This window comes from Hibiscus syriacus, unplaced genomic scaffold, assembly GCF_006381635.1.
Source record: "Hibiscus syriacus cultivar Baekdansim isolate YM2019G1 unplaced genomic scaffold, ASM638163v2 tig00110692_pilon, whole genome shotgun sequence".
In the NCBI taxonomy this organism is placed as follows: Eukaryota; Viridiplantae; Streptophyta; class Magnoliopsida; order Malvales; family Malvaceae; genus Hibiscus; species Hibiscus syriacus.
Window position 1 is genome coordinate 251,900 of NW_024062827.1, and position 60,948 is coordinate 312,847.

Below are 60,948 nucleotides of genomic sequence, written 5' to 3' on the forward strand. Positions count from 1 at the left end.
AAGGATTAGAGCATCATGCTCAAAAGACTTATTGATGGCCCAAAGGAATTATAAATTTTGGAAATAGTTTACTAGGTAAAAACCTTTCTTACATTTCAAAAATTTCAATTTTCATATTTAAATGAGAAACCTTTCTCATTTTCCGAGAGATATGTGAAAACAACCTGCCTGAAGGTCTTCTGGATGGCCGAAGGACTTATCATCTTGCTATAATAACTTACTAGTTACCTTAAGGATTTAAGCATCATGCTCGAAAGACTTACTGAAAACCAGAAGGACTTACAAATTTTGGAAATAGTTTACTAGGTAAGAAACCTTTCTTAATTTTCAAAAATTTCAATTTTTAGATTTAAATGAGAAACATTTCTCATTTTTCGAGAGACATGTGAAAAAAATCTTGCCCGAAGGTCATATAGATTGCCCGAAGGACTTGTCATATTGCTCGAAAGACTTACAAATGACCCAAAGGATTTAAGCATCATGCTCGAAAGACTTACTGATGGCCTAAAGGACTTGCCAATTTTGAAAATAGTTTACTAGGTATGAAACCTTTCTTACTTGTCAAAAATTTCAATTTTCAGATTTAAATGAGAAACATTTTTCATTTCTCAAAAGACATGTGAAAATATCCTGCCCGAAGGTCTTATGGATGTCCCGAAGGATTTATCATCTTACTCGAAAGACTTACAAATGACCCAAAGTATTTAATCATAATGCTCGAAAGACTTATTGATGGCCTGAAGGACTTATAATTTTTTGAAATAATTTACTAGGTAAGAAACCTTTCTTACTTTTAAAAAAAATTCAATTTTCATAGTTAAACAAGAAAACTTTCTCATTTTTCGAGAGACATGTGAAAACATCATGCCCAAAGGTCTTATGGATGGTCCGAAAGACTTATCATCTTGCTAGAAATACTTACAGATGACCCGAAGGTTAAAACATCATGCTCGAAAGACTTATTGATGGCCCGAAGGACTTTTAAATTTTGGAAATAGTTTACTAGGTAAGAAACCTTTCATACTTTTCAAAAATTTCAATTTTCATATTTAAATGAGAAACCTTTCTCATTTTTCGAGAGACATGTGAAAACATCATGCCCGAAGGTCTTATGGATGGCTGAAGGACTTAACATCTTGCTATAATGACTTACTGATTACCCTAAGGATTTAAGCATCATGCTCGAAAGACATACTGATGGCCTGAAGGACATACCAATTTTGGAAATAGCTTACTAGGTGAAAAACCTTTCTTACTTTTAAAAATTTTCAATTTTCAGATTTAAATGAGAAACCTTTCTCATTGTTCGAGATACACGTGAAAAAATATTACCCGAAGGTCTTATGGATGGCCCGAAGGACTTACATCTTGCTCGAAAGACTTACAAATGACCCAAAGGATTTAAGCACCATGCTCAAAAAACTTACTGATGGCCTGAAGGACTTACCAATTTTGGAAATAGTTTACTAGGTAAGAAACCTTTCTTACTTGTCAAAAATTTAAATTTTCAGATTTAAATGAGAAACATTTTTCATTTCTCGAGAGACATGTGAAAATATTCTGCCCGAAGGTCTTATGGATGGCCCGAAGGATTTATCATCTTGCTCTAAAGATTTATAGATGACCCGAAGGATTCAAGCATCATGCTCGAAAGACTTATTGATGGCCCGAAGGACTTACCAATTTTGAAAATAGTTTACTAGGTAAGAAACCTTTCTTACTTTTCAAAAATTTCAATTTTTAGATTTAAATGAGAAATCTTTCTCATTTGTTAACTTATAAAATGACTTAATGGTCGGGCACCATACCACACTTCAAAGTAATGTTTCCTTTGTAGATTGGGCCCACCCTATTCTTCAGGTTCTGCCTCTCTAAATATGATTCCATGTATTTAGGGTTTGAATCCTAGTCTTCCACTTGTTGGGATTTTAATATCATGAATCTTCTCTTTTCATTATAAGATCTGTAATGTTTATATGAAATACAAATGCAATGTAATGTATTTTCTTTCATGCAAATGATGTTCTCATACGTGCATAAATGCTGATTCAATTTTCATTTGACTCTAAAGTGGGGAACCGGTCTTCTTCCTCTTGACCACTTCTCTCTAGGGTTTACTCAAATATCAACGTAGCAACTTATGATTTCAAGTTTGCAACTTTGAAGAGCCATATGATCATCTTATGTCTTTGTGTCTTCTTTTCCTTCTTTTACATTAAAGTCTCAGAAGAAATGCTTCATTTCTTGTTGCGGTCATTAATATGATCTTCATGCTCCTTTCTGTCCATGGCCCAAATACACTTTCAGATTTGTTTTTCGGGACTCTGCCATTAGTTGATGCTTGACTGACTTGCTTTATAAGGTAAGCTCTACCCATATTCAGGGTTCACCCTGACACTTCAAGTTGTGAGACTCATTCTCAATGTCTTATTGGTCTGAATCTTGTTACCTTAATATGATTTGGGTTTTTGGTTATGCTCAAATGTGGGTACTTTCATGAATTATCCTTATTTGAGTGCCAAAATTTCATCATTAACTAGTCTCACTCGTGCATTCTGCCATGAGCTGGGATATGTGCCCCTTTCAAATAAGGCAATCATATGCATCTTTATGGGTTACCGATAACATTACGAGGAGGTGTCACAAGTTATATCCTCCAGTCTTTCTAATATTTCAAAAAATTTTCTTTCTAGATTGGGGAATGATTCATTACTCTGGCATCTATTATTTTTCTTTAAGATGTAGAATAAACCTCAACAGCTTATAATATCTCCTTCACTCAAGAAATCAACTTGTTTATTTGTCCCTATCCAAATATCTCGAAGAGATATTTTTGATGGGGATCAAATAGATATCCCCACGTAGTTATGTACATAAACTCGGCTCACATATCATTCCTTGGCATACACTCTTTAACAAATGAACACAAGTGTCAAGGTTTTGTGCTACTTCTGATTCTATGAACTTTAATAGATCAGTTTAAAGTAATACAAAATTTTTTTTGTTTTCTTTTGAACTATGTTAATCCACTTATAAAACGCTTGTAAATGAACAAAATTGGGGCTTAAAATGAGGAAATTGGAATTTTTACAAAGTCGGGAAATCATGTAAAGGATAAAAATCAAGAAATAAAGTCAAATGCCTCAAGCATCACCAACATGAATGTTCCTGAACCAATCAACTTGATATAATTTGGAGCACTAAGGTAAGGTTCTGTCTAGAAGAACGCAAATGTTGCCAAAATATATATAGATGTGAAGCTCCTCTCAAAATATTAGACTCTTGTAGGTGTTTTACTTACCTGGTGCGTATCAAAATGTAATCGAGCCGCCCTTTCAGATTTTCCCCTTAAATATTTCCTTTTACTTTAAAACGATCATTGTGGATTCTCGTCTTGAGCCCCTTTTCAATTTTCCTTATTCTTTTTCTTATCTATCCTTTCTTTCTTCCTTTTTTTTTATTTTTTCTTTATTTTTATTTTTTCTTCTTTTTCTTTTTATTCTTCTTTTTTTCTTTTTTTTTTTTTTTTTTCTTGTTTTTTCTTTTTTCCCCTTTTTTCAAGTGTGGTATTTCTAAACTAGAATCAAGATTACTAGGCCACTCAGTTTATCTTCATCAATCTCTATAAAAAATAATACTTCTCTAGAAAATGCCTTATTGACACATATGGTATTTTCTTCCTTAGACACCTATTTCTCACAAAAATCCTTATGAATTGTCAAGATATTTTCAATCACTAGATCACACTCTCAAAAATTTCAAAGCTCACTTCGTTTGCTTCTGAAATATCTGTCCATGGTAGATAACTTCTGAGCTCTTTTCTTTAATGAGATTGAAATTATCGTGTTGAGCTTGAGTGTATTCAACTTGGTTTTATCTCTTTCTTTGTCACAACTTGAAGTAACGAAATCTCAACCACAAGGAGTAAGGCTAAAAACCAAATAGAAGTAACATTGTCCCCTTGTCTGAGTATATACTGATGTTTGATATGCATACATGATGAACTATAATTTCTTATGACAATTCTCATTATCCTTCCCAAGTAATTTCAACCATTTTCTTTATATGGTTGCTCTTATCCCTATGGCACAAACCTCAAATTTTGTCAGTGCTAAAGAACTAGCAAGAGGATAGTAGACGTTTTTTTTGGAGAAATTAGCATTGTCTCAATTCTTCGTCCCAAAGCATTGGATGCCTCATCAAAATTAAGCTCTCAGGATTTGTCATCCGATTCAATTTCTTCTATAGTGGATATGCACAGCAGGAACTCAGGGACTTATAATCATCAAGCGCTCTAATAGTCAGAAAATTTTCTTTGGAAATTTATTTCAATGCTTTTCGGGCTCACATATATGGTGTCAAACAATATTTGCCATCGCCAAATTGTCTATCAAAGCTGGTGAGTCCATCAAGCACTTTAGAGGAAAAGGTTTGGATATTAACCAAGTAGTATGGAAACATGTACTATATGAGCCTTCGATTATTCCATACCAAAGCACATCATGACTTCTAGATCAACGATTATCGGGTCTTGTAATTGATGAGCTTCTTGCCCCAGTATTAGATAAGTCTCCACTTCTCTCCATATTTTTTATGTTTCCCCCAACACACATCTCAATGAATTTTTTAGGGCTGTCAAATAAAGGATCAATAATATATCATGAATACGTGCACTAAAACCTCTATATTCAATCTTGGTATGCTTGATAAGACCACAGAAAGATGATTTTGATAACTTAAGTAGCTCCACCGATTATTTACAAAGTATTGCAAATCTTTAACTATCTCCGTTCTTATTCATTCTTAGACTCAGAATCTCGACTTCTTGTATGTGAGATAAAATCTGATTACATTGCTTTTCCATCATCCTTAAAAATTTGTTATAAACCTCATATTCTACCTCATTTCTGCACTCATAGGTTTCTACAAAACACAGGTCGCTCTAAATTTATCTCACGATTAGAAATCAGAAACATTCATGCTATTAACGATTGAGACACCTGCAAAGAAAATTTGGAACGAATATATATATTTGGAAAAGTAATAGACATTGGTATGGGATGAACAAAAGAATATTGATAATAATAGAAGTGTTAAAATGATAAAGAATGATAAAAAAAATGTGAAAATGTATAAAATGATTGCCACTTGAAAAATGAAAGAAAGCATCTTTAATTGCAAAAAAAGTACAATTTATAGTAGCCCTCACAAAAGATTCCTTAATGCTCACGGGCAAAATTATAAGGGTTAATTTCGAATATTACTCTAAGCTTCATCTAAAAATCACAAACTTTCATCCCTGTCATCTTCAGGCATCTTACTAACGTGCAGCTCTGGATCCTCCATCAGATCTTCTTCCTTAGTTATACACCAACTGTGGTTTAGCATTAACCTCCCCAAACTGGAAGGTATTCTTCATATATTCCAAAAAGACTACCTCTCTTTTCAGGTTGGACTCTTTCTCTTTTTCTTGTCCCTTTAGCTTTTTCTTGCCTGGTTGAAAATTAGGCCCAAATTTAGATCCAAAACGATTCTCCTTGGTGATGATATTTTTGGCCTGATTCTAAGAATATATTTTTGTTATGATTGGTGGAGTATTCTTCAAACTCTCTAAACTTTTCAAACCCTCACTTGCTATCAAGAAATCTGATATAGGTGTTTGAAGTGTCTTTAAGGTTGCATCTTCCCAAATCATTCTTAAACTTATGGGACATCTCATATTACATCCATTAGAGTCCTTTTGCTTGAATTTCCTTTCCCATCATCTCGCACCATGTACCCTTCACAGGATTTGACTATATTAATCTTTATTGGGGTAACGATTTTCAGGCACTGAATCTTAACACTTTTCTATTCTACCTTGCACCTTTGAATTTCTTGCTCTAAATGATCTTGGAATTTTCCCTCAAGCTTGCTCGGAACCTTAGTTGAACGATCTGGGGTTCCAGTTCGGTTTATCCAAAGAATCACCTTATAGGTCCACTTCTCGTTCGAAGGCCACTGTGGCTGGACATATTGCGGTGTAATAAATCCGGCTGTAAGCATTTTTAATGCAATTTTTTTGCATGAAAAGTGGAAGGGAGGGAACTGAAAACCCTGTACTTTCTTTTTCTCCTCATCTAATCCCCCTAGAGAGGCTACTTAGTGATGGCTTTAGAGATAGAACTTGGTTATCTTAACTGGATGATTGCGAAGGGTTAAAACATATAATCATGAGAGATTGATCTTTTTTAGCTTTCTTGATCATTATTTGGTCCTCTTTTATGCCCCTCTTTTTTTAGTAAAGTTTATCTTCTTCATTTATTATTGGTTCAGTGGGGCCCTCTAAGACCACATCTGATTTTGGAGTTGGCTTAAGATATCTTGCTCCTTAACATGCCCTCGATCACTGTCACTGTCATTTCAGCTCCACCACAAACATTTATAATCCCATTCAAAGCCTTTACAACAAGATCCTCTAGTGGCTTCTCTCCATGGATCATAATATTCACCATCTCCATTAATTGGTCATCTATTCTCTTGATTCATTCTGGACCTTTTTGATTGATCGATCATCCTCTTGTTGGGTCTTTAAGAGTTGCTCCTGGATTCTCTCGATCCTACTAACACGTGCCAATATCTCATTCATTGCTTTCAATCTTTCTAGAAACAGACCCTGAGAACTTCAATTAGCTTTCAGAAACTCTTCCATGATATTTTTTATTAACATTTTATTAATGAATGTGGAAAATATAATTATTAATGAATAAAATGCAATGCGAAAAGTAAATGCAATATTGATGCAATGAATGGCGTTGATTCTGGACTGATACCTTAAAACAAGTTTTTATATTATAAACGAAGTTTGGTTACAAGGTTTAGACATATCACAGATAAATCTGAGCTATTTTTCCTAATTACTAAATGTTCCCCAAAACCTTCGTGAAAATGATTAGCCCATAAATACCCAGAGCAAACTGGTCAATCTTCTTATTTTTGTCGAGATGATAGACGATCAATTCTCACAGAGTCCAGGTAATGCACTTGCTATCTCCTTTATTTTTTATGCCTCTTATGGTCCAATCTTCACTCATGCGGCTTGGAATCTCGGAAAATGAATTAAGGTGTGGTACTCCTCTATGGTAGGAGTTAAGTCGACTCGAACAAAAGTGAAACAACTATAGGTAGGGATCTGTAACACCATCTCCCGTATACCTTCCGTACACAAGATATGGATTTCACATCACTTTTTAAAACATATTGTCATTTAAAAACCCGTAGAATTTCGTTTCGAAATTTAAATTAAAACATTTTAGCACAATTATAAAATAGTCATCGAAATATACTACCAAATTTCCACTTTATAAACATTCCATAACATTTTCCTTTAAATTCGATTACATGCCAGTAATTGTTCAAAAATAAACATGATTGTCCTACCGTTACTGATGAGAGTCACCTTAACAGATGAAAGTTGTTGCTACTGCTACACTCCTTATACAACTAATCTTTGCATTTACCTATGCGTGAAATAAACACACGTTAAGTATTTACTTAGTATGTCCAGTTAAACCCTTCTAAGCTAAACCAATTATGTTTTGTTATAAATACTGAATGAATAATTTAATTTCATCATTCATAAGAACCAGTTAAACCCTCCTAAGCTAAACCATAATTCATTCATACCATCATGGAAATTATTCTTAGTATGTCCATCATACTTATCCTTCTGTATATTTTCTCCTTTTATTCTTTATTTACACTGTGTACATTAAATGTGAAAGTACTATACATGTATTGCACCAAGGTGCTAATTGGTCATGTATCTTTTATAATCATTATAGTGGCCTTTTAAATACTGTTAAAACACCATTTTGTATTTTCATTTAGGTAACCTTTCATGCCCATTATGTTTTGTTTACATTATCCTTTATAACATCCCTTCATAATAGTTATGCATTATTGTACATTATATATATATAAATATATATCATACCTTCTTATCACTTATATACCATTCATATCACATTACATTATAATTCCTTTATTGTTTTACCCAAAGGTATTTATCTTTTCACTTAACTTGCATATTTGATACTTTTCTGTAAAATGCACAGCTAGTCCATTATTCTTTTACTCAACAATGTTTAACTGTTCATCTTTTACTCAATAGTTTTTAACCGTTCATCTAACTGGCATAATTGACACCATTCTGCCAATTGCACAGTTAGGCCATTTTTCTTTTACGTAACAGTATTTAACCGTTCATCTAACTGGCATAATTGACACCTTCCTGCCAATTGCATAGTTAGGCCTCAAAGACACTTAGCCTTTCATCTAACTAGCATAAATGACACCTTTCTGTCAAATGCACAGTTAGGCATATTAATATTTTATTTTAGAGCAGTCTCTACTATAATAATCATTCATAATATCAATTAACCCTTTCAATCATTACACATTCTATGATTTACGTTGCTAGTGCTATTACCATCATTTCTCAATCATTACTAAAATCTGTGTGGTTAGCATACTCATTACCAATATAAAAATCCACTTCTTTATTATAATTTTTTTAAATTCATACACTTAGTATGAGTTTCTTATCTTTTTGCACATAAAGTGCCCAATACGGAAATTCATACACTTAGTATGAATTTCTTAACATTTTAGCACACAAAGTGCCCAATACGAAAATTCATACACTTAGTATGAATTTCTTAACATTTTAGCACACAAAGTGCCTTATACGAAAATTCATACACTTAGTATGAATTTCTTAACATTTTAGCACACAAAGTGCCCCATACGAAAATCCATACACTTAGTATGAATTTCTTAACATTTTAGCACACAAAGTACCCCATACAAAAATTCATACACTTAGTATGAATTTCTTAACATTTTAGCACACAAAGAGCCTCAAATAGAAATTCATACACTTAGTATGAATTTCTTAACATTTTAGCACACAAAGTGCCCCATACAGAAATTCATACACTTAATATGAATTTCTTAACATTTTAGCACACAAAGGGCCCATACGAAAATTCATACACTTAGTATGAATTAGTAACATTTTAGCACACTTATTGCCATTTGGTAATCACCATACATGCATCAATAATTCCTACAACTATGACTATTATAGTATATACATAATTAAATACACTCACCTGACTTTCCTCGCTATGTATCCAAAACGCAAAGTTGATCACTCTAGTACTTTGCCTTTTTCTTTAGTTTTGCTTGACATGGGAGCTTGGTTTCGTTCTACTCAAGCACCCATTAAAATATGTACCATAACCAATGTTAGTATATTTCCTAACCATTATACTTAAACCATACTCAAAAGCACAAATCATTAACTTTCTATACTAATATCAGCCTATTTTTAACATTTCTGGCTCCATAATATCGATATTACTACCCTGGTACCGATACTTCTATATTATGGTAACGATACCACCTTCCGGCATCGATACCAATTTTAGGTTCGATGCTGGTATTGATACTCTTACCATGGTATCGATACTACCTCATCGGTAGCGATACTGATTGAATCAACATCGATACTACTTAGCTAATTCATCCCATTTTAGTCTATAGTATCAGTAATGTTCTATCAGTACCCATACCCTTGCCCAAATTTTCTAGTTTTTATCCCGATTATTAGCCAAATGGGGCTAAATTTCTTTATATTTACTCCCAACAATGCTATTTAACTCTTCTCTACTTATTCCTACTAATTTTACTTCATTTAGCTTCTTAAAACATCTAAAATCTCTCAAGCTTACTTGAGTCTAAGAATCACACCATATTTTATAACTTGTTTTTAAACTCATCCAATGCTTATAATCTCTTATTTACTACTTGACAAGTCAAATCTACCAGTAAACATCAATAAACACTCATTTATTAACATATCATTCAAAAACCCATTATCTTAAATCTCAAATATTTCACTAATTACTTAATTTTAAACATCCTTGAACTTTCCTTAAGCCTCTATATTACTTAAGGTTTCAAAACTTGTCCATAAACTAAAGAATAAACTAACTTAAAGGAAACTTACCTTGGCTATGGGAAGAGTACATAAGCACGGGAAGAAGGAGAATAAGAATAGATAACTTTCCACTTTTTCCTTTTTAAATCTCTAATAATGAAATAATTTTAAATTCATTACTCCTTAAAGAACCAAAATGCCCTCTTTATTCATCCATTGTTACTAATTGGTCTTAAACACTATTCTAAATCATTTCTTATCTTTTATCATGTATTCAAATAGATTCTCAATTCTAAATCTTTCCAATAATGTCACTGACCTGATATTTGGGGTATTACAATTCTCCCCCTTAAGAAAAATTCACCCTCGAATTTTAAGACTTTATGTTTTTACCATAATAATTCAACTAGATGAATCGTTTTGCTACACCAATTCTGGATTTCCCGAGTCCAAATCTATATGGGTTCTTTTTCATAATTCAAATATGATCAATTCTCTATTTTTTCCCAATGTTAGAAAATGAAATGGATTTGATCAGAATTTAATAAGCAATGAAACATGTAAACATTTTAGGTCTGGACTATTTTGGGAGGCAAAAGCTAACTAACAAAATCTCATAAGGTTCAATAATTCTCGAACTCAGTCCAAACCGCAATACTTCCTTCCAAAATGATACTTTCAGAAAATCTTTATCACTTTCTTGCTACTCAACTACTTTTCTCTTTAGATCAACATAAGACTTTTATAATTAGCATAACTATAGCACCGCTCACTATACAAATAATGACGTACATTCATTAAAATAACTCGACTGCTACCAACTCTAAATCGTGTATAAGGAAATTCCTCTTGTGAGTCTTTAACTTTATTGAGGCATATGCCACAACTTTATCTTTTTGCATAAGCACCCCTTTCTTAGCCGTTAGGATATGCATATCTAAAAACCATATAAATTTTTACCCAACTCAATTTGTATAAACATTGGTGTCTTTATCAACATCCCCTGTAATCTTTAATTGGTGGCATCCCGACCTAAAGTCTATCTTAAAGAACATTGTTGTGCCTTTCTATTGATTAAACAGATCTTAAATCCTCAAGAGATGATACCCACTCTTTCTTGTTACCTTATTTAACTATCAATAATCTATGCATCACCAGATAGATTCATCTTTCTTTCCTCTAATAACACAAGTATTCCCCACAATAATACACTTAGTCTGCTAAAACCTTGATAAATTAACTCTTTTAATTAAGCCTCTAATTTTCTTAAATCGTTTAAGTCATTGGATACAAAATCAAAGAAACATGTTTAATAATTTACTAACCATCAACTTTGAATTCCACCTCTCGATCTGGAGATAACACCATAATTTTATCTAAAAATAAATCTATAAATTCCCAACTTTTATGAAATTATCAAACAATTCTACTTTAATAAATTGAGTATCTATCACATTAGTCAGAAAGTTATATATATATATATATATATTTCTGACCTAATCATCTCTAAAGACAAACAACATATACCCAATATCATTTTAATTCAACATTTGACAATTCCATCAAATTCACATGAAATATAGCCCCTGTAATCTTTATTAAATGTTTACTACCTGTCCAACTTACACTTATACCAAGACCCCTAGGGTTTACTGCTATCATCTCACTCGAGAATAAATTAAATAGAATACTTTTATTTTAAAATCTTTCATCTCCTTCTTGAGAAAATCCGTGTAACTTTCCAGATCCATTTAAAATATTCTCGAGCAATTGAAACATTTTCTCTCTCAACTATGAAAGTCTAATTATCCACATCATTAAATAAGAAGACTTGACAACTTTGTAGCAATAACCTCCTAACAGTTAATGCTAAAATTATAGTAGTAACCAATTTACTCTTTTTTTCTTTCATTATTAACTTGACACTTTTCCAAGTTCTCAAGAATTAATCTCGATTTTAAATAATAATACATTGAAGTATGAAACGGGTAGTAAATCCATTTTCACAAATTACTTTCTAAAATAACTCTATTAGTTTTATAAAACTTAACATTTATTCTTAAATAACTCATAAACAGTTGATCCACTAACAACTCATCTTTCTATAAGCTTTTAGCGGTCAATGTACTTACCACTTATTCATTTCTTCTTACTCAAATTAACCATAATTTTAACACTTTAATACTTCACTTAAGTATTTCTCAAAGGCTGTAACGTCGTTAAACGTTGGGGCATTCCTTCCACAGAATGGAGGAAAATCCCTAGTAGCTTTTACCCTTCTAAGACATGATACTGAAGTCATATCAGATTCTCTTGGGTCGATAGTGATCTTAACCTTCTTTTCAATATTATCAACTTTCTTACTTTTGTCCTTAGTTTCCGACATCTATTAGAACATACATAAGAATAATGTTCAAGTTAATAAGGAGTGACATCAATCACACTATAATTGACACCCCTATCAGTAACTTTGACAATCTTAATGGTATGTAATCCTTTTTCTTAATTCAATTAAACTCGGTTTTGGCCGAGAATCGACTAAAACTGTAGCTCTTATACCAATAAATGTAACACCCATCTCCGTATACCTTTCCGTACACGAGATATGGATGACACATCACTTTTTAAAATATTTTGTCATTTAAAAACCTGTAGAATTTCGTTTCAAAATTTAAATTAAAACATTTTACCACAACTATAAAACAATTATCGAAATATACTACAAAATTTCCATTTTATAAACATTCCAGAGCATTTTTCTTTAAATTCGATTACATACCATTAATTGTTTAAAAATAAACATGATTGTCCAACTGTAACTGATGAGAGTCAACCGTAACAGATGAAAGCTTATGCTACTGCTACACTCCTTACGCAACTAATCTTTGCCTTTACCTATGTGTGAAATAAACACATGTTAAGTATTTACTTAGTGAAACATAATACTGCAAGGATATTACAACTATACGACAATATCTTATAGATATTGAATGAATAATTTAATTTCATCATTCATAAGAACCAGTTATGCCCTCCTCAATTAAACCATAATTCTTTCATACCATTATGGAAATTATTCTTATTATGTCCATAATACTTATCCTTATGTATATTTTCTCCCTTTATTCTTTATTTACCATGTGTACATTAAATGTTAAAGTACTATACATGTATTGTACCAAGGTGTTAATTGGTCATGTATCTTTTATAATCATTATAGTGGCCTTTTAAATATTTTTAATACACCATTTTTATTTTCATTTAAGTATCTTTCATGCCAATTATGTTCTGTTTACGTTTTCCTTTATAACATCCCTTCATACTAGTTATGCATTATTGTACATTATATATAAATATATATATATATATATATATATATATATATATATATATATATCATCCCTTCTTATCACTTATATACCATTCATATCACATTACATTATAATTCCTTTATTCTTTTACCCAAAGGTATTTATTTTTGCACTTAACTTGCATATTTGATACTTTTCTGTCAAATGCATAGCTAGTCAATTATTCTTTTACTCAACAATGTTTAACCATTCATCTTTTACTCAGCATTTTTTAACTGTTTATCTAACTGGCATAATTGACACCTTTCTACCAATTGCACAGTTAGTCCATTTTCTTTTACGTAATGGTATTTAACCGTTCATCTAACTGGCATAATTGACACCTTCCTGCCAATTGCACAGTTAGGCCTCAAAGGCACTTAGCCTTTTATCTAACTGGAATAAATGACACTTTTCTGTCAAATGCACAATTAGGCCTCAAAGGTACTTAGCCTTTCATCTAACTGGCATAAATGACACATCTCTGTCAAATGCACAGTTAGGCCTCAAAGGCACTTAGCATTTCATCTAATTTACAAGTTTGTGCCTAATTTAATTATCTTTGCAATGAAATTTACAAGTTCGAGTCTAATTTAATTTAATATCCCTTAAATAACATTCTTTGAATTTTTGGACGAAACATAATAATATTTAATTATTTCCTATCGAGAAGAAACGATCTCTCATGCCTTGAAGCAATTTATTCTTACTCTAATCGAAATAAAGAAGTATTAAAATTCTATTCTAAACTTCACTATTAATTTCAAAATAATAACACCCAAAATAATTTTAAGAGTGAAAACGATAATATGTAATTATTTCCAATCGATAATAAATGACCTTTTGTGCATTAAAACATTCATTTATTACCCCAATTTAAATAAAGATATATTATTATTTCATCTTAAAATTACATTGCGATTCGAATGAAAACGATAATATCTAATGATTTCTAATCTAGAATAAATGACCTCTCATATCTTAAAACAGTCATTTAGCACTCGGACCGAAACGAAAAGATATTACTATTCTCAATGTCGATTCGAAAGTTATTGTTTTGAAAATCTATCGGAAAACACATACAAAAAATAAAACAAATAAAAAGCATAACAAACAAGTAATTAATTATTTACTTAACTGATATTTAATAAGAATAAGGATGTTCAATTATTTAAATATCTCAAGACGAGACCTTAGATTCGATCTAACATTTTTTTCTTGATGAATTTTATTAAAAGAACATGATCTTTTCCCCAATCCCCAAATTTTAAAATGATTTCGATTTAATTTGTGTCACTAAATGGGATAAATTTTCATTTTAAAATTATTGAAGGTAACTTTCTTATACGTTAAGATAGTCACTTTACGAAAATATTAAAATGATCGAATATTACCCTTAGTCAATTTATTTCGAATCGAGTCAAGTGATTATCATGAGTGTATCATACAAAATTAATTAAGACTAAAATGAATCAATATGCAAACAACATGAAAAAATAAAAATAAAAGTAAGACTAAAACATAAATAATCAAACTATCATGCCAAAATTAGAACAAAATACATTATACAAGTGAATAAAAATTATTATTTTAAATATTAAATGCTAAAATTATAAGGAATGAAAAATAAATAAAACATGGGGCTAAGTTAAAATAAATTAAAATTACATGATTGAATTAAAATAAATAAATAAAATATTTGATGTTCGAAATATACACATGCAGAAACTTTTAAGGATTATTTCCTAAATATTCCAATTTTTAGCCTAAAATATACATATTCAAACAATAAATGTAAAATTACTAAATCAGTCCCTAAATATTTAAAAAAAATAAATAGTCACTACACATGACGAAAATCCAAAAACACGCTAAACATGTAGGGACTAAATCAAAAATATCCCTAAAAATATTAAACATGCACAAAAATTCGTAAATCACAAAAACAGTCCTTACAGGACCAACATGCAAAAACACACATAAAGTAAGAGGACTAAACAGTAGTTAGACCAAATATTTCAGGGCATAAACAACAACAACAAAATCCTATTCTCATATGCTATTGGGTAAGGGGAGGTAGGGCAGTAGGCTGCCCTCAATGCCAAGTTGAGAGCAGCTTCTGTGGAAGACATCCGACAGTCAGGAAATTAAAAATAAAGCTAAAATATAATGCATGTATAAATAAATAAATACATCGTTGAACAATCTTCATATGTAGTCTTCATATGCGCGTATGTAATGGGAAGTAATCCCTGCAAATAAATCCCTGCGTAAAAATCTCTGCATATAGGCATAAACGTAAGACCCGAACAAATTTAAAAAGAGGAAACCTGAAGAGAATGATATACAAAAGTCAACGATAGCAAGCTACGAAAAGGTATAAAGTCAAATGGGTTAAAACCTAAACTAAGGCAACACAACTTCGCTACCATAGTTCTTAGCCTTTATAAATTCCAATGACAGAAACGTATAAAAAAATAGAAGTCATGGAAATTACTACAAAGGCATTAGAAAGAAGACAGAAGATGTTACACCCTATGGCTGTGACCCGCACTACTCGGCTACCCTGGTCTTAAGTCTCCATACTTTCCTATAAGAGGTCATGTCCTCGGTAATGGCTAGATCCTTCAAATCAGATCTCAAGCAGTCTTCCCACTTCCACCTTGGTCGTCCTCTCCTTCTGGCACCATTGTCTGTAATCGACTTTACCCTCCTGACCGCATCCGATGGTTTTCGCCTAAGGACATGCCCAAACCACCGTAGTCTTCCCTCCCTAAATTTTTCGGATACTGGTACCACCCCTAAGGACATCCTAATAGCAGAGTTTGGTGTCATGTCCCACAGAGTCTTACCACATGCCCATCGAAGCATTCTCATTTATACGGCCTCCATCTTCCTTACGTGATCCATCTTGACTGCCCAACATTCTGATCCATACAGCAACGCTGGCCTTATTGCCATTCTATAAAATTTTCCCTTAAGTTTTAGAGGCACCTTCTTGTCAAATAAAACTCCAGTAGCAGCCCTCCATTTTAGCCATCCCGCCTTTATACGGTGTGTAACGTCATCATCTACACCTCCATCTTTATGTATAATAGACCCTATATACTTGAAACAATCATTTGAGGGGAGAACGTGTCCTTCGATGCATACTTCTACATCTTCATCGTTTTGGTTCCCATTGAAGTTTGAACATAAATACTTTGTTTTTTCAATATTGATCCTTAGACCTTTTTCTTCCAAAGCAGTCTTCCAGGTAGCCAGCCTACTATTCAGCTCAGTTTTTGTTTCGACAACTAGGACAATATCGTTAGCGAAAAGCATACACCATGGGACACTGTCTGGTGTCGCACAATAGATGTCGTCCATAATCAATGCGAAGATGTAAGGGCTAAGAGCTACCCCCTGGTGGAGTCCAATTTTCACCGGGAAAGCCTCGGTGTAGCCAACTATAGTCCTAACGTATGTAGTAGATCTACAGTACATATCACGAATCACCCGAATATAAGCAGTTGGAATCCGTCTCGTTTCCAAGGTCTTCCATATCGTTTTGCGGGGAACCCTATCATACGCCTTCTCAACGTCAATGAACGCCATGTGAAGATCTCTATTTTCCCCTATATTTCTCCATAAGCCGTCGAAGTAGATGAATCGCCTCTGTAGTAGACCTGCCTGGCATAAAGCCAAATTGGTTTTCCGAAACCCTAGTAACTTGTCTCAACCTAGCCTCTATCACCCTTTCCCATAGCTTTATGGTATGGCTGAGTAGTTTAATACCTCTGTAGTTGCCACAACATTGGGGATCTCCTTTAATCTTATAGATTGGAATCACCGTAGACTGTCTCCACTCCTCTGGCATCTTGGCAGTCTCTAAAATAATATTAAAGATGTTGGTCAACCACTTAACTCTCTCATCTCCTAGTGCCAACCACACGGTGATAGGTATTTGATATGTACCGACAGCTTTGTCCCTCCCCATCTTTCTAAGAGCCATTTTGACCATTTTATAAAAACACGCTAAAACTCAGGGACCTATGTGTAATTTCCCCCGAGATTTACTCTATATATACAACTTAAAATTGTTTTAATTCATTTGAACTTAGTTTCTTAAAAAAATCTTTCTTATTTGTTTTCTCTCAACTACTTCGAACGGCCCACTATCGGCCGCCTCAAACAGCCTCCAGTCACCGTCCGACCGCTAAGCATAGATCTAGGGCTAAAACTCCCTAAAAAAGACCTTAACTGAAACTAAAGCAACCCCAATCGTTCGAATCCTCCGGCTCTCTCATACTCCGACTGCCGCAAAGTTTTTGCAACATGGTCATTGGAAAAGACATGTTTTAGCCGAGTTTTTGCATGTAAACCACTTGACCGCTAAAATAGAAACATGTCCTTTAGTCGAGTTTTTGCATGTAAACCACTTGACCGCTAAAATAGAAACATGTCCTTTCCAATGACCATCTTGCATGTAAACCACTTGACCCTCACGTTTTTGTTTACATGCAAAGTAATTTATTTTTTTCTTTTCGAAACTGTAAAGTAAACTATAAAAAATATACCTAAAAAAACTTTTGAATCTCTGCTTTTATTTCTTTTGAACTTGGAGATTGTGTCTAAACCCTGTTTATAGATTTTTTTTTCTAATTTATACAACCCTCTTTTTTCTGTTTTTTTCTTTTTCTGAAACGAAACGAGCACAAAAATTAACATGATTATCCTTTGCGAGTTTGGGTCTTGTTGTTTGCCTTGTTTATTGAGCTTGAACCCGGTTGGCAGCTGTGGTGGCTAGGGACTGGTGCAACAAGGAAGTAGCCTAGGATTGGTCTCTGTGGCTGTGGCAAATGAGGGTTTGGGAAGCCCTAAGTGATTACTAATCTGGACCGTTGATTCAGGTCTAGATCCTACAGCTGTGAAGGAGAGGCGTTGGAGCTGAGAGAAGAAACCCTAGCGGGTTTTGTATAACACTTGGGCTTTTTTGGGCCCGAACCGAGGTGGGTTGGCAGCTAGATGGGCTTGTCTAGTTGAGCTTGACTTGTATTTTTGATCCGAGTTTATTGGGCCTTGGGTTGTTTTTTGGGGCTGGTTGGGTTGTTGTAAAGCCTGAAAACACAAATAGAAATAATAATAATAAAATATAATAATAAATTATATTTTTCATATTAATAAAAAACTAAAACTAGGACAAAATGTGTGTCGAAAAATTGTAAAAAATAAAATAATAAAAAAAACGTAGAGATTTGGTGACTATCTTGTAAAAACAAGCTAATGATGAGAGGTCCTAAGCTTTATTTTTCCATTTTCATGCATATATATACATCTTTTAACCATTTTAATTTGTTTTCTCTCAACTTCCTCTCTTCTTCCCTACTTCCTCTCGTCGGCCGACCCTCTCTAAGGCCCTAAAAACCGACCGACCACCATACATCGGTGGCCAAACTTTGCTCCAACGACCCCTAAGGTCTCCCTCTCTTCTACCCTAGCCACAATCAAAACCCAAAAGTCCCAAAAGAAACCAAGCCCCCTTGTTGTTTCTCTTGACCGAACCTCAAAACTCCTACTACTTCATCGTATATCAGCGGCCTTTCACCTCTCGGCCACCACCAAAGGTGGACGAGCAACGCCAAACCCAACTAAACGACCGAATAGCTCTCCACTCGCGAACGCTGGTGACGACACCTCTACCCGACTAGCGACCCAAAACAAAGGTAAAAGGCTCTTTTTTATGTTATTTTTCTTTGCTGTTTTGAAAATAAAAATAAAACGTTATAATTTTTTCAATGGAGAGAGCTCCTCCTCACAGAAATTGAAAAATGAAATCTGGAATTCAAAGAAAACCTTATAAAAAAAGTATTTCTCTTATATTACTTGTTTTGAAAGTGTGGAAGAGAAGAATCTTGGTTACAATATTTTCAATGGAGAGAGCTTCTCCTCCCAGAAATCTGTTTATCACTGGGTTTTCATCACCCAAGTTACAACAATAAATAAGTAATAAAAAAGCATGATCCCTTTTTTGCTTTATCTTTTTTCATGTATGGTGCTGCTGGGAGCGTGGATGGTGCTGTTGTGGAGCAGCTGGTCAGACGCCGACGATGCAAAGATGGTCACAGTAATAAGACATAAAGACGCCTCGGATATTGGGGGATTTTCTGGCGACATGGCTGCTTGGGACCATTGATGCAACAACCGATGTGGCGTGGGAAAGCTACTGCTGGGACCAGCTTCGGTGGCTGATGATCATTGTCTAGTTAGGTTTTCTCTAACCTTTAACATTTTGGGCTTGTTGCAAGTACGAATGGGCTTTGGTTAATTGGGTCTGATGTTAACGGTTGGGGTAATTTAATTTGGGTTGTAGGTTAAGATTTAACGGGTACGTAAGGTAAATGTGAAGGACTTGAACATTGGATATTTAATTTGGACCTTTTTAATTTGGGTTTAATTTGAATTTAAGCTTGAAAACCCAAAATAAATATGTATGATCACCAAATCCACGTAGGTAACTATTCGGAATTTCTCAAAACCCTCAAACTATTTTCCATCCCAAAGTCGCTTGAAGCAAATTGACGATATTATGAAAACGTCTTTAAATTGGTCCTTGATCGGCTTTAATAAATTTAAATCGTCTAGACAAAATTAGAGTATTACAGTTGCGCTCTTTGCTTGTTATTGTGGAAACAAGAACGAAACAAAGACAAATAATGGTATAATTTTGTTTGGTCTAACTGTAACTCCATCTTCCAAGCACCAACATCTTTAATCCTCTAACGACTTGTCCCTTCACTCTTCAACTGAATGATCTTCCCTTTTGAATTTGAATATCTTTTGCTCGGTTTATCCCAATCTGTAGGTGTTAGTCTTTTCAATCGATTGATCATCTTCTCTGTATTCAAAATCTTTTCTATTGACTTACCCCTATCTCTCATGTGTTGGTGAACCTGCAAAAGACACAATTATCATTAATTAGCACATTTGAAGGTTTATTTTTTATTTAATTTCTCTTTCTTCCTTCTCCTTTTTTTCTATTTTTCACTTTATTTTTCTTCTTCTTATTTTTCTTCTTTTTTTTTATAAAAATTAAATGAGAAACTTAGAAAATCACTTTCTCGTTCTCTTACAAATACCATATGAAAACACCTTGCTCAATGGTCTTATAGATGGCTCGAAGCACTTATCAGCTTACTCGAAAGACTAACAGATGACTCGAAAGATTTAATCATCATGCTCGAAAGACTTACTGATGACCCGAAGGACTTACTAAGTAAGAAACTTTGGAAATTGTTTTCTTACTTTTCAAAAATTTCATTTTCTAAAAACATTAAATGAGAAACTTTGAAAATTGCTTTCCTCATTTTTCACAAACATCATATGAAAGCATCTTGCCCAAATGTCTTATAGATGGCCCGGAGGACTTATCATCATACTCGAAAGAGTAACAGATAACCCAAAGGATTTAATTATCATGCTCGAAAGACTTATTGATGGCCCGAGGGACTTACCAATTTTGGAAATAGTTTACTTGGTAAGAAACTTTGGAAATCGTTTTCTTACTTTTAAAAAATTTCATTTTCTAAAAATATTAAGTGGGAAACTTTGGAAATCGCTTTCTCATTTTTCATAAACATCATTTGAAAACATCTTGCCTAAAGGTTTTATGGATGGCCCGAAGGACTTATCATCTTGCTCGAAATATTAACAGATGACCCGAAGGATTTAATCGCCATGCTCGAAAGACTTACTGATGGCCCGATGGACTTACCAATTTTGGAAATAGTTTACTAGGTAAGAAACTTTGGAAATCGCTTTTTTACTTTTCAAAAATTATATTTTCTGAAAATATTAAATGAGAAAATTTGGAAATCACTTTCTCATTTTTCACAAACAACTTAATAGTCAAGTAACATGCCCCATTTCAAAGTAATGCTTCTTCTATGGATTGGGCCCCTGTGTTCTTCAGGTTTTACCTCTCTAAACATGATTCCCTGTATTTGAGGTTTGAATTCTAACTTTCACTTGTTGGGATTTTCATTGGAAGATCTGTAAAAATCATGTGTTTATGTGTGAAATGCGAATGCAATGTAAAGCATTTTCTTTTATGCAAATGATGTTCTCATGAATATATAAATGTTGATTCAATTTTCCTTTGACTCCAAAGTGGAGAACTCAGTCTTCTTCCACTTGATCACTCTTCTCTAGGGTTTACTCAGATATCAGTGTAACAACTTATAATTTCAAACTTGCATTTTTGAAGAGCCATATGATCATCTTATATCTTTGTGTCTTATTTTCGTCTTATCTGCATTAAAGTCTCAGAACAAATGTTTCACTTCTTGAATTATTGTTGTGGTCAGAAATATGTCATTGACGTCTTTTTATCTTCAAACTCATCTATTTTATCAGAGTTGTTTCTTTAAGACCCTTCTACCAACTAGAGCATGAATGATTTGATTTTTAAGGTAAACTTGTCTCTATCCTCTACCACTGACAATCTAAGCGACAAAATTCGTCCTTGACGTCTTCTGGATTTGAAACTTATTATATCAAAATGATCTAGGTGTTTTGTTATGCCTCAATGTGGGTACTCATGAAGCTTTTGAGACATCATTATCAGAACTTCTTATTTTTCAAACTTGCTTAAACAAGTGATCAATACATTTAGCACAAGAATGCTCTGAACATTTGTTATGACTTGAGATACTAAAATAATATCAAATCATTACTTGCCCCTTTATATTAAGGCAGTCGTCTGCTTCTTGGTCGGTTATTGATGATATCACAAACAAGTGTGAAAAGTCTTATTCTTGAGTCTTCTAATCTGTCAGGCTTTGTTGTTCCAAGGGTTGGAGAATGTCTCCCTTACTCCTACATTACTCTTATTTGAGGTAGAATAAGCCTCAACAACTTCTAAGATCTCCATCATTTTCAAGAGATCAACTTGTTTACTTGCCCATATCAAAACATCTTGTAGAGATGTCTTTGATGGGGATCAAATAACTATCTCCACGTAGTTATGTACATGAATTCAACTCACATATCATTCCTTGGCATACACTCTTTAGCAAATGAACACGAGTGTCAAGGTTTTGGGCTACTTCGGGTTCCTTATACTTTAAAAGATTAGTCTAAAGTAATACCAAGAAATCTTTTGTTTTCTTTTAAACTATGTTAATCTACTTATAAGACACTTGTAAATGAACAAAATTGGTGCTTGAAAAGAGAAAATTGGAATTTTTACAAAGTCATGGCTATAATGGAAAAGTTAAAAATCAAGAAATAAAGTCAAATGCCTCAAGCATCACTAGCATGAATGTTCTCAAACCAATCAACTCGATATAATTTGGAGACACAAATGTTACGAAAATGTCTGTAGATGTGAAGCTCCTCTCAAAATATCAGACTCTTAAGAGGGTTTTATTTGCCCGATGGCTAGAATCAAAATGTATTTGAGCCGCTCTTTCGGGTTTTCACCTCAAATCCTTCTTTTGGTTTCAGAACAATATTTGTGGATTCTCGTCTTGAATCCCCTTTTCAATTTTTCTTATTCTCTCTTTTAATCTATCTTTTTCTTTCTTTTTCTTTTCTTTTTTCTTTTATTTTTCTTTTTTTCTTTTTTCTTTTTTTCTTTTTCTTTTTCTTTTCTTTCTGTTAGGTATGGCTCATAAATATACCAGTAAAGATGGTTAATTATGTAATTATATACCAGGTTTTTTTTATTATAAATAGAGATGTAACCTAAACCTATGAGACATTGAATAAAACTTCTAGCGCCATTTAGGCGCCGAGGACGTAAGCACATTGCCGAACCTCGTTAAAATTCTTGTGTTCTTTCGTTTTCTTTACCCGATTCTTCAACAATTGGTATCAGATGTCAGGAGCAAAATTCGAAGTTGCGAAATTCGATGGTGTCGTAACCGTCTTTCGGTTGGGCCCCAGAATTGGGCTTCGACTTGCAAAATGTGGATTGGAGTCGCCACTGACCATTTTAAAACGAATTTAAGTGGGTCAGACACCATCTTACATGATCTGCATTTTTACAGAAATGTGTCGGTTATGGTCAAGGAATGATTAGCACCCTTGAACCACTCTTTCGGTACCAATTAATTTGCCGGTTGTCTTAGTTGCAAAAATTCAAAATTTAAATTAAAATTTAACAGACCCGATTCAAATTACTTACAATTGATTGATTTGAATACCCTTGAAAGATAAAAACGTTAGATTCGTAGCGGAGTATAAAATCGAATTAGGATAACAAGTGTGTAAACGTGAGAATAATAATTAAAACAAGAAAAAATGGAAAATATAATAAAAATAAACAAAATGAATAAAATGTTAAAAAAAGACACAGATAAAGGGAAAAAATTAATAGAGTAAAAAACTAAAAAAATGTAAAAGAAATTAAAAAAGAATAAAAATAATGTGTACACATAAAGTAGTATTTACTAAAACAAATAAAAATAATAAATATATAATACTAAATAAAACAAATAAAAAATAAAGATATACATGATATTAAGAAAAAAATAATAGAAAAAATAAAATAAAGTAAAATATAATATATATAAAAAAATAAATAGAATATTAGAAAATATATATAAAAACGTATAAAATATATATTAAGAAAAATATAACATAGTAAATGGAGAAAAATTAATATACATATATATATATATATAATTATATAAGATATATAATAAATAAATAATATTATATCTAAAAAGAGGAAAATAGTAAATAAAAAAATATATAATATATATATATATATATATATATATATATATATATATAGGATGAAACTAATATAAAAGTAAAATTAAAGGGTAAATTTCAAGGTAAATTAAAGATTAAGATTGACTTATGGGGAATATTAAATACTTAAAAAAATGAATATGCCTCTGGAATATATCTAGGTTCGAAACTTCGAAACCCTACCCCTTTTTGGTCATCAGCGCAACCCACACTTTGGGTTATTCAAACCAAATCTCAAGAAAAATAACATGCACATGCGAGAAATGAACGAATCAATGTAAAAAAAGATGCTACCTTTTATTTCCTTTTCGAATCGTTTACAATAGCTTTGGCTTTGTATTTTTTCGTGCTTCCCTCTGTATCTTGTATGTAAATCGTGTGTTACAAATGGGGAGGATTACATGTATTTATAGTGAAAAAAACTAACTATTTTGGAATCCTATTAACAATAGAATCCTAATGCAACTAGACTCCTTGCTCGGTTGTTGCACGTTTGTTGGTGTAGTTATTGCTTTAAAAGATATGGTGGTGGAAGAATCCTCCTAGGAGAGGAACTCTTGTTAGTTCTATCTTTTAAGAAAATGGGTGTCTACAGCTGCCCCTCTTTATCCTTTTTCGTTCCACGAAAATAGGACAAAGATAAAAAGACACAAATTTTCGTTCAGCGGAGTTGAAGAATAACTCTCTGTCGAATTGAATTGCGGATGGCTCATCCGTCGTGAAGTCTAGTCCATCTTAAAATGATTTGAATCAGAATGTGGCTTTTCGTTGTAGTCCAGTTTGGTCTTTTTCTCGGTTTAAAGACCTTGGCTAAAAATTTGACTGGGAGTAATCTCTTGACTCCACAATGTGGTTGATATACCCTCGAGCTAAATGAAACTGAACTCGAAAAGTCTTTATTGAGATATAGCTTTTCTCGACTTAAGCTATGCTGACGGAAAAAATGCTTCTTGCTACTAAGGCACGGCTAACCCAGATCTTTTTCTCGTCTTGAAAACCTTGATTGCAGCCGGACAATAGTGTGATTGAGGTGTCATCGAGTTGAATAGAATCGAACTTGACAATTTTATTGACATATAGTTCTTCTTGCCGTGACCTATACTATAAATGATGTGCCTTGGAGCTGAGCGTAGTCGAACTCGAAGGTCTTTGGTTGGCAGATAACCCTTCTAGCCTTGAGTTATGCTGTAAATGATGTGCCCTCAAAGCTGAATATAATCGAACTTGAGGGTTTGGTGTTTCAAGAGAAACATCTTCAAAGGTTTTTTTGTGTTTCAAGAGAAATAATTTCAAAGGTTTTTTTTTTATGTTTCAAGAGAAATTGTATTCAAAGAATGAAGTTTCAAGGGAAACTGTCTCAAAACTTGTTTCAAAGGGAACTGATTCAAATATTTTATGTTTCAAGGGAAACGTTTTCAAAGTTTATGCTTCAAGAGAAACTGTCTCAAGGGAGACAAAATATGCTTCAAGAGAAACTGTCTCAAGGGAAACTATCTCAAGAGAGACAAAATTCATTTCAAGGGAAATGTTTTCAATGTTTATGTTTCAAGAGAAACTATCTCAAGAGAGACAAAACTTAGTTCCAAAAGAAAATGTCTCAAGGGAGACGAAATTTGTTTCAAGGAAAAGATATTCAAAGATTTTGTTTCAAGGGAAACTGTCTCAAGAGAGACAAAACTTGGAAACTGTATCAAGAGAGACAATGCTGAGCACGATTCCCTTCATCGTGAAGTTGAAATCGTGGATGGCCCATTCGTTGTGAAGTAGAGCCTTGGAATTGGATATCCTTCGTCGTGAAGTTGAATTCCAAGTAAGTTGTATTGTTTTGAGTCCAATATCCTCCGTCGTGAAGTTGAAATTGGCTCTGGAACTGGGAAATTGTTTGTTGACAACCAGCCGTCCCTTCGATGTGAAGTTGAATTTGTGTTGTCTCGAGTCCAATATCCTTCGCTGTGAAGTTGAAATTGGTTTTGAAACTGGGAAATTTTTTGTTGACAACCATCCGTCCCTTGTGTTGTCTCGAGTCCAATATTCTTCGCTGTGAAGTTGAAATTGGCTCTGAAATTGGGAAGCCCCTTCGTCGTGAAGTTGAGCCTCAAATGACATGATATCCTCCATCTTGGAGTTGACATCGCAGATGGCCCCTTCGTCGTGAAGTTGAGCCTTGACTTAGATATCCTTCGTCGTGAAGTTGAAACCGTGGAGTATTGTATGTTGCGGGTGGACACGATTCCCTTCGTCGTGAAGTTGAAACCGTGGATGACCCATTTATTGTGAAGTTTGGCTTCGAGATAGATATCCTTCGTCGTGAAGTTGAAATCTACTCTCGAGCAAATTGTGTCACTTCGAGTCCAATATCCTTCGCTGTGAAGTTGAAATTAACTCTGAATGAAATTGGAAAAGTTATTTGTCGACAGATAGTTGCCCCTTCGCTGTGAAGTTGAGCAACCACCATCAATTTTTGAATGTGCTTTGAATCGAGTATCTTTCGTCTTGAAGTTGAAACTTGACTCTAAAGCTGCAAAAATTATGTATGTGAAAAAAAATGATGCTCTAAAATGCATGCATAATGAATTAGTTCTTGTTTTATTAATCGGATAGAATCTCATTTTTTTGTCTGCTATTTTCTACACGTGGAGGAAAGACCTTCGGAAGATCTGATAATTCACATCAGGATATTGAATTCCCAAAGATGCCCCAATATTCGATGTTGAATCTCAAAAATGCCTCAACATTTGATGTTAAATATAAAAAATACCCCAACATTTGATGTTGAATCTTCAAAGATGCCCTCATTGTTCCTCGTTTCTTGCTTCAGCATTGATTTTAAGCATGAGCTTTGTGTTTGAGAACCACATGTCATTTACGAAGATCCACTCTAGAGAGATTGTCTTGTTTTGAAAAAAATGTTTTTCTTTCTCTTTTATTTTCAAAGTTTTGAAAATATCAAAAAAGAGTTTCGAAAAATGTTTCATCAAAAGTTTTGAAAATATTGCCCCTTTCACGGTTTTACAATTAAGACAAATCATAAAACTATAGTTCATTGGATATCAAAGAATTAATTACATTGTTAATCCTTCAACAAATTATAGCTATTTGACACGTGCCAAGATCAAATCTATTTTTGGAAAATGGTTAAGTAAGGAAATGATAAAAAGTCTCAGGTTATTGTGTTTGGTCAAAGGTTTGGCATTTTTGTTTATTTGATGCTCAAAGGAATGATGAGGTTATCTTGCATGCTCCTCTATTGGAAGTGTTCTCCGATTCCCAGCTTTTATGGTCATGCTCAGATTGTGCGATGCCTTATCAAGGAATTCGTGCGATCGCCTCAGCTGCCCAATTTTTGTATTCGAGCCACCTTTTCAGGTTTTCAACTCGAATCCTCCTTTGGTTTCAAGACGTCATTCGTAATTTATGTCTTGAACCCCCTTTTGTTATTTTTCTCTATCATGCATTAATTACACTATTTTTTGCAAATAAAGATTAATCCTAATGGGCGGGATGAAATATGAAGATAGTCTCTTCTGTTTAGAAATCCATGTATGATTAGAAGGGACTTTTAAGACACGTAATATAGGTCATGGTTCATGGTTATAAAAGAAAGGGATAAAAGGCCCAAACAAGTGTTTAAGGGTGATTGAACTAAGGATCAATTCATTATGATGTCTTCGATCATATCTTGCTCAATTTGAATCTGCTCGTATGTGTCTCTCTCTTGATGCTCCATGATCTTCGAGTAGAGTGATGCAATAATTCAGAAATGATTGTGCTTGATCAATCTCATAGTTTAAATCTTGATGCGTCGTTTGAATCGATAGAATCTTTGTATATGCATCTTGTCTTCTTTTTTCTTCAATTTTTCTTTTTTTTTCTTTTTTATTTTCTCATTGCTTTTTTCTCTTTTTTCTTTTTTTTCTGATTGAATCTTTGCACTTGGAATTTGGTTCACCTTTCGGTACCTCATCTGAATCAATGTCTTCACTCATGCGAGCAGATTTTCTCCACCTTGCCCCCATTATGGAGGGTGATCCTTGGTTAGGGTTGAATCAGAAGAAAAATATTATAGGCTCAAAAGGGGACACAAGGGATATATATTTTCTCCTGTTGTGAAGGGGTAAAGAAAGAAAGTCGTTCATCATTTCATACATGGAAGCTTTCACAGAAGAGGTATCCCCAGGGGGATAGCTTTTCAAGATTATTTTTATTCACATGAAAACAGTGTAATTAATGCATGGTAGAATTATTTCGAGTGGATTCTTCTTTCTGCTTCTTGCCCCCAACATGTCTCAATGTTCATGCTCCATGCGAGATGCCCCAAGTTGTGTCTTAGAAGAAGGCTCATGTTCAAATGAACAACTCAATGCCTTGGGTTTTAAAGACATAAAAATGTCAATTTTGAGTCTAAAAAGACAATGGTATGACTTTATTTGATTCAAAGAAAGGTATGGGTGTATCAAAAGATAAAGGCAATGTTCAAAAGTTTCAAAGGGAGGTAATGTCAAAATTTGGTCTTTTTGGTAATGACCATGAGTTATTTTGGGTAAAGAATCAAGGTATTTTATTTTAGGGTTTGAGATAGGATAAGAAAGGTCTAATCTTTCCATATGTCAAAAATCTATAATTCTTGAAGAATTAAAAGAATCCTTAATTCATTTAATATTCGAAGAACTAAAGATTAAAATTTGTTCAATTACTCCACCTTAGAAAGTAGCATAAATTCAATCGTTTAAAATATTAAACAAAAATAAAAGATCAAAGACGTGTTCAAACAAAACAATCCTCTAAGTGCAAATGGCATATGCAATGCCCCATTCTTCGGCTGTCCATGCCCCTGAAGCCATCAGGTTTTGGATCTTGCGCTTCAGTGCCTTACAGTTCTTAGAGGAATGTTTGGGGGTTCCTATGTGGTAACTGTAAACAGCTTCAACATCGTAGCCCTTAGGAGATGGGGACTCTTTTCTCAGATCATCATGGCAGGCTTAGTCCTACAATCAACTGATCAAGCTCCCACTGTACTGATTTCAGTTTTTTATATTTAATTATTAAAATCTTGCTTCCATGTGGTGTTATGTGGTTAAGACCACTTCATCGAATTCTCCATGAAGAAATTTCATGTTTATGATAATGCTTAAAAAATGAAATGTAGATGCAAAATGCAAAAATGCATGAAATGTTTGAGGCATTGATCCAAAAACATGTCTGTTATTATAAATAATCTTTATTGGGACAAAAGTGTTTTATCTTTTAAGAGACAACAAACATATTTAAAGATACATCCAGACTAAATCCTCTAGACCTTGAAACAAGTTGACTAGTCTTCTGCCTTCGTCTGTCACCGGTCGAATACCCTGCCGAACCGCTCCAGCCTCTCTGGATGAACCGTGAAAATGTTGAGTTGTTTTTTGTACTGGTTCCCAAAAGTATCGAATTACTGTATCTTTGGCTTTCATCCTTTGCTGAATCGGAAACTCCATTGAAATCCTCCATCAAAGGGATTATCCAAAGTTCATTTTCTTGTTTCTTGAATTTGTCGACAATGACTTGCCATATTGTTCTTGTCATCTTTGAATGGATTCTCGTGGTTAGTATTCTTTTTCTCGTCTTTCCCCTACCACCTTTGTCAACCCATTTTTGAAAAATTAACTTTTGATGTACTTGATTGTGGGCACCACGTCTTCTTGATCGAATGTGACACATAGTTGCCTTGCAGATTGTCCTCATTTTCTTTCTGAGTCTTTTCTGACCATAGTCGGACCTGAGTTCTTATCTCTTGTATTACAACCCCTTTGTCCATTAATGCAAATTATTAATGGTTAACGAACACGTTTCTTAGTGGATCAACACCTCTTTTGAATGATATAGTTGATTGAAATAAAAATAAAAGAAAGAAAAAATGAAAAGAGTTAGTAAGGTAAATATAATAATCAAAACAATCATGAAAATAAAAGTCCTACCCTACATGATATCTACCCCCACATGCTTATTATTCCTACCTGGACATGATCTCTATCCCGCAAGTTGATTTTGAACAAGTCCTAACCACATAAATTTATAGTTCACATGCTTTGAACAGAAAGTAAAGCATGAAACAAAACAACCTAGGGTTTGAAATGAGGTTTTGGGGTAGGCTCTAATTCTCCATAGCCTCTCGGTTTAGGTTCTAAAAAACGGTACCCGAGTTCTCCTTGCCGGTGCCCCCTTGGGCTTACCAGACCCTTAGTCCTAAGCCCATTACAAGCTCGTGTGGACTAAGTTAAATTCGAGAGGAAACATTCCCTTATGCCCATACGAAGAATAAATTCACACGAAGGCATAAGGTATATGAATCCCGAAGGTTACTTGCTAGGCTCATACGGAGAATAAATTCCCACGAAGGCGTCGCTTTTGCCCCCACTTAAAAGGGTTCAGAGCTCGAGTATAGAGCCTGAGATGAAAATTTTGAAAAATCTGAAATCATTAAAAAACGTCAGTACAAATATTTATTTGAAAAATAATCAAAGATAAACAATTAGAATCGAATAAATAAATTAAAATTTAAACTTGTAATTTCGCTAAAAAAGACAACCAGAAATTAATTTCGATCTGACTCACTTACCTGTCCCCAGCGGAGTCGCCAAGCTGTCGTAACCGTCTTTCGGTTGGGCCCCGAAATTGAGCTTCGACTTGAAAATATGGACTGGAGTCGCCACCGACCATTTTAAAACGAATTTAGGTGGGTCGGACACCATCTTACCTGATCTGCGTTTTTACCAGAAATGTGTCGGGTTCGGGAGTCGGTTACGGTCAAGGAAGGATTAGCACCCTTGAACCGCCCTTTCAGTACCAATTAATTTGCCGGTTGTCTTAGTTGCAAAAATTCGAAATTTAAATTAAAATTTAACATACCCGATTCAAATTACTTACAATTGATTGATTTGAATACCCTTAAAAGATAAAAACGTTAGATTCGTAGCGGAGTATAAAATCGAATTAGGATAGCAAGTGTGCAAACGTGAGAATAATAAATAAAACAAGAAAAATGGAAAATAACAAAACACGTAAAAAATAATAAAAAAATAATAAAAATAAACGAAATGAATAAAATGTTAAAAACAAATGCACAAATAAAGGGAAAATATTAATGGAGTAAAAAATAAAAAAGTAAAAAAATTAAAAAGGAATAAAAATAATGTGTACCATAAAGTAGTATTTACTAAAACAAATAAAAATAAATATAATACTAAGTAAAACAAATAAAAATAAAAATATACATGATATTAAGAAAAAAATAATAGAAAAAATAAAATAAAGTAAAAATATAATAAAATAAATAAATAATAGAATATTAAGAAAATATATATAAAAACGTATAAAATCTAATATTAAGAAAAATATATAGTAAATAGAAAAATTAATACATCTATATATATTATATATATATATATATATAATGATATAATATATAATAAAAAATAAAATAAATAAAAAAAGAGGAATATAGTAAATAAATAAAAAATACAATTAAAAATATATATATATAGGGGACGAAATTAATATAAAAGTAAAATTAAAGGGTAAATTTCAAGGTAAATTAAAGAGTAAGATTGACTTAGGGGAATATTAAATACTTTAAAAATGAACATGCCTCGGGAATAGATCTAGGTTCGAAACTTTGAAACCCCACCCCTTTTTGGTCATCGGCACAACCCACGCTTTGGGTTATTCAAACCAAATCTCAAGAAAAATAACATGCACATGCGAGAAATGAACGAATCAATGTAAAAAAAGATGCTACCTTTTATTTTATTTTCGAATTGTTTACAATAGTTTTGCCTTTGTATTTTTTCGTGCTTTCCTCTGTATCTTGTATGTAAATCGTGTGTTACAAATGGGGAGGATTACATGTATTTATAGTGAAAAAAAACTAACTATTTTTAGAATCCTATTAACAATAGAATCCTAATGCAACTAGACTCATTGCTCGGTTGTTGCACGTTTGTTGGTGTAGTTGTTGCTTTAAAAGATATGGTGGTGGAAGAGTCTCCTAGGAGATGAACTCTTGCTAGTTATATCTTTTAAGAAAATGGGTGTCTACAGATGGTCAGGGTAACTTCGGATTATAACAAACGAGGGTGAAGGATCTGTTGGTGCAGCAAGGGATCATGAAGACTTTGCGACCTACAAAGCTGGCGTCGATGGAGGAGGAAGATTGGGAAGAATTACAACAACAAGCAGCAAATCATACGATTATGCTTGGCGGAGGAGGCCATGTATCACGTCATGCATCCGTCGTCTCCAGATGAAATTTGGAGGAAGTTGAAAAGTCAGTTTATGTCCAAATCCTTAATGATAAAACTGTATCTAAAGCAGTGACTGTATGGGTTGAAGATGCAGGACGATCATGATTTGGTGTAACATGAATGTGTTCAATCAAATCATTTCTGATTTGGCTCGGCTTGATGTGAAAATTGAGGATGAAGACAGAGCGATGATTATGTTGTGTTCGTTACCTCCCTCTTATGAACACATGGTGACTACTCTTACATATGGATAAGAGACTATCAATGTTGAGGAGATTACTGCAGCCTTGTTGGCTCACAACTAGCGAAAGCAAAATGCAGGGGAAAACTCTCAAGCCGATAACTTATATGTCAATGGTAATCGAGACCTTGGACGAAAGTCAGAGAAGGCAGTGTCTGGCAAGCAGAATTCCAGATCCAAATCTAGGGATAAGAAGACAATTCACTGTTACAAGTGCAAGGAGGCGGACATATGAAGCGAGACTGTCCGAAGTTGAAAAACAGACTGATGAGAAGCGTGATGATTCATCCATGTATGTGAATGTGGTCGAGGATGACAACTCTGATTGCAGTGAGGGTGATATGCTCTCTATTTCAACGACTCAATTGAAAGATATTTGGATTCTTGATTCTGGATGTTCTTATCACATCACGCAAAATAGGGAATAGTTTTCGACATACAGGATGATTAATTATGGTTCTGTTTATTTGGGTGATGATCGATGTTACAATACTGTTGGTATTGGTGATGTCAGAATTAAGATGTATGATGGCTCTGTTCGGACGTTGAGTGATGTTCGACATATCCTAGATTTGAAGAAGAATTTGATTTCTTTGGGCACTTTGCACAAGAATGGTTTTATCCCTAAGGCTGATGAGGATAGGGAAACCATTCGAATCGTTAAAGGAGCTTTGAATGTGATGAAAGGAAAGATGATTGCAGGGAATATTTACAGATTGTTAGGGAGTACCGTTGTAGGTGGAGTTCATTCTGTTAAGTCCTGTGATGATACTACAAAACTGTGACATATGCGTCTTGCTCCTCTTAGTGAATGTGGTATGGCAGAATTACACAAAAGAAATTTGTTGCATGGTGTCAAAAACTGTAAGCTTGATCTTTGCAAGTATTGTGTTATTGTTAAACAGACTAAAGTCCGTTTCAAGACTGCGAAGCACACAACTCAAGGGATTCTTGATTATGTGCATTCTGATGTATGAGGGCCTTCCACGGCATCGTCTTTGGGTGGATCTAGGTATTATGTTACTTTTATTGACGATTTTTCACGAAATGTTTGGGTTTATTTTTTGAAACAGAAGTATGACGTTTTTGAGAAGTTCAAGCTGTGGAAAGCTAAGGTAGAAAACCAAACAGGATGAAAAATCAAGTGTTTGCGGTCTGACAATGGTACATAGTACACAGATTCACAGTTTCTACACTTCTATAAGGAGCATGGGATTAAGAGACATTTTACAGTGCGCAAGATACCATAATAAAATGGTGTTGCGGAACAGATGAACATGTCGTTGAATGAAAGAGCCAGATATTTTCGGTTTAATGCGGGGCTTCCCAAACACTTTTGGGCTGAGGCTGTTAACATGGCATGTTATCTTATCAACAGATCGCCAAGGGCATCATTGGCTGGGAAAGTTGCAGAAGATGTATGGACTGGTCATGATGTTAGTTTTGATCACTTACGGATTTTTTGTTATCCTGCTTATGTGCATGTACCTGCTGATGAGAGATCCAAACTTGATGCAAAATCGAAGGAGTGCATTTTTCTGGGTTACAAGAAATGTGTCAAAGGATTCAAGTTCTGGGATCCAGTTGCGAAGAAAATTGTGATCAGTAGAGATGTTGTTTTTGATGAACAATACATGTTGCAGCAGAAGAAATACACGACAGTGGTGGATTTCGAGCAGTTACTAGTTGAGAAACCAGAAACTTCTCAACCGACTTCTGGTGGTTCCGCTACGGATGATTTGCAGGATTATAGTCTCACTAGAGACAGGGTGAGAGAGAGACGAATATAAAGCCTCCGAACATATTGGGTTTGAAGACTTGGTCTCTTTTGCACTTACTGTTAGTAGTGATGATCCGGTTACTTTTCATGATGACATTACTAGTCAGGAAAACGATAAGTGGATGGCTGCCATGGTTGAGGAGATGGAGTCTTTGAATCACAATCGTACATGGGAGTTGGTTCGCCTTCCTGAGGGTAAGAAGCCGATTGGTTGCAAATGGGTGTATAAGAAGAAACCAACAGTAACAGAAAAAGAGGGGTAGAAGTTCAAGGCTCGTTTGGTAGCAAAGGGTTTTTCACAGCAGAAAGGAGTTGATTATGATGAAATTTTTTCTCTTGTGGTCAGGCACACTTCAATCCGAGCAGTACTTGCATTGGTGGCTAGTTGGAATTTGCATTTAGAGCAGATGGATGTTAAAATTGCTTTTTTATATGGTGATTTAGAGGAACAGATCTACATGCGGCAGCCTGAAGGTTTCACTCAACCTGGAAACGAGCATATAGTTTGTAGATTGAAGAAATCTTTATACAGGTTGAAACAGTCTCCGAGATAGTGGTATAAACAGTTTGACTCCAATATGATCAAGATTGGCTACAAGCGATGTGAGTATGATTGTTGTGTTTATGTTAAGAGCCTTGATGATGGTTCTTTTATTTTTCTGTTACTGTACATTGATGATATGTTAATTACTACGAAGAAAAATAATGATGTTATCGGTTTAAAAACTTTATTGAGTCAGGAATTTGATATGAAAGATTTAGGTGTTGCAAAGAAAATTCTTGGAATGAAAATTTGTAGGGACAGAGACTCAAGGAAACTGTGGCTATCTCAACGGGGTTATGTTGAGAAAATGCTAGAAAGGTTTGCAATGAGCAGAACAAAACCAGTAAGCACTCCATTGGCGAATCACTTTAAACTCTCATCAGAACAGTTCCCTAAGACATATAAGGAAGCTGAAGATATGGCAAATGTTTCGTATTCTAATGTTGTTGGCTGCTTGATGTATGCAATGGTATGTAGTCGTCCTGATTTAGGTCATGTTGTTAGTCAAGTTTGTAAGTACATGTCTAAACCTGGTAAGCAACATTGGGAAGTAATCAAGTGGATCTTTCGGTACTTAAAGGGTACTGTGGGACATGGAATTATTTTTGGTAGTCAGTGGGATAATCCTTTGGTTGTAGGATATGTGGATTCATACTATGCAGTGACTTGGATAATAGAAGATCTACCGACAGGGTATGTGTTTACTCTTGGTGGAGGGCCTATTTGTTGGAAGTCTATTGTTCAATCTGTTGTGGCACTATCTATAACTGAAGCTGAATACATGGCAGCGGTTGAAGCTGCAAATATGGCTTACTGGTTTAGTGAAGGAGTTGGGTGTTCAGCAAGGTGGAGTTCAGTTGCTTTGTGACAATCAAAGTGCTATTCACTTGGCTAAGAATCAGGTATATCGTGCTAGAACTAAACATATTGATGTAAGGTTCCACAAGATCAGAGAGTTGGTTGCATCTGGAGAGGTTTTGTTTCAGAAGGTACATACTAATGAGAATGCCGCTGATATGTTCACCAAGCCAATTACGACAGACAAGTTCAAGCATTGCTTGGACTTGTTGAATGTTTCGATTTGTTAAAGAAGTGAGGTAACCCAACGCACATTGAAGTTTCCAAGAGGCAGGATATTCGCCAAGGTGGAGATTTGTTAGGTATGGCATGTAATTATGTACTAGGTGTTTTATTATAAAATAGAGATGTAACATAAACCTATGAGACATTGAATAAAACTTCTAGCGTCGTTTAGGCACCGAGGATGTAAGCACATTGCCGAACCTCGTTAAAATTCTTGTGTTCTTTCGTTTTCTTTACCTGATTCTTCAACACTTTATTTTTCTTTTCTTTTTCTTTCTTTGAGTGCGGTATTTCTAAACTTGAATCAAAATTATTGGGCCACTCAATTTATCTTCATCGATCTCTATTAAAAATAACTCTTCTCTAGAAAAGACCTCATTGAAAACATATGATCTTTTCTCAATTAGACATCTATTTCTCATGGAAATCCTTATGAATTGACAAGATCTTTTCAATCACCAAATTGCCCTCTCAAAATTTTAAAGCTCGCTTCATTTGCTTCTGATACATCTGTCTATGGCATATAGCTTTTGACCTCTTTTCTTCAATGAGATTGAAATGATCATGTTGAGCTTGAGCACATTTAGCTTGGTCAAATCTCTATCTTTGCCAAAACTTGAAGTAAAAAAATCTCAACCACAATGAGTAAGGCAAAAAAACCAAATAGAAGCAGTGTTGTTCCTCATTCGAGTGCATACTATCGTTTGAAATGTATAAATGATGAAGGACAATATCCTATGATAGTTCTCATTATCCTCTCCATGTACTTTCAATGCAAAAGAACTCTAATATACTTGTAAGAGGATAATAGACACACTACTAGTCATAAAATATGCTTTGGCACTTCTTTTTATTACTTTTCAGGCTAACATATATGGTGTCAAACAATGTTTGCCATTACCAATTTGCCTGTCAAAGTTGGTGACTCCATCAAGCACTTTAGAGGAACAAGTTTGGATATCGACCAAGTAGTATGAAAATATGTATTGCCTAAACCTTCGAGTATTTCATACCAAAGCACATCATGACTTCTGGATAAAAAATTATCGGGTCTCGTAATTAATGAGCTTCTTACCCCAGTACTGGATGAGTCTCCACTTCTTCCCGGACTTGTTATGTTGCACCCAACAACACACATCTCAATGAATTTTCGAAGGCTGTCAAATAGAGGATTAATAATCTATCAGGAACTTATGCACTACTACATCTGTATTAAATCATGGCATGTTTGATTTTGACAACTTGAAGCAGCTCTATCAATTCTTGACAAAGTAGTTCAAATATTTAACAATCTCCTTTCTTATTTGTTCTCAGCTTCAGAATCTCGACTTCTTATTCGTGAAATAAAACCAAATTATCTTGCTTTTCCATCAGCCTCAATAATTTGTTATAAACCTCACATTCTACCTCATTTTTTCACTCATAGGTTTCTACTAAACACATGCGGCTCGAAATTTATCTCACGATTAGAATTCAGAAACATTCAAGCTATTAATGATTGAAACACCTGCAAAAAATTTGGAACGAACATATACATTTGGAAGAGTAATAGACATTTGTATGGGATGAACGAAATAAATAATAATAATGTAAAAAATAATAAAGAATGTAAAGAACGAAAAAGAATGTGAAATGTATAAAATGATTACCACTGGAGAAATGAAAGAAAGCATCTTTAATTGAAGAAAAGTATAATTAATATAGCAACCCTCACAAAGATTCTTTAATGCTCACGGGCAAAAGCATAAGGGTTAATTCTAAAAATTACTCTAAACTTCAACTAAAAACTACAAGAAAATTCTCTGTAATCCGATTGTTCGATTCTTTTCCAGGGGAAACGTGGTCAGATACCAATCACATATTTTCCATCCTCGACATCTTCGGGCATCTCGCTGGCATGCAGCTCCAGATTCTCCATCAGATCTTCTTCCCCAGTTATGTCCACCAACTTTGGTTCATCATTAACCTTCCCAAACTGGAAAATATTCTTCATATACTCAAAAAGACTACCCTCCCCTTTCAGGTTGACCTCTTTCTCTTCTTCTTGCCTCTTTAGCCTTTTCTTCCCTGGTTGAAAATTTGGGCCCAAATTTAGATCCAAAATGATTCTCCTTAGGGATGATAGTTTTGGCTTGGTTCTCAGCATTTATTGATGTAATGATTGGTGGAGTATTTTTCAAACTCTCTAAATTTTCCAAACTCCCACTTGCCATCAGGAAATCTAATATATGTGTTTAAGGCATCTTTAGGGTTGTATCTGCCCAATTCATTCTTAAAACTATGGGCTAGTCTCGGATTACATCCATTGAAATCCTTTTGCTTGGATTTCCCTTCTAATTCTCTTGCGCCATGTGTCCTTCACATTATTTGACTATATTAATCTCTCTTGGGATAAAGATTTATGGGCACTGAATCTTAACCCTTTTCTTTTCTACCTTGCAAATCTAAATTTCTTGCTCTAAAGGGTCCTGGAATTTTCCCTCAAGGTTGCTAGGAACCTTAGTTGAAAATTTTGGGATTCCAGTCTGGTTAATATGAGGAATTTCCTTATAGATCCACTTCTCATTCGGAGGCTACTGTGGCTGGACATACAATGGTGTAACCAATCCGACTTTGAGCATTTCTGAATGCAGTTTTCGAACGAAAAGTGGAAGGGAGGGAACTGACAACCCTGCTATTTCCTTTTATTCTCAAACTTATTACAATTACCATTCAAGCAACATATAACCATTTCAACCACACCATTTACGCGCTTTTAGAACGTAAGCACTTTAGCATTATTTATCTACGATACAAGTTTCACATAAATATCATCAAAGCATTTACACACCAAGAAAATATTACATAACTTCCTATTTACAAAATATATATACAATCAACAAGTCAAACTACATATGCCACCATGTAAGAGTTTAAACAAAAGAACATTTCACTAATGATCCCGAGAGTGACTTGTAATCCTTAGAATGCAATCTCGATATGTCTACGAATATTGAATACCTACAAAGATGTTAAACAATTACAATAATCTTGCATATCTTAGTGAGGTAACCCTAAACAACAATTAAACACTAAGAATGACAACTACGCTCAAGAGCTTATTATTGGTGCTTAATCATATGAGAAATCATCATATCAAATGGCATATCCTTCACATGAATCTTGAATACATAGTTTTTCTTGATCATTTAATATTTGAATAATAATTCATTTTAGCAATTAGCCCAATAGGATATAAGTGATTACGAATACTTGAACATCTACAAAATTACCAAATCGAAAACATAAAATAATCTTATCCTCCAACATCATCAAGACTGATCTACTTGCATACCTCTAACATCATCAAAAGACTAAAGTCTTACACAAACTTGTACATGAGCTCAGTGAACTCTATGTTATGTGACGAGTATTCGACACTCGACTTAATGTCCAAAGGCAATATAATATCATGTTTAAGCTTACTCACATGTCAAGTTACAATGTTTAACATATTAATAACGATAATAGAGATTTAAGCATAGCATATTCAAGCCTTAAGCTTTATACTTAATTCAGAGTACATTATCGAACTTCATTTTCACATACTTATCATATAGGAAAATTTAACCTTATTTTTAAAGCTGTAAAAGCCTTAACATACTTAAAGTCATACATATAATATATATATTTCATAGTATATCACAACAAAACACAATCAACTCACTATAGTCTTAAAACATAATTAAGCTTACCAAACATACATTTGACATTGTACATTACTCTATTTGAGCCAAACATCAATATTAACCTGGGCAACAAAAATTATTAAAATTTCAACTGAATAAAATATAATCAACAACAAACTCTGAACAACTACACTAATCGAAAATTCGAGACTATAGAGTGTCCCAGATCATCTTACCACTCTCAACAGTTTTGGATTTCCCTTTTCAATTTGAAATTGCTTCAATTTAATCCTTATATATCAATACAACATAACATTATCAATAATCATAGTATAATTCAATATATCACGATAACCCTAAATGACATATAACCTTAAAATGGAAAAAAGTTTAGGTATTGACCTTATCCTTGATTAAAATTGAGATAAAATATCCAATGGATTATAAATCCTTTGAACAACTAATATGAACCCCAAATTGAGACTCAATTAATAAGCTCCAAATTTTAGGCTTTTTGGACCAAAAAGGAAATTAACTTGAGTTTTGAATTGAGCACTTCAATGGAAAACTTAAGATTATTACTTTATGAAATTGGGTTTGAATTTTCATTTAGTAACTAGGATTTGCTCAAATTGTAGCCATAAAATTTTCTTTTGAAATCTTCAAAGGCGTCAATGGTGAGAGCAAGGAAGAAGAAGGCTTAATTTTATACTTTCTCTTTCCTCTTAAGTAAATTGTGGGGTTTACCCCCTTATTTTAATCATTTTCCAATTTTCTTTTAATAAGAAATAAGATACATATATCATGACTCATCTCCCAAAATAAAATAGCTTCATTACTATGCATATTATAACTTTAAATTGAAATTCAAAATAGTCCTGAACTTCTCACTTCTCAAAATTATCAATTATTCTTTTATTTCAATTAATCTTAATTCCTTTCCATTCTTATCATTTTATATTTCTAAAGCATGTTCAAATGACTATGATGTGAAAAAAGTGTGGACTGTGCTCGAATTGTCATGTGCATCACATTATCACGCTTGTATGTCAAATCAGCTGCATATATTCTTATGTTGCTATATTGATTAAATGATTATATGAATTTTCTTTTTTTCCTCTCCCGGTTATAAGGCTTCCCCTTAATTAATCCGGACCGACCCAGGTCATACATCTTGCTATGGTAGGTGAGTCTCCCAACGAGGATTTTCTAGCATACACAATAACTGAAACTCAAGATTTTTTTTAAATGATATCAAATTGCTTACCACATGAACCAAACTCGTTGGTATATGAATTTTCCTTTACAACTATATCAATTCAATATTTTACCTTTGGGAATAATTCAATATTTTACCTTTGGGAATAATTCAATACGATGTATTGTAAAATTGACAATGCGAAAAGAAAACTTGATAGCCATTATGGCTATATGATGAGCTATGTATGTTAGTTTGATGATTTAGACATGATACTCTCCAATATGATATGTGCATTTGATGATAATGAACATCCTAAATAGAAATTGTAATTAAAAAATGAACACCAAGCATGTCTACTCCAAGCTACTTTACCTTGTTTAGGTCTAAAATTTGATGAGGTTTGTTATCACATAACTTAGCTGACCACCCTAGTACTTGAACTGTCCCAAATTTTATTTGATAATATAAATATACTATTTTATTTAAATTTAATAATATAAATTAATGTATTATTTTAGTTTATCAAAATAATGAAACAGCCTATCATAAATGAAAGGATTTGGATAAGAGTTTCACAATTTTCCAAACTCCTTGACAAACACGAAACACATCTACTAAACATATCTTTAATGGTAAATGAACAATGTTAATTAATTGGATTTATTAATGGATCAAATTAAAAAATATTACAATTTTTTAATAAAAAAATCAGATCCCGAGATGTAATACTTTATTATTCTACTATCAAATTGTAAGGAAAAAAAACAGAACCATCCATCAGTGATGGAATGTATTTATGCATTTTATGATCAGCTATTTATTTTTTCGGATAGCACGTAATCTTAGAATTCATAAAATTAATTGGGTAAAGTACACAAATCATCTCTGACTATAAAATATTATTTTGTTTAGTGTCTCGATTTTAAAAGTTATAAAATGGTCTTTCGATTATAGGATTTTTCTTTCTTGAGTCTTCTGTCTAGCTTATTCATACGTTCATAACTCATACTTTTTTATTAAAAATTTGATGACAGTCTGAGTTTGACGTTAACTAAGATATGTTAAAATCTAATCCCAAAATCAAAAATTAATATCATATATTAATCAGTCTGTTAATGTCTCGCTCAAACGACCGTCAATTTTTTTACCCAATAAAAAAAGTTAATAACATTTGAATAGTTGTAACTTTATATACCTAAATCTGGAGCAAGGCATTTAAGAAGTAGTGTGTGTATGTGGATAGAGAGGCAAAAAGGTCAAAATGCCACATGCAGCGGAGTCTATATGCGTGTTAAACAAGCGTATTGACCGGAAACTTGACAAAGGCCAAAACCACACCACCACCAGCAACCGTTGAAACTTTGATCCTTCCTCGAAACCTCACCGCCAAAGCAACCATGGCTACCAGTTGAGTGAACCTTTGACTCTTACCTGTTAACCTCCATGTGACAGTCTAAACTCAACCTTCAAATCCATACAATAATGGGGTATCGGCCGCAATTTTAGCTATTTCTTTCATTTCAAATTCATTTTCTCATTGTCTAAATCATGAAACTTTGAAGTTAATTTCTTCTCAAATTTGTTTACTTTTTTATATTAAAAAGAAGAAGAAGAAGAATAAAATATTCTTGGAAATGTGGTTGGGGGTGTTGACATTTCGTGTTTGCCTGTGTAAGACATGACATATGACCACTAAGCACAGTTGAATTTTGTTTGAAACCCAAGTGTCTTTTGGTTTTATTACTATTATAAGAAGGGGAAGCTTTTCCATATAACTTGAAGATCAAAGTTTTTCTCTATCCTCTAATGGAGGTTCTGCAAATGAAAATGCAAACATCAGATCCTGATATTGCTAAAAAGGTATATATATATATATATATATATATATATATATAATATATATATATATATCATTGATCCCTTTTCAATGCTTTCATTTGTTCCAGCTTTTGGCTCCTTTAGGTTTATGATAAGATTTACTAAGGGATTCTTCTATTATTTGTGTTTTTAGACTGAGATTGGAAGAAAACTCCAAACAAAATCTGATTGAATTCACCGTCTCCTAGACATGAAGACTTGGTGGATAGAAAAGAGGTAGGTAATTGCATTAAATGCTTGTTGTCCTCTCTCATATGCATACAACTGACACTTTTTTCCTAGAATTTTGCAAATTTTGATAAGTTGCAGTGATCAATTGATATGGATTTGATTATTAAATCATTCATATATAAGTGCTGGTTTTATTAATATAACTATATTGATCAGGAGGATGAACTTGAATCTGCAAAAGCTGAGATGGGTGAGGTGAAGGAGGAAAATGAAAGATTGAAGAAGATGTTGGAGAAGATCCAGGAGAATTACAAGTCACTTCAGTCAAGTTTCTTTGAAATCCTTCAACAAGGAGCTACGAAGAAACTCACAAGTTCATTAGTTTCTTCATCGCCGGTTAATGTTGCAGAGCTTGAACTTGTTTCACTTTCCCTTGGAAGAAGTTCTCCGATCGCCGAGTCCAGAAAAGATGGGAAAACAACAAGCTCGATCAAGAGTAAAGATGACCCAGAGATCAAACCCAGTTTAACTCTTGGATTAGACTCTAACTCTCAATTGCCAACCCCTGGAAATAGTTCAGAAGATCAACAGAAGGAAGATGGTGCAGCAGAAACATGGCCACCAAGCAAGATTCAAAAGACAACGACCAGAAATGGAGATGAAGATCAACAAAACCATGTTAAGAGAGCTAGGGTTTCTGTGAGAGCTAGATGTGATGCACCAACTGTAAGTATTGTGTCAATACTTTTAGAAAGCTGTCAATATTTTTTTTCTTTTGATTTGATCGTTGAATGTGCATTTTCTTCATTACAGATGAATGATGGATGTCAATGGAGGAAATGGGCAGAAAATTTCAAAGGAAATCCTTGCCCCAGAGCTTACTATCGTTGCACAGTTGCACCAGGTTGTCCAGTAAGAAAACAGGTAGATTTTTTGTTCTCCTAAATCATTTTGAGCATATGATATACCTTGTAAAAATACGATAGATTACAATATAAAACCATAATCATATGATTCAAATCTTCACCTTTATCCATTAAAAATACATTTTCTTTCCAACAAAGTGTGTCCAAAGAAGATGTGTTAAAGGGCTAAAATCTGGTGATATATGATATGCAGGTGCAAAGGTGTGCTGAGGATATGTCAATATTAATCACAACTTATGAAGGGAATCACAACCATCCACTTCCTTTTACAGCGACGGCAATGGCTTCCACCACCTCAGCCGCCGCCTCCATGCTATTATCCTGTTCATCAACATCTCAACAAGGGCTGAATTCAACATCCACAACTACACTTCCAACTCAAGTACTCAATGGATTCAACTTCAGCCTCCATGATAATTCAACACCAAGACAGTTCTACTTACCAAACTCAACCTCATCACCTTTGTTCCCAATAATTACTCTAGACCTCACCTCTTCCCAACCCCCTTCATCTAATTATTTCAACAGGTTCTCTACAGACATTCCCAGTTTCCCTTCAACAAGTCTCAACTTTTCTTCATCAGAACCCAACATATTGCCTGCAGTTTGGGGCAATGGCTACTCCTGTTATGGTGCACAAGTACCATATTATCAAACTCGGACTGGGGACTTGAGCCTTGGGAAAGAGTCCCAAAACCAGATTTACCAGTCTTTCTCGGGAGACAATCAGCAAGGGGTAACTTCCCACCAGTCTTTGACAGAAACCTTAACCAAGGCAATCACATCAGACCCAAGTTTCAGATCAGTAATAGCTGCTGCAATTTCATCAACGGTTTGTGGCAGTGCAAAATCTGGAGACCCAGCTGATCAAAAAGCTGAGAAATTTGGTCAGAATTTGATGCAGGCATTAATTTCTAAAGATGGGAAAGATCATTCAAGCATGTTCATCAAGCTCCTTTAATGGATTGGCATCTTCAACTTCTCAAACAGGAAGTTCATTGCTGAAGCCTTCATTTCCTTTCCCCATTTTCAACAGTGCCTTTAAACCAGATTCTGATGATAAAGAACTCAAATTAATTGAACGGAGAAAAGGGCCCTTGGAAATTGTTATACATATTGTTTTTGCAAATAAGAATCAATTGTCAAGAATTTTATCAAGGAGTTTAAATTAGCCAATTTCATCCTTTGCTCCTTACTCTTTAGTATAATTTCCTTTTACTCCTTTTATCTTTGAATTTGTCATTAATCATGTGCACATTAAATTGCCTGCATCATCTAATTATTCTAACCCCCTTCCCAACAATTACCCCAAGAGTCCAGACCTCAACTCTTCCCAGCCCCCTTCATCTAATTATTTCCCTTCTCATTCTCTTGCTCCATGTGTCCTTCACATTATTTGACTATATTAATCTGCATTGGGACAAAGATTTATGGGCACTGAATCTTAACCCTTTTCTTTTCTATCTTGCACATCTGAATTTTTTGTTCTAAAGGATCCTGAAATTTTCCCTCAAGGTTGCTAGGAACGTTAGTTGAAAAATTTGGGATTCCAATCTGGTTTATATAAGGAATTTCCTTATAGATCCACTTCTCATTCGGAGGCTACTGTGGCTGGACATACAATGGTGTAACCAATCCGGCTTTGAGCATTTCTGAATGCAGTTTTTCCCACGAAAAATGGAAGGGAGGGAACTGACAACCCTGCTATTTCCTTTTATTCTCAAACTTATTACAATTACCATTCAAGCAACATATAACCATTTCAACCACACCATTTACGCGCTTTTAGAACGTAAGCACTTAGCATTATTATCTATGATATAAGTTTCACATAAATATCATCAAAGCATTTACACACCAAGAAAATATTACATAACTTCCTATTTACAAAATATATATACAATCAACAAGTCAAACCCATATGCCACCATGTAAGAGTTAAACAAAAGAACATTTCACTAATGATCCCGAGAGTGACTTGTAATCCTTAGAATGCAATCTCGATATGTATACGAATATTGAATACCTACAAAGATGTTAAACAATTACAATAATCCAATCTGGTTTATATAAGGAATTTCCTTATAGATCCACTTCATTCGGAGGCTACTGTGGCTGGACATACAATGGTGTAACCAATCCGGCTTTGAGCATTTCTGAATGCAGTTTTTCCCACGAAAAATGGAAGGGAGGGAACTGACAACCCTGCTATTTCCTTTTATTCTCAAACTTATTACAATTACCATTCAAGCAACATATAACCATTTCAACCACATTTACGCGCTTTTAGAACGTAAGCACTTTAGCATTATTTATCTATGATATAAGTTTCACATAAATATCATCAAAGCATTTACACACCAAGAAAATATTACATAACTTCCTATTTACAAAATATATATACAATCAACAAGTCAAACCCATATGCCACCATGTAAGAGTTTAAACAAAAGAACATTTCACTAATGATCCCGAGAGTGACTTGTAATCCTTAGAATGCAATCTCGATATGTCTACGAATATTGAATACCTACAAAGAGTTAAACAATTACAATAATCTTGCATATCTAGTGAGGTAACCCTAAACAACAACCAAGAAAATATTACATAACTTCCTTTTTACAAAATATATACAATCAACAAGTCAAACCCATATGCCACCATGTAAGTTTAAACAAAAGAACATTTCACTAATGATCCCGAGAGTGACTTGTAATCCTTAGAATGCAATCTCGATATGTCTACGAATATTGAATACCTACAAAGATGTTAAACAATTACAATAATCTTGCATATCTTAGTGAGGTAACCCTAAACAACAATTAAACACTAAGGATGACAACTACGCTCATTATTGGTACTTAATCATATGACAAATCATATCAAATGGCATATCCTTCACATGAATCATGAATACATAGTTTTTCTTGATCATTTAATATTTGAATAATAATTCATTTTAGCAATTAGCCCAATAGGATATAAGTGATTACGAATACTTGAACATCTACAAAATTACCAAATCGAAAACATAAAATAATCTTATCCTCCAACATCATCAAGACTGATCTACTTGCATACCTCTAACATCATCAAAAGACTAAAGTCTTACACAAACTTGTACATGAGCTCAGAGGACTCTATGATATGTGACGAGTATTCGACACTCGACTTAATGTCCAAAGGCAATATAATATCATGTTTACGCTTACTCACATGTCAAGTTACAATGTTAAACATATTAATAACGATAATAGAGATTTAAGCATAGCATATTCAAGCCTTAAGCTTTATACTTAATTCAGAGTATATTATCGAACTTCATTTTCACATACTTATCATATAGGAAAATTTAACCTTATTTTTAAAGCTGTAAAAGCCTTAACATACTTAAAGTCAAACATATAATATATATATTTCATAGTATATCACAACAAAACACAATCAACTCACTATAGTCTTAAAACATAATTAAGTTTACCAAACATACATTTGACATTGTACATTACTCTATTTGAGCCAAACATCAATATTAACCTTAGGGCAACGAAAATTATTAAAATTTCAATTGAATAAAATATAATCAACAACAAACTCTGAACAACTACACTAATAAAAAATTCGAGATTACAGAGCGTCCCAAATCATCTTACCACTCTCAACAGTTTTGGATTTCCCTTTTCAATTTGAAATTGCTTCAATTTAATCCTTATCTATCAATACAACATAACATTATCAATAATCATACTATAATTCAATATATCACGATAACCCTAATTGACATATAACCTTAAAATGGAAAAAAGTTTAGGTATTGACCTTATCCTTGATTAAAATTGAGATAAATTATCCAATGGATTATAAATCCTTTGAACAACTAATATGAACCCCAAATTGAGACTCTTAATCAATAAGCTCCAAATTTTAGGCTTTTTGGACCAAAAAGGAAATTAACTTGAGTTTTGAATTGTGCCCTTCAATGAAAAACTTAAGATTATTACTTTATGAAATTGGGTTTGAATTTTCATTTAGTAACTAGGATTTGCTCAAATTTTAGCCATAAAATTTTCTTTTGAAATCTTCAAAGGCGTCAATGGTGAGAGCAAGGAAGAAGAAGACTTGATTTTATACTTTCTCTTTCCTCTTAAGTAAATTGTGGGGTTTACCCCCTTATTTTAATCATTTTCCAATTTTCTTTTAATAAGAAATAAGATACATATATCATGACTCATCTCCCAAAATAAAATAGCTTCATTACTATGCATATTATAACTTTAAATTGAAATTCAAAATAGTCCTGAACTTCTCACTTCTCAAAATTATCAATTATTCTTTTATTCCAATTAATCTTAATTCCTTTCCATTCTTATCATTTTATATTTCTAAAGCATGTTCAAATGACTATGATGTGAAAAAAGTGTGGACTGTTCTCGAATTGTCATGTGTATCACATTATCACGCTTGTATGTCAAATCAGCTGCATGAATTCTTATGTTGCTATTTTGACTAAATGATTATATGAATTTTCTTTTTTTCCTCTCCCGGTTATAAGGCTTCCCTTTAATTAATCCGGACTGACCCAGATCATACATCTTGCTATGGTGGGTGAGTCTCACAACGAGGATTTTCTAACATACACAATAACTTAAACTCAAGAATTTTTTTAAATAATATCAAGTTGCTTACCACATGAACCAAACTCGTTGGTATATGAATTTTCCTTTACAACTATATCAACTCAATATTTTACCTTTGGGAATAATTCAATATGATGTAGTGTAAAATTGAGAATGCGAAAAGAAAACTTGATAGCCATTATGGCTATATGATGAGCTATGTATGTTAGTTTGATGATTTAGACATGATACGTCCAATATGATATGTGCATTTGATGATAATGAACATGCTAAATAGAAATTGTAATTAAAAAATGAACACCAAGCATGTACTCCAAGCTACCTTACCTTGTTTAGGTCTAAAATTTGATGAGGTATGCTATCACATAACTTAGCTGCCCTCCCCAGTACTTGAATTGTCCCAAATTTTATTTGATAATATAAATATACTATTTTATCAAAATTTAATAATATAAATTAATGTATTATTTTAGTTTATCGAAATAATGAAACAGCCTATCATAAATGAAAGGATTTGGATAAGAGTTTCACAATTTTCCAAACTCCTTGACAAACACGAAACACATCTACTAAACATATCTTTAATGGTAAATGAACAATGTTAATTAATTGGATTTATTAATGGATCAAATTAAAAAATATTACAATTTTTTAATAAAAAAATCAGATCCCGAGATGTAATACTTTATTATTGTACTATCAAATTGTAAGGAAAAAAAACAGAACCGTCCATCAGTGATGGAATGTATTTATGCATTTTATGATCAGCTATTTATTTTTTCGGATAGCACCGTAATCTTAGAATTCATAAAATTAATTGGGTAAAGTACACAAATCATCTCTATATAATATTATTTTGTTGAGTGTCTCGATTTTAAAAGTTATAAAATGGTCTTTAGATTATAGGATTTTGCTTTCTCAAGTCTTCTGTCTAGCTTATTCATATGTTCATAACTCATACTTTTTTATTAAAAATTTGATAATAGTCTGAGCTTGACGTTAACTAATATATGCCAAAATCTAATCACAAAATAAAAAAAATGAATATCATATATCAATCAGTCTGTTAAAGTCCCGCTCAAACGACCGTCAATTTTTTTACCCAATAAAAAAAGTTCATAACATTTGAATAGTTGTAACCTTATACACCTAAATCTGGAGCAAGTTGAAGTTTGGGCAAGGCATTTAAGAAGTAGTCTGTGTATGTGGATAGAGAGGAAAAAAGGTCAAAATGCCACATGCAGCGGAGTCTATATACGTGTTAAACAAGCGTATTGACCGGAAACTGTACAAAGGCCAAAACCACACCAGCACCAGCAACCATTGAAACTTTGATCGTTCCTCGAAACCTCACCGCCAAAGCAACCATGGCTACCAGTTGAGTGAACCTTTGACTCCTACCTGTTAACCTCCATGTGACAGTCTAAACTCAACCTTCAAATCCATACAATAATGGGGTATCGGCCGCAATTTTAGCTATTTCTTTCATTTCAAATTCATTTCTCATTGTCTAAATTATGAAACTTTTAAGTTGATTTCTTCTCAAATTTGTTTACTTTTTTATATTAAAAAGAAGAAGAAGAATAAAATACTCTTGGAAGTGTGGTTGGGGGCGATTTGACCAAACTAACACTGTTTAACCGAATATCTCCCTTTTTAGTACCGTTTGACCTATATTTCCCGAAGTGACACCCTTTCGGCTGAGGTGGCGAAAGACGCATCCCCGGGGACGTGCTTTACCTGGTTTTACGCTGAGTTAGATATCACGTGTGTAAGGCACATCCCCGGGGACGCGTCTTTCATTAAATGTCTTAAATGCCCATCCGATTTTTCTCCAACTACCCCTCCTCCTCCCCTATATAAACCCCCTCAACCCCCTCATTCTTCACACCAAAATCATCTTCTCCTCTCTTATATAACTCAAATTCTCCAAATCTTTGAGTTTTAAATTTCTTATTAGTAGTAAGAAATTTATTTTCCAGTTAGTATTTTTTAAAATAGTTATTATATTTTATATTAATATAATTATATAAATATTATTTTTTTATTAAAATAATATTGATATAATTATTATTTATTTAAATTTATTAATTAATTATTTTTTGTGGTAATTATTTTTTTTGTCTACAGTTATAATGGAAAGTGAAATGTTGCTGCGATTGGATGCTGACCATATCTCCAGACATTTTAGCGATATGGTAATATTTTTTATAATTAATGTTAATATTTATTGTTATGTTTAATTTAAATTTATTATGAATTTATATTAATTTTATTTTTTTATAATGCATATTATTTAGGATATTGATCGTATTTTAGAGACATTTATTAAAAATCCACGTATACCGACACCGGAACGTATTTTTCCATATTTGGCTTCTGCCGGGTTCGGATATATTGCAACAATTATTGGCGGTTGCAAACTCGAACCTGTCCTAATTTCTGCATTGATTGGGAGGTGGAGGCCCGAGACACACACTTTTCACCTTCAATGTGGAGAGGCTACAATTACATTGGAGGATGTCTCTATGCATCTGGGGCTTCTCGTCGACGAAAATATGATGTGTGGTATAGCGGATAGTGATTGGCAGTCAATGTGCATGGATTATCTTGGAGCTGCTCCGCCAGAGGTTAATGGAGGTAGAATAGCTTTATCTTGGTTGAAAGCTAATTTTGAGGTTTTAAATGAAAATGATTCAGAGGATCAAGCAAAGGCATGCGCTCGGGCATATATTCTACGAATAATTGGAGGAATATTGATGCCCGACAAATCTCACAACCAGGTGCATTGTATGTGGTTGTGGCATCTGATCGATTTTGATGAAGCTGTAAGATATAGTTGGGGCGCTGCAGTTTTGGCATTTTTCTTTAGAGAAATGTGTCGGGCGACGAATTATAAGAAAACTGCTATCGGTGGATGTCTCCTGCTTCTGCAATCATGGGCGTGGTTCTGCATGCCTTTCTTATGCCCGATCGTGAATGAACCATACGTATTCCCCTTATTGTTGAGGTAATTTCGAACTAAATTTTGATTTAATATTTTTAATTAAATAGGGTGATATTTAGTTTATATTACATTTCATGTGGTCGATGAAAGAAAGAACCATAGAAGTATACTCACTGGGTTAGAGGAAATTCGTCTACTTATTGATACAAAAGTTGGGTCAGAGGTATGTTTTTACACCTGTTTAAATATTAATATTTTAATTTAAAATGCTAGATATAATTAGAATATTTTATTTATTTGAATTGTATATTTATATTTCAATTTCAATGGATACCTTATGCGAGCGATGAAGTGAAGGCTTGCATCCCACCCCACTTTGGTGGGTCATTAGAGGTTTGGATATCGGTTATACCTCTTATATGTTATGCTATTATTGAGTGGCATCTAGTTGATCGCATGCTCCGTCAGTATGGTTGTACGCAATATATTCCTGGAGCACCTAGGAATTTGGACGATGTGCATAACATAGATAGACGAGGAAAGAAAGAGGTTAACTGGGTGGTGAGACACAGAGATTGGATTGCGCTTTGGGAGAACCGGTATGCACAGTTGGCCCCTTGACAATATTACGCTGAAACTGGTCATATGGTTACGGATAACTATATGGAATGGTTTAATGCAAATGGGAAGCCGTTTCTACTTTTGGCAGAAGTACGAGGGGTTAGCATTCCTAGGCGCCGAGAAAGACGTCAACCGTCTGCATCAGTCCCACCACAACATCCTTATCCACCGAAGCCACAGTGGTACATGCCCAGCCCTCCACTTCAGATGCCATCTCCTTAGGGGTATATGCCAAGCCCACCAGTTCATATGTCATCTTCGCAGGGTTACATTCCTAGCCCGCAGGGTTACATTCCTAGCCCGCCAGGTTATATGCCTAGCCCGCAGGGTTTTATACCATATGGTGCTTCATATACGGCTATGTTTAATAAATCCAACATATGGTTCATATGCATCTTATTTGGCTGGTGGTGTTTCTCCACAGACACCTCAATCTCCATCTGGATCACAGACATCGATGCCAATGTTTCCACAGTTTTAACAGTTCCCGGGGAGCAGTGGGATGGTTACTAGCACTCCTCTAGGGTCGTTATTTTATACAGGCCCTTCAGCCCCATCAGCGTCATTTACGCCAAATGAAGAAAATGCCAATGATGATGATAGTGAAGATGAGGAGACTGAAGAACAAGTTCCACGAAGAAATCCTCTGCGAAATAAACAACCACCGCCATGTGGAACTCATTCGAGAAGACGACATCGGTGATCCAGCTGTATTTTAATGTTATTTAAATAGTTATATTTCAGAAATTTATGTAATTTGGTTATGTTATTTAAATGTTTCATGGATGTTACAACCAATATTTTTAATGTTATTTTTTATTCAAATTTAACATTAAATGTGTAATAAATGTTTTTAAAATACAAATTATAGTATTCGAAATTTAAAATTAAAATACAAATAATATTATTCGAAATTTAAATTTAAAATATAAATTATAGTATTCGAAATTTAACATTAAATTCAACTTAATATTCCAATTGTATTCGAAATTAAAAGTTATATTCCAATTATAGTTCACAGTACTTAAATTGAAATTAAATTTATCCATACATATGATTTTATCATTAACATATATATTAAAACGTATACATTAAAATCAACTTATCATTTCACATTTATTCGTAAAAACATGTCGATGCTCATTCCATACAATTTCAATGTCACAATCAACTTATCACTTCAAATTTATTCAATATATCCATAACATTTTATCTAATTTATTCAAACTTCACATAACGTTTTAATTTAAGTTATGAACTTAAATTTATCTACATGTATAATTTTATCCTTAACTTGCTGAACTTCCAAAAGAAGTTAAATTTTGGTTATAATTTACCTGATTTCACCATCCATCTATAGTTCCCTGGGAACGCGCTTTAAAGTCCCCTAAGAAAATAGTAGGTATTGACATGAATAGTCCCGAGGGACATAAGTGACATAATAGGGCAATGATAACATATTCTCTGACAAAATAATGGAAGGCGTGCCCCCGAGAACGCGTCTTCACGGTCCCCTAAGGAATAATAGGCATTGACATGAATAGTTCCTGGGGGATATTCGTGACATAATAGGGCAATGATAATATATTCTTTGACAAAATAATCGAAGGCGCGCCCCCGGGAACGCGCCTTCACGGTCCCCTAAGGAATAATAGGTATTGACATGAATAGTTCCTAGGGGACATTCGTGACATAATAGGGCAATGATAACATATTCTCTAACAAAATAATAGAAGGCGCGCCCCCGGGAACGCGCCTTCATGATCCCCTAAGGAATAATAGGTATTGACATGAATAGTTCCCGGGGGACATTCGTGACATAATAGGGCAATGATAACATATTCTCTGACAAAATAATGGAAGGCGTGCCCCCGGGAACGTGCCTTCACGGTCCCCTAAGGAATAATAGGTATTGACATGAACAATACATATTGGAATGGAGTTCGCAACGAAGGAGGAAGCAATGATGGCAATAAAAGTTACAATATTCGTAACTCAGTTCAGTCCCGAGTTGATCGATCTAACACAGAGAAATATGTCTTCTACTGCGTCCAACGTGACAAACATGTCAATGGATGGTTCGTGTATCAAAGAGGAAGATGAAGAACAACTTATGGGAACTAACTAAATACAACGGTCCTCATACGTGTTGTGCAAGAGGTATAAACCAGGATCATCCCAACTTGGACTCCAACATTATTTGCCAAGAAATCATGCCCATTGTGAAGCAAAGCTCTCATATAGCTGTTGCAGTGTTGATTTCTGCTATACAGTCACAATATGGGTACACCGTCTCATATAAAAAAGCTTGGTTGGCAAAACAAAATGCCATTTGCAAACTTCATGGAGAATGAGATTCATCTTACAACGAGCTGCCCAGTTGGTTTCATGTTGTGCAAAGACTCAATCCCGAGATAATTGTTGAGTTCGAAACTCAACATCATTACGTGAATGATCGAGTGGTTCGCGATCACTGCCAATTCTACCGGTCTTTTGGACTTAACCCTCAGTGTATTAATGCAGTCAAGTACTGTAAACCAGTTGTCCAAATTGATGGTACTTTCTTGTATGGGAAATACAAGCAAGTTTTATTATTGGCTGTGGTCCAAGATGGAAACCACAATATTCTTCCTGTTGCGTTTGCCCTCGTTTAAGGAGAAGACACTGAGAGAAGACACTGAGTCCTGGGCTTTTTTCCTTAAAAATTTACGTTTACATGTTGTCACCAGGGAACGAGTATGCATTATTTTAGACCGAGGAGCCGAGATAAAAGCAACAATGGAGTCTTTGGGTACAATGTATAGACCTCCACATGTTCAACATCGTTATTGTGTCCGTCATATTGCTGCAAAGTATTACAGAAAATACAAGAAGAACGATGAACGTCAGTTAGTCGTGCGGATGGGTATGTTACTTTTCCCAAATTTTTCTATCATTTTTGTATTACTTATTTATACTTCATATTGACTATTACATATTCCTATTGGCTTAGGTTACGAACTCTTACCTCAAAGGTTTGAGTCTATGCTACAAGAGATGTTTGGCAAAAATAAGAAGGGTGCGAGTACATTATGGTCATCAGCAAAGAAATGTGGACAAATGCGTATGACGGGAGGTATCGTTATGGTCATATGACAACCAACTTGGCTGAAGCAATAAATTCAACCTTAAAGGGGGCGTATCATTTACCAGTCACGGCGTTGGTCAAAACGACTTATTTTCATTTGGGTCAACTCTTTGCAAAGCTGGTGGACAAGCTCTTACTTGGTTGCAAAACGACTATATTTACCACCCAAGACTAGTAGCTGATTTATAGAAAAAGTGGCTGCATCAAATGGGATGTTGGTTACAAATTTTTCTCACACCCGTGAATTATTTCGTGTTACCGAAATGCCATGTCCGCTGCAAGAGATTGAAGCTAACTCTTTCAGAGTTAATCTATAAGAGAGGTGGTTCGATTGTGATTTCTTTCAAGCACTCAAATATCCATGCTCTCATATCATTGCAGCTTGCTCACATTCGCATTTAAACTACAAAAACTATGTTGATCCCGTACACCAACTTTCACAAGTATTTAAGGTATATGAATTTGAGTTCCACCCATAGGAAACGAAAGAGACCTAGATAAGATTCAAACTTGGGCTTACAATTGTACCAGATCCATAGCTATTGTACCAGATCCATTGCAATGTTGATTTCTGCTATACAGTCACAATATGGGTACATCGTCTCCTATAAAAAAGCTTGGTTGGCAAAACATAATGCCATTTGCAAACTCCATGGCGAATGTGAATCCTCTTACAATGAGCTGCCCAGTTGGTTTCATGTTGTGCAAAGACTCAATCCCGGATAATTATTGAGTTTGAAACTCAACATCATTACGTGAATGATCGAATGGTTCGCGATCGCTGCCAATTCTACCGTGTCTTTTGGACTTACCCTTACTGTATTAATGCAGTCAAGTACTGTAAACCAGTTGTCCAAATTGATGATACTTTCTTGTATGGGAAATACAAGCAAGTTTAATTATTGGTTGTGGTCTAAGATGGAAACCGCAATATTCTTCCCGCTGCGTTTGCCCTCGTTCAAGGAGAAGACACTGAGTATTGGGCTTTTTTCCTTAAAAATTTACGTTTACATGTTGTCACCAGGGAACGAGTATGCATTATTTCAGACCGAAGAGCTGGGATAAAAGCAGCAATGGACTCTTTGGGTACAATGTATAGACCTCCACATGTTCAACATCGTTATTGTGTCCGTCATATTGCTGCAAACTATTACGGAAAATACAAGAAGAACGATGAACGTCAATTAGTCGTGCGGATGGGTATGTTACTTTTCCCCAATTTTTCTATCATTTTCGTATTACTTATTTATACATCATATTAACCATTACATATTCCTAATGGCTTAGGTTACGAACTCTTACCTCAAAGGTTTGAGTCGATGCTACAAGAGTTGTTTGGCAAAAATAAGAAGGGGTGCGAGTACATTATGGACATCAGCAAAGAAATGTGGACAAATGCGTATGACGGGGGGTATCGCTATGGTCATATGACAACAAACTTGGCTGAAGCAATAAATTCAACCTTAAAGGGGGCGCGTCATTTACCAGTTACGGCATTGGTCAAAACGACTTATTTTCGTTTGGGTCAACTCTCTTTGCAAAGCTCGGTGGACAAGCTCTTACTTGGATGCAAAACGGTCATATTTACCACCCAAGACTAGTAGCTGATTTACAAAAAAAAGTGGTTGCATCAAATGGGATGTTGGTTACAAATTTTTCTCGCACCCCGTGAATTATTTCATGTAACCGAAATACCACGTCCATTGCAAGGGATTGAAGCTAACTCTTTTAGAGTTAATTTGTATGAGAGGTGGCGCGATTGTGGTTTCTTTCAAGCACTCAAATATCCATGCTCTCATGTCATTGCAGCTTGCTCATATTCGCATTTGGACTACAAAAATTATGTTGTTCCTGTATACCAACTTTCACAAGTATTCAAGGTATATGAATTTGAGTTTCCGTCCATAGGAAACGAAAGAGACCCAGATGAGATTCAAACTTAGCTTACAATTGTACCAGATTCATTGCTATTGAGGGACTCAGGTCGTCCAAAATCTACTAGAATACATTGTGATATGGATATTCGAGAGAAGTCAACAGAACAAAAACTATGTGGGCATTGTAGAAACATTAGACACAATAGAAAAAAAATGTCCAGCTCTATTATCATCACATAACCGTTAACCCTTATGTAACCTAATATTCTATTTAAATGAATGTTTTTGTTTCTAATATTTAAATGTAATTGCATTTTCGATAATTTCTCAATGTATAATAATAATAACAGATTAAATGTGTAATTATACTAATTTTATTAACTTATACATCAATATTTTGGTTAAATAATAATAACAGATGACTAGATTGATAATATTTAAATAATTAAGTAATAAAATTAATAGATCGATAATCAAAATAAAAAATAATAATATAACCATACGTGTAATATAATAATTTTATACATTTTTCATATAATTACAATAAAATAAAAACTAGTTTTCATCTGTTGTTCTATCCGATTAATGTGGATAATACACTCCACCTTTAACACACATTAAAAAAATACATTCGATAATTATTAAATTATAACCGAAACAATTTACATCATATATTACTAATTTATAATAACAATAAAAATAAAATTTTTTTATTATTAAAAAAAATACCACTGTGGCAACTGAATCAGCAAAATCCCGTGAAGGCGCGTTCCCGGGGATGCGCCTTACACACGTGGCATCCAACTCAGCGTAAAACCAAATAAAGCGCATCTCCGGGGATGCGCCTTTCGCTACCTCAGCTGAAAGGGTGTCACTTCAAGAAATATAGGTCAAACGGTTCTAAAAAGAAAAATATTCGATTAAACGGTGTCAGTTTAATCAAATCGCCGTGGTTGGGGTGTTGACATTTCGTGTTTGCTTGTGTAAGACATGACAGATGACCGCTAAGCACAGTTGAATTTTGTTTGAAACCAAGTGTCTTTTGGTTGTATTACTATTATAAGAAGGGGAAGCTTTTCCATATAGCTTGAAGATCAAAGCTTTTCTCTATCCTCTAATGGAGGTTCTGCTAATGAAAATGCAAACATCAGATCCTGATATTGATAAAAAGGATATATATATATATATATATTCATTGATCCCTTTTTCAACTCCTTTCATTTGTTCCAGCTTTTGGCTCCTTACAGGTTTATGATAAGATTTACTAATGGATTCTTCTATTATTTGTGTTTTTAGACTGAGATTGGAAGAAAACTCCAACAAAATGCTGATTTGAATTCACCGTCTCCTAGACATGAAGACTTGGTGGATAGAAAAGAGGTAGGTAATTGCATTAAATGCTTGTTGTCCTCTCTCATATGCATACAACTGACAATTTTTTCCTAGAATTTTGCAAATTTTGATAAGTTGCAGTGATCAATTGATATGGTTTTGATTATTAAATCAATCATATATAAGTGCTGGTTTTATTAATATAATTATTATATTGATCAGGAGGATGAACTGGAATCTGCAAAAGCTGAGATGGATGAGGTGGGAAGAAAATGAAAGATTGAAGAAGATGTTGGAGAAGATCCAGGAGAATTACAAGTCACTTCAGTCAAGTTTCTTTGAAATCCTTCAACAAGGAGCTATGAAGAAACCCACAAGTTCATTAGTTTCTTCATTGCCGGTTAATGTTGCAGAGCTTGAACTTGTTTCATTTTCCCTTGGAAGAAGTTCTCCGATGGCCGAGTCCAGAAAAGATGGGAAAACAACAAGCTCGATCAAGAGTAAAGATGACCCAGAGATCAAACCCAGTTTAACTCTTGGATTAGACTCTAACTATCAATTGCCAACCCCTGGAAATAGTTCAGAAGATCAACAGAAGGAATATGGTGCAGCAGAAACATGGCCACCAAGCAAGATTCAAAAGACAACGACCAGAAATGGAGATGAAGATCAACAAAACCATGTTAAGAGAGCTAGGGTTTCTGTGAGAGCTAGATGTGATGCACCAACTGTAAGTATTGTGTCAATACTTTTGGAAAGCTTTCAATATTTTTTTTCCTTTGATTTGATCGTTGAATGTGCATTTCTTCCATTACAGATGAATGATGGATGTCAATGGAGGAAATATGGGCAGAAAATTTCAAAAGGAAATCCTTGCCCCAGAGCTTACTATCGTTGCACAGTTGCACCAGGTTGTCCAGTAAGAAAACAGGTAGATTTTTTGTTCTCCTAAATCATTTTGAGCATATGATATGCCTTGTAAAGATACGATAGATTACAATATAAAACCATATTCATATGATTCAAATCTTCACCTTTATCCATTAAAAATACATTTTCTTTCCAACAAAGTGTGTCCAAAGAAGATGTGTTAAAGGGCTAAAATCTGGTGATATATGATATGCAGGTGCAAAGGTGTGCTGAGGATATGTCAATATTAATCACAACTTATGAAGGGAATCACAACCATCCACTTCCTTTTACAGCGACGGCAATGGCTTCCACCACCTCAGCCGCCGCCTCCATGCTATTATCCGGTTCATCAACATCTCAACAAGGGCTGAATTCAACATCCACAACTACACTTCCAACTCAAGTACTCAATGGATTCAACTTCAGCCTCCATGATAATTCAACACCAAGACAGTTCTACTTACCAAACTCAACCTCATCACCTTTGTTCCCAATAATTACTCTAGACCTCACCTCTTCCCAACCCCCTTCATCTAATTATTTCAACAGGTTCTCTACAGACATTCCCAGTTTCCCTTCAACAAGTCTCAACTTTTCTTCATCAGAATCCAACATATTGCCTGCAGTTTGGGGCAATGGCTACTCCTGTTATGGTGCACAAGTACCATATTATCAAACGCGGACTGGGGACTTGAGCCTTGGGAAAGAGTCCCAAAACCAGATTTACCAGTCTTTCTCGGGAAACAATCAGCAAGGGGTAACTTCCCAGCAGTCTTTGACAGAAACCTTAACCAAGGCAATCACATCAGACCCAAGTTTCAGATCAGTAATAGCTGCTGCAATTTCATCAACGGTTTGTGGCAGTGCAAAATCTGGAGACCCAGCTGATCAAAAAGCTGAGAAATTTGGTCAGAATTTGATGCAGGCATTAATTTCTAAAGATGGGAAAGATCATTCAGCATGATCATTCAGCTCCTTTAACGGATTGGCATCTTCAACTTCTCAAACAGGAAGTTCATTGCTGAAGCCTTCATTTCCTTTCCCCATTTTCAACAGTGCCTTTAAACCAGATTCTGATGATAAAGAACTCAAGAATTAATTGAACGGAGAAAAAGGGCCCATGGAAATTGTTATACATATTGTTTTTGCAAATAAGAATCAATTGTCAAGAATTTTATTAAGTAGTTTAAATTAGTCAATTTCATCCTTTGCTCCTTACTCTTTAGTATAATTTCCTTTTACTCCTTTTATCTTTGAATTTGTCAATTATCACGTGTACATTCAATTGCCTGCATCATCTAATTATTCTAACCCCCTTCCCAACAATTACCCTAAGAGTCCAGACCTCAACTCTTCCCAGCCCCCTTCATCTAATTATTTCAACAGGTTATCTACAAACTTTCCCGGTTTCCCTTCAACAAGTCTCAACTTTTCTTCATCAGAATCCTACACATTGCCTGCAGTTTGCGGCAATGGCTACATTTGTTATGGTGCTCAAGTACCCTATTGTCAAACTCAGATTCGGGAGTATAGTAGTAAATTGTAATCACAACTTAGTGTAACAGTTACATTGCAACAATTTTCAAATTGTAACACTATATAATCACCATTTTCAACCCTATTATTATTATTATTATTATTAAAAATAA

The 60,948-nt window shown here is 34.2% G+C and overlaps 2 pseudogenes; both read left to right on the forward strand.

Moving 5' to 3' along the window:
* The first annotated feature begins 42,666 nt into the window (after positions 1–42,666).
* LOC120138448 lies at positions 42,667–60,398 on the forward strand (annotated as a pseudogene).
* LOC120138447 lies at positions 42,883–45,062 on the forward strand (annotated as a pseudogene).
* Positions 60,399–60,948: the final 550 nt, after the last annotated feature.